This window comes from Notolabrus celidotus, chromosome 7 (assembly GCF_009762535.1).
Source record: "Notolabrus celidotus isolate fNotCel1 chromosome 7, fNotCel1.pri, whole genome shotgun sequence".
Taxonomy (NCBI): domain Eukaryota; kingdom Metazoa; phylum Chordata; class Actinopteri; order Labriformes; family Labridae; genus Notolabrus; species Notolabrus celidotus.
The window spans coordinates 36,927,876-36,987,875 of record NC_048278.1 but is presented as its reverse complement, the minus strand read 5'-3'; the positions used below and the strand labels follow the sequence as shown (position 1 = coordinate 36,987,875).

General features: G+C 42.7%; 2 protein-coding genes across 2 annotated transcripts; one reads left to right on the top strand and one right to left on the bottom strand.

The window, feature by feature from the left end:
• The first annotated feature begins 1,652 nt into the window (after positions 1–1,652).
• On the top strand, positions 1,653–11,186 carry LOC117815935 (aspartate aminotransferase, cytoplasmic-like). Its single transcript, XM_034687967.1, has 9 exons — positions 1,653–1,916; positions 4,782–4,963; positions 5,051–5,174; positions 5,264–5,376; positions 6,820–6,924; positions 7,008–7,158; positions 7,234–7,399; positions 7,481–7,623; positions 10,245–11,186. Exons 1-9 carry the CDS (start codon positions 1,808–1,810, stop codon positions 10,382–10,384), a joined length of 1,233 nt encoding a protein of 410 aa, XP_034543858.1. The 5' UTR covers positions 1,653–1,807; the 3' UTR covers positions 10,385–11,186.
• Positions 11,187–19,924: 8,738 nt separating this feature from the next.
• Positions 19,925–56,279, bottom strand: LOC117815924 (metal transporter CNNM1-like). Its single transcript, XM_034687951.1, has 10 exons — positions 54,786–56,279; positions 36,449–36,592; positions 36,227–36,367; positions 35,862–36,031; positions 35,150–35,240; positions 31,930–32,075; positions 30,144–30,417; positions 27,095–27,199; positions 25,355–25,459; positions 19,925–21,090 (listed from the first exon to the last, which is right to left on the bottom strand). The coding sequence occupies exons 1-10, from the start codon at positions 56,212–56,214 to the stop codon at positions 21,011–21,013; spliced, it is 2,685 nt and encodes an 894-aa protein (XP_034543842.1). The 5' UTR covers positions 56,215–56,279; the 3' UTR covers positions 19,925–21,010.
• Between the last annotated feature and the right edge of the window lie 3,721 nt (positions 56,280–60,000).

The window sequence follows — 60,000 nt, the reverse complement described above, 5'->3', positions numbered from 1 at the left end:
AATCCTAACCCTAACCCTAATCCTAACCCTAACCCTAACCCTAATCCTAATCCTAACCCTAATCCTAACCCTAATCCTAACCCTAACCCTAACCCTAATCCCTAACCCTAACCCTAACCCTAACCCTAATCCTAACCCTAATCCTAACCCTAATCCTAATCCTAACCCTAACCCTAATCCTAACCCTAACCCTAACCCTAACCCTAACCCTAACCCTAATCCTAATCCTAACCCTAATCCTAACCTTAACCCTCGTTAGTATTCTTTTCTGTGAAAGGTTATAAAGCATCTTTCTATGATACTCACTCTGACTCTGCACATTCATTCTGCTTGCTCACACTGCCCTCTTGTGACTGATCTCAGGCTCTCCTCTCAGACGTTGTCATAGACTCCACTCTGATGGTTATGATAACACTCTCAGCTTATCTGAACTACCCAACACTTATCAGTGAGTGTTTATTTGAAGCACAGATAACACTTAAGAGAAAAGGGAGAATTTAAATGATTATTATGATCTCATTTCTTACAGTAAAAACTTTTTAGAGAACATATTGTACTCTTGTTTGTGCACCAGACATTAAAGGGACATTTTTGAAACTACTGCATGTGCCATACTCACATTAACATCAGCATTTCTATGTAAACATGAGATTTGAACTGTAAGCGTGACTATAAACCATGTGTGAGTGCAGATAAATGCAAAAATACACGTATTGATAATTCACTAATATTTACATAACGCATTGGCTACGTCTCAGCAGTCTGCAATGCCACAATGCAGCGCATTATATTAAGTTTAGCACATGTCTGAGGGTAAATTCTACACTATTATCAATATTTTTGATGTTTATTTTTGGTCTGTCTTGATTAATACTTACTACTTGATTAATAATATCTGATGTCCTGTTTTTACCTGCTTTGTAATTTTCTGCATTTTTGCAAAGATGCAATATAAATACAGTTTATTATTATTATTATTATTGTTATTAAAATTATTAGTATTATGAGTAGTAATAATATTAGTATTATTATTGTTGTTATTATTATTTGTATTATTATTATTAGTATTAATATTATTATTGTTGTCGTCGTGGTTTTGTTGTTGTTATTATCATTATATAATTTTTCCAAAATACTTATTAAAAAAGTAAACGATATAAAAATTGTATTAAAAAAAATATTTTTTGTTTTTAATTTTTTCCTCTCTTTCCTTTTTTTTTTTTAACCTGCTTTGTAATTTTTTTGTATTTTTGCAAAAAGATGCAATATAAACACACTTTATTATTATTATTATTATTTATTATTATTATTTATTATTTATTATAATTATTATTATTATTATTATTATTATTAATATTATTATTATTATTATTATTATTATTATTATTATTATGATCTTTATTATATTAGTTTATTTTCAGTTTTAATTTGGTTTAATTGATGATTAAATTTTTTTCCAAAATATTTATGAAAAAAATTAATTATATAAAAATTGTATTAAAACACTTTGAACACAACATTTCTGAAGTTATATCAGCTAAACTCAAGAAACGATCAAATTTGTCAATAAAACCTGTGTGCCTCCCATCCCTCTGCTCTCATTGGCTATCTCCTCTCTACGTCACTTCTTCTCACCCTCTGATTGGCTGCTCCCTCGCCGCCTCTTCCTGTCCGTCCTGATCCAGCAGGGTGAAGGTGAACCCAGCCCGTCTCTTCCTCTCAGCCCGCCTCAGGAAGCTCTGTCTCCCCCTCCGTGTTTCCACCTCCACCTCCTCCTGCACCGGGATCACCTGCCTCCTCCTGAGCCATGTCCCTCTTCAGCGACGTCCCCCAGGCCCCCCCGGTGGCGGTCTTCAAGCTGTCCGCGGACTTCAGGGAGGACGGCCACGCGCAGAAGGTGAACCTGGGAGTTGGAGGTAAGTGATGCTAATGCTACATGCTAAGCTAGCTTGGTGACAGTGAGCCCAGGTTTCTGTGGTAGCTTTATTTAGCTGTGCAGCGTTCAGTGAGTCCTCTGATGTTATCATGTTATTAAACATTAGCATCCCTATCATTTGACCTTCCCTACAAGCTAGCAGTGAAGCTAGCTGACATCTGAGCCTCCATTCATAGTGACAGCTAGCTGCAGCTCCTCCTGTTCCCTCAGTATAAACACTAAACATGCTGAATCTTCCAATACTGGAAGAAACCACACTTATAAGGAAGCACAACTCAGTCTCATGACTTCTCTTTAACTGTAGCCTGCTCGTCATAATGTCAAGTGTATCACATATCCTACTTTCTCACGTGTCCTTGAACGCACCATCCTCATATCCTCAGACCGGCTGTTTAAAGGTGTTATGATGCATTAAAGGGACATTACAATTAGGACAAAGCAGCTAACTGTGCTGAAGCTGATCTTTCAGGTCCTTCTGGTTGTTGTTACGTGCATGCAGTATTAAAAACACACACTGCATAACATGAAACACATGCAAATACACACAAAAACACCAAACCAGTGATCCCAGAGCTGCTGCAGTCACGCACGCTGCCAGCTTTGTGATTCAGATCTTGCAGGATATATCAGTTGCGTAACATGTGGTGCAAATTGCAGTCATGTAGTCTCTCTATAGGGCTCTAAAATAACACCAGGGAGGTGTTTGCTGCAGTGTTGCTCACAAAGTAAAGGTGTGCTCTGCAGAAGAAATGATCTGATCACTCTGTGTCTGGTTTACTCAAAGGTCTACAGTCGGTCTGCACCTTAGTAAGATGCATAAAACGATGATATATTGTTATGGATCAGTCATCTAATGTCATCCTTGACGTATATATTTTTTAAGGTTGAAAAAGTGACCTTAAATGTACCTTAAATTATTTACTACCTTATTATTCCTATATATTATCTATGATATGCAAATAAACCTGCAGAAATGTGTGAAATATAGCATAAGTATTTGTTTCTCAAAGGTACAGTGTGTAATATTTAATATTTAAAGGTACAGTGTGTAATATTTAATATTTAAAGGTACAGTGTGTAATATTTAAAGGTACAGTGTGTAATATTTAACATTTAAAGGTACAGTGTGTAATTAAAGGTACAGTGTGTGTTATTTGAAGGTACAGTGTGTGATATTTAAAGGTACAGTTTGTGATATTTAATATTTAAATTCACAGTTTGTGATATTTGATATTTAAAGGTACAGTGTGTAATATTTTAAGGTACAGTGTGTAATTTTTAAAGGTACAGTGTGTAATATTTAAAGGTACAGTGTGTAATATTTAAAGGTACCGTGTGTAATATTTAAAGGTACAGTGTGTTTTATTTGATATTTAAAGGTACAGTGTGTAATATTTAAAGGTACAGTGTGTGATATTTAAAGGTACAGTGTGTGATATTTAAAGGTACAGTGTGTAATATTTAATATTTAAAGGTACAGTGTGAGATATTTAAAGGTACAGTGTGTGATATTTAAAGGTACAGTGTGTAATATTTAATATTTAAAGGTACAGTGTGTAATATTTAAAGGTACAGTGTGTAATATTTGATATTTAAAGGTACAGTGTGTGATATTTAAAGGTACAGTGTGTAATATTTAATATTTAAAGGTACAGTGTGAGATATTTAAAGGTACAGTGTGTAATATTTAATATTTAAAGGTACAGTGTGTAATATTTAATATTTAAAGGTACAGTGTGTAATATTTGATATTTAAAGGTACAGTGTGTAATATTTAATATTTAAAGGTACAGTGTGTAATATTTAAAGGTGCAGTGTGTAATTAAAGGTACAGTGTGTAATATTTAAAGGTGCAGTGTGTAATATTTAAAGGTACAGTTTGTGGTATTTGATATTTGAATTCACAGTTTGTGATATTTAATATTTAAAGGTACGGTGTGTAATATTTAATATTTAAAGGTACAGTGTGTAATTAAAGGTACAGTGTGTAATATTTAAAGGTACAGTTTGTGATATTTAATATTTGAATTCACAGTTTGTGATATTTGATATTTAAAGGTACAGTGTGTAATATTTTAAGGTACAGTGTGTAATATTTAATATTTAAAGGTACAGTGTGTAATATTTAATATTTAAAGGTACAGTGTGTAATATTTAATATTTAAAGGTACAGTTTGTGATATTTAGCAGCAGATACATAGCGGGTGTCTTACCGCTACGTATCTCTAAATATTCTCCTTTCTATACACTGTACCTCTAAGGGGCTAAGCTAAACTGGGATCTTCTACCTTCTTGTTGCCAAAACATTGAAGTGTGCATCAAACCAGTATGGTGGATTGAGTACAGCATAAATTCAGGGCCTGAGGGAAATGAAGCATCAATTAGTAAAGACACTCTGCAGTTCAGACCCTGACCTGCGTCTAAGGTCTGGTGTTCTCCCTTGTGTTCCTGTAATCCTCGAACATTTTAGCAGCACGTTATTTATCCTGAAGGCCAACGAAAAACCCTCCAAGGTGATCCACAGATCCAAAGGGAACAAGCTCCTCGTGTGACCTTTTAGTGTCGGCCCTCTGATCCTCAGAGAGCGTCTCCAGCTGCAGGAGAAGTCTGATATATGACACTGCAGCTCTGCAGACGCCTGCATGCAGGGAGAGGCAGCACGAGTTCTTAAGGAGTCAAATACGTGCAACACACACACACACACACACACACACACACACGCACATGCACATGCACATGCACATGCACAGGCTTAGTTCAGTGAGGCTATCGAGTGTGACCTTGGTCCACGTTGGGGTGTGCCTCTTGGATCTTGGAGTGCTTCATCCCTTTGTGTCCCCTCCAGCGTACCGTACCGATGACTGCCAGCCCTGGGTGCTGCCGGTGGTGAAGAAGGTGGAGCGCCTCATCGTGGACGACGACAGCCTGAACCACGAGTACCTGCCCATCCTCGGCCTGCCTGAGTTCCGCTCCGCCGCCTCTAAGGTTGCCCTGGGAGAGGACAGCGCCGCCATCAAGGAGAGCAGGGTGAGGAAGATGCCCACACAAGACACGTGGATCAGGACCGCCTCTTATGTGGACTCATCTTAGTAATGGCGGTTCTTTCTCTCTCAGGTGGGAGGCGTTCAGGCTCTGGGTGGCACAGGTGCGTTGAGGATCGGGGCAGAGTTCCTGCGGCGTTGGTACAACGGCGTGAACAACACAGCGACGCCCGTCTACGTCTCAGCGCCCACCTGGGGTGAGTACAACCCTGTGCATTGCAACCTTCAATCTCAGACGTTATGATCAAGGTTTTAAAATCTCCTGGATCTTCTTCTGTCCTCTCAGAGAACCACAACGCCGTGTTCGCCGACGCCGGTTTCAAAGACATCCGTCCGTACCACTACTGGGATGCTGCTAACAGAGGTCTGGACCTCGCCGGGCTCCTGGACGACCTGGAGGTGAGAGGAGTCCACTCTTTACACACAAACACACGTGTGACCTTTCACCTTTCCAGTGAGATGAAACTGCACACACCTGAGTTTCTCTTCTCTTGTTCTCTGAAGTCTATTAAAGCCTCACCTTCTTTATTTGTTGTGACATGCCCGACTTGGATTGTTGATCACATAAATACTCTCCGCCTGCCGAGCCAAACTCGGTGTGCTGAAGCTAGATCTCCCCAAAGTGATAAATATTGACATGAACTCTTTATTTGAAGAAGGATTTATCTTCAGCTACTAAAGCTTTAAGATAAGAGAACACTTTATTGATCCCAGGGGGAATGATGTTGTTGCAGAAACTCAGACATAACATCAAGAGTAGTACAAGAACAAATGTTACACATACTGTAGTATGAATAGTTGTGATCACATGCTGTATGGTTGTCATTCAGCAGTGACAGGTTGGTGTGGTTATGATGATTGTACACAATATGACAAATAAATATAAATATATATGGGTCTGTAGAAATGTCTATACAGAGTTGGACAATATTAAAAATGTACTCTATAATAAAATGATCTGTTGAAATAAATAATAATATAACATAATTGAATAATAATAACAACAGTATAATAAAATGATAAGATAATGATAATAACATTAATAAAATATAATAATAAAATACAATAAAATGTAATAGTAATATAATAATAATTCAAATATAATAATTATAGTATAAAATAATAAATAGAAATAAATCATAAATAAATAATAATATATGATAATAACATAATATTATATAATATAAAAATATTAATACAATATGAAAATAAAATACTAAAAATATGGTAAAATTTAATAATAACATAAAAATAATGAAACACACAATAACTTTCTAACTATTCTGTGCTTCTGTATATACTTTATTTTTATTTTATTTTATATTATATTTGGTCTTTTTTATTTTATTTTTTTCCTATCTTTTTTTTTATTGTATTCATATTTTTATCTTATTTTATTTTATTTTATTTGTTCTATATTTATTTTATCCTATTTATGTGATCTTTATTTTATTTCATTCTATTTTATTTTAATTTTTTTTTTTGATCCTTATGTTATTTTATTTATATTTATATCTTATTTTATTCCATCTCTTAATATTTTGACTTTCTTACATCCTGTTTATAAGAGCTCTGTAATGACTGAATTTCCCTCCCAGGGATACATAAAGTACAATATAATAATAAAAACAATATAAGATGATAAAATGATATAATATAATATTAAATAGGATGCATTTTAATATATAGTTAGACCATCAGAGAGTCAGTGCAGATAATGATTATAAAATCAAACATATGATCATGATCACTAACAGGCCACATTCACTCCTCAGAGAACACCCTGAGATGATTTTAGTGTCTTCTCCTCTGATCTGACCTCTCCCTCCTCCTCTTCTACAGAAAGCTCCAGAACACTCCATCTTCGTCCTCCACGCCTGTGCTCACAACCCCACCGGCACCGACCCGACCCAGGAGCAGTGGAAGACGATCTCAGAGATCATGAAGGTAAGGAGAGGTGTTTTACTTCTTCATGTTGATCTTACTTTGAAGCAGCGTGTTTGTTTAGGTTCTGTTATTTCTCCCTCTAGAGGAGGAATCTGTTCGTGTTCTTCGACTCGGCCTATCAGGGCTTCGCCTCCGGCAGTCTGGAGAAAGACGCCTGGGCCATCCGCTACTTCGTCTCTGAGGGCTTCGAGCTCTTCGTGGCTCAGTCCTTCTCCAAAAACTTCGGCCTCTACAGTGAGTTCACTCGATGCTCGCTCACACTCCGATGCACGCCGTGTTCGTTCTAACGCAGTGCTTCTCTGTTATCAGACGAGAGAGTCGGGAACCTCACGGTGGTCGCGAAGGACGGAGACAACCTGACCCGCATCCTGTCTCAGATGGAGAAGATCGTCAGGACGACTTGGTCCAACCCGCCGTCTCAGGGCGCTCGCATCGTCAGCAAGACGCTCAACTGCCCCGAGCTCTTCGCCGAATGGTACGCTTCCATTCCTTAGAGGCGGAGCTAAATCCAACTTCTGCTGAGTTAGCGTCTCACTCTGTTAAACGCTCTCTGCAGGCAGGGTAACGTGAAGACCATGGCAGACCGCGTCCTCTTGATGAGGGATCAGCTGAAGGCCAAGCTGCAGGCTCTGGGCACCCCCGGGACCTGGGACCACATCACCCAGCAGATCGGCATGTTCAGCTTCACCGGTCTGAACCGTAAGTTGAGAACACACACACGATGCAGCTCGAGTCAGGGACTGTGGGGTTGATTTAGGGCTCTTCAGTACTCACTCCAGGACAGTAGGGGGAGGTATGCACCTTTTAAAAGGCTCTCTGCTCAGTGTTGTGTTTATATCTGCATCACCATGTGGGCTGTCTCAATGACAGCAGCCAGAATGATGAGTTAACTCCACTGAGGTAGAGATCTGGAGGCGTTGGAAGTCTGCAAGAATCAGGATTCTCACAGAAGTCACTTCTTCCACTCTGGTCGTCTTCGTGTAGATTCTTAATATTTATTTACAGAGTGAGTCTTGTTGAGTTAGAGTCAGTTCTCCCAAACTTTCAACCCTCCCCATTCGTACACAGTGACGCATAAACACCAGACACATCTTTTACCAACACACTCCTGTATCTTTGGAGCTTATTTGCAACTTTAATGGTTTACTTTAAACTACAACAATCCCAGACGAGCCACTTTCAAATCACTGACAATTCAAACCCCCTCTTAAATATCACACAGGTGTGGGTTCGTCTTGAATTATAAATCAACAAGTTATACTTGGGGAAAAATAAATTGGGAAAAAGAAAGTAATGTACCCTTTTTTTTAAGTTGTACTTTTGGGGGCTTTTATACCTTTATTGATGGAGAGAGGACAGAGGATGGTGTAGGAAACTGGGAGAGAGTAGGGGAATGACATGCAGGAAATTTGAACCTGGCCGAGACTTCTTCAAATAAGTTTGTCTGACTGTTGTTTTTATTACATTATGATGGTCAAACAGGAAATCAAGATCTCATTATTGTATTATTATTTTTATTATACTTCTTCTTCTTCTTCTTCTTCCTCCTGTCCTTCTTCTTCTTCTTCTTCTTCTTCCTGTCCTTCTTCTTCTTCTTCTTCCTGTCCTTCTTCTTGTTCTTCTTCTTCTTCTTCTTCTTCTTCTTCCTGTCCTTGTTCTTGTTCTTGTTCTTCTTCTTCTTCTTCTTCTTCTTCTTCTTCTTCTTCTTCTTCTTCTTCTTCTTCTTCTTCTTCTTCTTCTTCTTCTTCTTCTTCTTCTTCTTCTTCTTCTTCTTCTTCTTCTTCTTCTTCTTCTTCTTCTTCTTCTTCCCGTCCTCCTTCTTCTTCTTCTTCTTCTTCTTCTTCTTCTTCTTCTTCTTCTTCTTCTTCTTCTTCTTCTTCTTCTTCTTCTTCTTCTTCTTCTTCCTGTTCCTCTTCTTCTTCTTCCTGTTCTTCTTCTTCTTCTTCTTCTTCTTCTTCTTCTTCTTCTTCTTCTTCTTCTTCTTCTTCTTCTTCTTCTTCTTCTTCTTCTTCTTCTTCTTCTTGTCCTTCTTCTTCTTCTTCTTCTTTTCTTCTTCTTCTTCTTCTTCTTCTTCTTCTTCTTCTTGCTGTTCTTCTTCTCCTTCTTCCTGTCCTCCTCCTCCTCCTTCTTCTTCTTCTTCTTCTTCTTCTTCTTCTTTTCTTCTTCTTCTTCTTCTTCTTCTTCTTCTTCTTCTTCTTCTTCTTCTTCTTCTTCTTCTTCTTCTTCTTTTTCTTCTTCTTCTTCTTCTTCTTCTTCTTCTTCTTCTTCTTCTTCTTCTTCTTCTTCTTCTTCCTCCTCCTCCTCCTTCTTCTTCTTCCTGTCCTCCTCCTCCTTCTCCTTCTTCTTCTTCTTCTTCTTCTTGTCCTCCTCCTTCTTCTTCTTCTTCTTCTTCTTCTTCTTCTTCTTCTTCTTCTTCTTCTTCTTCTACTTCTACTTCTACTTCTACTACTTCTACTACTTCTACTACTTCTTGTTCTGGTTCTTATTATTATTATTATTAAGGGAGTAAATAAAATAAAAAAAAGGTGAATATGAATAAATAATAAAACATTAAAATCAATACAAAAAATTAAAGGAATAAAATATACATAATTCAAAATAAGATAAAGCATCAAAACGGTAACAAGAAAAAAAAATATATATATATATATAAAGGTAAGGTTAAAAGTTGAATAGAAAATAAAAGCAATGAAAATGAGTTGATAAATAATAAAAAACAAATAAATCAAATAATAAAATATTAAAGTTATAAAATATGTGTCATTAAAAAGAAAAATGAAGCACCAAAATGGCAATAAGAATATAAATATTTAAAATAAAGTCATTAAAAATAGCAATAAAAGTGATTAGACAGATAAAAAAAAAAACAGTTCAAAATAAATAAAGTAATAAAACATTTAAGTTCTAAAATGATGAAACCCTTCATGTTTTACGTTCACTCTGAGAGTTAGACCTGACTTAAGTGTAAAAGTTTACTTCTGATTTTATGAATTAATTAAATAAATAGTTAAATAAGACTTTTAAAAAATGACTATATTCTAGCTGTGGGTCAAACATTTTTATCTGAGTTTGTTTAATTGAATGTAAGTTAAAATTCTATATATCCCTGATATGTAGCAAAGCATGAAGCAGGGTCTCTACTTCCTGTTTCTCTGATTATTAATGTTTATTTTAGTTTATTTTCGGGCTCTTAAGGAAGGTGGATCAAAAGGAAACTAGGAGGAGAGAGTCAGGAACAACATTCCAGGACTGAGCCTCTCTGTACATGGGGTGCACATTTTAACTGCTGGTCCTGTCTCTGTGTTTCCGTGTCTTCACAGCCAAACAGGTGGAGTTCATGATCAAAGAGCGGCACGTGTACCTGATGGCGAGCGGGCGCATCAACATGTGCGGCCTCACCTCCAAGAACATCGACTACGTCGCCCAGTCCATCCACGAGGCCGTCACCAAAGTCCAGTAACGGACTCGCTGACTCCGCCCACTTACCGTCATGTGTGTGTGTGTGTGACCTCTTGCCCCCCTGCCTCTTCTGCTTACCCCCTGCACTCTGATTGGTTTAAACTGCAGCTGTTAAACCAACTGGGAGGATTTTTCTTTTTCCTCACATGAAGGTTAAAAAAACGATTCGGGAGGTGCAATGATTTTAACCCTTTACGTGCTGCACAAGTCATTTCAGTGAGGTCAGTACAGTTCACGAGGATCTCAGGATGGTGATTCCTTTAACCTCATTATAGAGCTTCCTTCTCCTCGCACAGCTCCTTAAGTGATGTTTGAATCATTGAACAAAATGCTGGTGATGTAAATAGATGTAATCACAATATAAGGTCCTGATGTTTCCTCCACTCCACCTCACTTCACCTTACTTCCACCGTCAGGATCCTTTAAATCTAACAGACCCCGGGAGCACCACGAGAGGAGGCGTCACTGCGGTCCCTTTGAGGGTCCTTTTTAAAGAAGAGCATGTGCCTCATGTTGTCGGTCTTTGCCTTGTCAGACGGCGCAGCTAAACAAAGTAGGAAGCTGGTGTTAGATCACAAAGCGACTCGGTGCCATTCGGAACAAACTCGCCTCTCTGTGTTTATTCTCTCTGTTGTTATTGTTTTTCTCTCCGCCCTGCAGTGCCCTTATTGTGTTACAGAAAGCCTCCGTGAGCTCACACGGCCACGCTCCCATCCTGCGGTGTTGTCTGTATAGTGGAGCACAGCAGTGTGTGTGTGTGTGTGTTCATGTACTGTAATAAATTATAAACACCAGGAACCAAACTCTCCTCTCTGACTCATTTTTTTATTTCTTCAAACATCCATGATTACCCATGATGCAACGGGTTTAGTTGTAGTGATGTAGTGATGTAGCTCTATGAAGTGATGTCATGTGGGGTTCATAATTTAAATCACAACATCCCTCTGAATATGCTACAGATTCAGGTAAGAAACCAAATTTAAATCTTAGTTTGATGCAAAATTATGAAAGCATCTGTCTAGAATTCAAATCTCAATGTTCTTCAAAACAATCATACACTAATTGAAACTAAAGATACTCTGGTTCGGACTTTAAAGGTGACATATTATGTTCTTTTTCATCAACATATACTGGTCTAAGAGGTCCCCAAAACATGTCTTTAAAGGTGACATATCATGTTATTTTTCATCAATATATATTGGTCTAAGACCGGGGTGTCCAAAGTACGGCCCGGGGGCCAATTGCGGCCCGAGGTCCATTTATTTATGGCCCCAAGCTTACATCTTAAATTGTGTTGTTTATAGCACAGAAATTAATCACATTCTGAATCAACTGTACATTTGCAGTTTCCTTCAAGCGCACAAACTAAACTAAAGTCAATCCAGAAATGTCTCAAAAAGCTTCATAAGGACTTCCTGTCTAAAGCCAAAGCTCTGGGAATTCTGCAAGAAGGTAATAAAGAAGAAACACAAGAACTCTTAAAGCTATACATGGCTTGTGGAGAACTAAGGACTACCTAGTTACTGATTTATTGAGAAAAAATGTAAAATAATTGTTATTGAATAGACATCTCATATATAACTCTTAAGATTCCTAAGTCTCAGTTGGAGCCACTGGCCCCTGAGGTACTCTGACAACATCAAATGTGGCCCTCTTTGAAAAAAGTCTGGACATCCCTGGTCTAAGAGGTCCCCAAAACATGTCTTTAAAGTTTATTGCTCATAAAAACACTTTGAAATCAGATTCTGGTCTGCCTGTAAACCCCTCTTTTTCAGCCCTGTTCAGAACAGGCTGTTTTCTGTGTCTGCGCCTTTAAATGAGAATGAGCTCTCTGACCACGCCCCCTCAGGAAGTGGATGTGGCCTCAGCTGTCCAGCACGTTGATCTAATGTTTACACGTTGGCTGAATATACACGGCTGCTCCAGACCCGCGTTACTTCAACCCTCTGAATCTGATCCAGAATCTGATCCTGACGGAGAGGCGCCTGCAGCAGGACCTTTCTGAAGGATTGGTCACAGATTTAGTGTTTCTTGTTGTTTTATTTGTCAGTATGTCGACGTGTGTCTTGGTACACAGCTACAGCTACGACATGTAGCTATGTGGCTATGCTAACTAGCGCTAGCATTTATCCATGATAAATAAAAATCATCCACTAGATCTTCAAATCTGCAGACGTGGGGAGTAAAACCGACCTCTGTGTTTATTAAGACAGCCTACAACTAGCATGCCTCCCTCCTAAGCTCCTTGTTAGCACACATGTGTGCAGGGAATGAAAAACGGAGGAGGGGTTGAGTTGTATTTTATACAGTCTATGGGCTGAACAAGCTCCGAGCTCTGACTTCCTGTTACAGACCGGATGGCGTTGTGACGTGTGAAAAACACTGAAGTCTGAAACGGCTGGTTTCACACACATTTACAGAAAGGTGGAGAAATCAGAACAGGGGCAGAATGGATTCTTTTACTTTTCAGGGGTTTTGTAGACAGGGACACATATTTCAGGTAGAGAACCATTAAAAAGTCCATTTTGCATGATATGTCACCTTTAATATCTTCTGAACCGCCGTATTAGAAAGAAATTCACCCCCTGTACAGTGTGTGCCGAGTGTTTCAGGGCTTCATATTTTGAGACCGGAGGTAACATAGATGGTGTTGTCAACTTTGTGCAGCACTTGAGGACTTTGCAGTTGTTGTTGGATGTTGCAGCATTTCTCCAGGTTCAGGCGAGCAGATACGACTTCTTTGATATAAGATCAAGCATCTGAAATGCATTCAAGCTGGTGACTCGAGACAATCAGACAATTGCTGAAAACACTGGTCCTCAAGGAGTGCAGCTGAGGCGCTGGTTATCTCATATCTCCATACATCACATGTGACTAAAGATAGTTTTCCACTAAACACTAAATTTGATGTCGTTTTGATTCCTGAGAGGCGAATACGTGAGCAGCTTTAAGAAGCTTCCAGTCAAAATATATTTATTATTTCAAAGTTAGACAAAACAAGTTGGGTGGATTCTTTAAAGTGGAATAAAGAGCAGAGACTGTGTTTTCATTCCACGGTGGAGCTTTATATCTCTGTGTATTTTGATGCAAAATACCGTCACAGGCTTCCTTCCTATGTCACACATCGGATCAACATTTCTTCATCTACGAAAAAGAGCTGAAACAACAGATTCTAGTCACAGAGCATCATCAGAGAAAGAAGAAGAACATTGAACGATGCAGGAAAACATCCTGAAAGCAGCATCCTGCAGCAGGAACACGATGTCCGTCTTTGACCTTAAAGGATGATCCTGATTGGCCGTGGTCGGCGCTCCAATGCAGCAAAGTGACTCAGCAGGTTTTGAAGTGTTGCACCCAAGAGGGACGCTTCCCCCCTCTCCCTGTTTCTCCCCCCCTCTTCTGTTGTATTAGCCAATGAGCTGAGTCTGAGAGCCCCCCTCCCTCCCTCCCTCCCTCCCTCCCTCCCTCTCTCCGCCCTAGCCTGCGACGGGTCGATGTGGATGTTTAAAAGCCGACACTGCTGGGAGCGGCTGCTAATGGACGAATTTATTACCGAGATTTATCATCAGTGAGAGAGGATTGTCATTCTTCTTTAATCACATCTGTCTCTGAAGGAACTTTGTCACGTGTTGAGACCTTTAAAAACCTCCACGTAAACACACACAGCTCTTTAATAATGAATGTGACCCGCCAAAATAAAAGCCTGCAAGCGTTTTTAACGGCAGACACTTAATAAGATATCCACATCTGTCAGAGCTGACACTTAAACCTCTCTCTGCAGATCTCCTGGACCTCATCCATCTCTGCTCCCTCTCCTCCTCCTCCTCTCCCCTTCCTCCCCTCCTCCTCCTCCTCCTCCTGCTGTGTGCTGCAGAGGCACAAATCTGATCCTGCAAACGTAGCCCCACAAAGCCACGCCCGTCCATCCTGTTTCTCCACGCACCATGCAAACACAACAAAAACAAAAAGCTGCAAGTTCAGCGAGAGCAAGAAAACTATGAACACACAGAGAAAGAGGAAGAACTGCTCCTTTAATTCCCGCTGCAAGCTCAATACATTCTGCAGCACACACACACACACCCTGATGAGTGCGTCCTGTCGTTAGAAATACTCAGGAAGACATATTCTTAGACATGATGTGTTTTAATGTCACTCTGAAATGTGACGTCTCCATGCAGTGAGAGCAGGAAGAACACCCTTCAATGTGCATGCTCCAAAGTGAGCTCTTCATAGAAAGTGTGGCTTAAAAAGCAGGGATCAAAGTCGTGGTGTCGTCCTTTCACGTGTCAGATGAAGATGAGGATGTTTTCATGATCCGTCTATAAAATGTTAGGAAACAGGTAAAATTTCTTATGCTCTAAGGAGAAGCTACAAAATGCATCTTCTGCCGTTTGTCCTGAAAAATGTCTGAAACAACTCAGCCCTGATTGATCGCAGCTCAAAATATCTCACAATGATGGCTCTGTTGATGACCTATAATCAATATGTTGACTGTTGGCTGCAGCTCTGGAGGTCATAAATGCTTGTTTTTCTCACTGGAGAATGACAGACCATCACCAACATCACCACAAGATGTTCAGTTTTACATGACATGAAACAAAAAGCATGCAGGAGGTGCCAAAAAGAGCATTTCTGACATTTCTGCAGACGTATTTTTCTTTTGATCGGTCTTGAAATGACGTGAATACTCGTTTTTGTCTCATTGCATAAAGGCGTTGTTGAAGTGTCTCCTGCTTTAGGTTCCTGCAGGGGTTGGGAAGTGCAATGCAAATTAAAAAAGGATAAAAAACATTTTTACCAAGGCCAAAACAAATTAACATTTAAGAAAACAAATTTACAAAATCAGAAACACTTTTAAAGAGACAGAACATTTTTACCAGAAACGGCAGATTCTAAGGAATATACCAAATACAGGAAGTGATCGAGTGAGCGGTAACAATCTAATGTTTATTTTCAAAATAAAAGACATCTGTTATATAAAAATCTGCAAAAAAAAGGTGGCTCTCAAATTTCAAGGTGCTTTTATTTTGAAATGACATATCAGATCGAGCTGGTATTGGTGGGATTTATCCAAAATCATTGTAAAATGCTAAATTTCTAATGTTTTTTTATTTTGAAATTCCAAATCAGATATTGCTGTGATTGGCAGGAACACATTTTGAGGTGTATAACACAGATATATCTGATTTTGGATGCATTCAAAGTGAGATTATGAACAAAATCCCAGTTTTGGGATCTCTGATTGAAAATATCCAGCATGATCGCTAATTTTGAAAATTTTCAAATGGCTGATGTTTTAATATTACACATCAGATCAAGCTGGTATTGGCGGGATTACATTATGAGGCTGTCCACTATGAGTCTGAATTTAAATAAGTCAGTGGAAACTGAGATTTTGTTTGTAATCTCACTTTGAATTATCCAAAATCATTGTAATATGCTAAATTTCTAATGGCTTTTATTTTGAAATTCCAAATCAGATATATCTGTGATTGGCAGGAACACATTTTGAGGTGTTCTCTTATCTGAAACTTAATATTTCAGTAGAAACAGGGTTGTTAATGTTAAATATATGTTAATTCCCTGGCTGATGCACATTTTTATATTACAGACATCTTTTATTTTGAAAATCCTTTTACTACTTGTATTACTATTCCCATAGAATCTTCTGTAAAATGTAAAACAGCCAGGGACTCAATATATGTCATCATCAACAACCCTGTTTCTACTGAAATATTTAGATTCAGATAAGAGAACGCCTCAAAATGTGTTCCTGCCAATCACAGCTATATCTGATTTGGAATTTCAAAATAAAAGCCATTAGAAATTTAGCATATTACAATGATTTTGGATAAATTCAAAGAGAGATTCAGGGTTCATAATATCTGATTGAAAATATCCAGAATTATCACCAATTTTTAACATTTCAAATGGCTGATTCTTTAAAATTACACATGAGATCAAGCTGTGATTGGCTGAATTTTAATATAAGGTTGTCCACTATTACTCTGACTTAAAATGACTCATGGAAACTGAGATTTGTTCATCATCTCTGATTGAAAATATCCTGAATATTCAGAATTATCGCTATTTTTTCAAATTTCGTTCGGCTTTTATTTTGAAAGGACACATCAGAATGACCTGTGATTGGCAGGATGGTTCATTTCTCTCCGCCAGAACACAACGCTCACTCAATCCCTTCCGGATCACTTCCTGTATTTGGTACATTCCACTTCTGGTAGAATCTGCAGTTTGTAAATTTAGTTTCAGGACTAGTAAAAATGCTCTGTCTCTTTAAGAGTGTTTCATCCTTTCTAAATTTGCACTTCCCAGCCATCGTAGGAATGAGGTCTTTCTCTGCTGTGACTCTGAACTCAAAGCGGCCGTGCACACCTGAACTTCTACATGCCAGACTTGATTCAACAAACTCTCTCTCTCTTGGTTTCTCTTTCTTATATTTGCTGTCTCAGACTAACAAAGCTGCATTCAGTGTTTCCTGTACTGCCGTCTTTTAAAGGTGGTAGCAGTTTGGATCGCAGCAGAAGAGAAAAAGAGGAGCCAAGCTTCCTAAAGCGCTGCTGTTAGCATTAAAAATCATGCTGGAGAGAGTCAAAGCTTTATCTACTTAAAATGTAAATCCATCAGCTCCTTTGAGGAACCTGCAAATCCACATTCAGATCCATGCAGACTCAAGTGTAAGCTAGATTCAGTGACTCTGGAAACATTCAGGGAAGATTCTTCATCGTTTTGTCGCTAATGCAGAAAAAAAAACATCATGAAAATGTAATATATTCAAATCAAAGCACAAAGTCTTTGAAGAGACAACCTCACAGAGCAGCCGGTGAGCCAGATTCATTCATAATTAAAGATCCAATTAAAAAACGGCTCGGCTGAAGTGATGGTTATTTGAAGAGGTTCAGTGGTCACGACTGGAGCGATGAATAAGAGAAGTGGAATGAAAGGCTGGTCCGAGGATTGGTTTAAATCAGTATGCAGACAGGCAGCTCGGTCTGTCTTTAACGGCGGCTCATTGTTCTCTAACGGCCAATTAAGGGAGAAACAAAGGGAGAGATTTTTAGGACTTAAAAGAGAAATCAAATGAAGTTTCCTCAAAGAATGAAAAAATGAAGATTTCTGGGAAAAGACAGAAAGAGGAGTTAGAGAAGGAACAGACGTCTTTAAGCAGACAAGCATCTCTAAACTTTATTTACTCTGTTTTCAGGCCTTAAAGGGTTCCACTAGATCCGTGTCCGGTCCGTCTCTGATCCGTCTGATAGGTTTCTATTCTAGTCAATGTGTTAACTTCCACTGGATCCACTCCGTTACGTTCCATGTTATCACCAGATCATATTTCACTTAACTACAACAACACACCATCATGATGAGAGGAGCCAGGACCTGGAGTCAACAGGTCAGAGGTTTTCAGAGGACCAGAACAGAGACAAAGGAGAATCCTTGATTCAGTGATTGATTCAGTGATTCAGGGAAAACCTCGGTCACATGACTCCAGCTGTCCACTGATCCTGCTCCGGTGGATGCAACGGATCTGAGACGGATCAGACATGGATCTGGTGGAAGTCTGAAGTTACCCACAGGAGATCCCGGTCAGCTCGCCCCCTTTGACAAGGAACCATCCAGAGAACTGGAACAGAAGCTGTTGCAGACGAGGTCGACTCTTTCATGCCTTTTAGATCATTTTTAGAAACTCTAACTCAAACACTGATGCCGGTGTAAGTGTTCGCTCTGTTTTGGACATTCTTCAGCGCTTCTATTTCAACTTTCTGATCAGCTGTTCTGGTTTGCAGGAATCAAAAGAGGCAAAAATGCAACCAAACTTAAGAATGAGAGACTCTGACAGCAACCATGACATGCTGTTCACGAAGGAAGAACGAGACTCAACGATAGAAGGAAAAACTGGAGAAACTTCTGAGCTAATTGGAGAGCAGGAGAGGTCTCAAGTTACCTGGTGGAGCAGGTGTGTGAACTGTGAGTCCATGAGCCCTGAGAGCTCCTGCTGTCAGGAGTTGGACTGGAGTGGTAATTTGAGGACCTTTCTGAATCAAAGGATATCAGCGGCAGCAGTCTGCATCACTGGACGCCGCTGTTTTAACTGCTTTCTTCCATTTTTAGAAGTGTGCTGCAGGCGGAGGAACGCATACTGAGTCTGTGAAGATGCACTGGAGAAAGGAGCTTTCTGACGTGCCGAAAAATGTTCAAATAGAGCTTACTTACGCCGACATTACCATTTGTGTTGGAGTTTCTTTAAATGATCTAAATCACGTGTTCAAGGTGACCCCGTCTGCAGCTTTTGAGCAGACGCTCTCTCAACAAAGGGGCCGAGCTGACCGGGAATACACTCACGATAAGACCTCAAACAACCCCAGTTAAAGGTGACATATCACGCTTTTTTCATCAACATATATTGGTCTAAGAGGTCCCCAAAACATGTCTTTAAAGTTTATGCTCAAGAAAACACTTTGAAATCAGATTTTGGTCTGCCTGAAAAACCCTCTTCTTCAGCCCTCCTCAGAACACTCTGTTTTCTCTCTGACCACGCCCCCTCAGGAAGTGGGTGTGGCCTCGGCTGTCCAGCACGTTGATCTAATGTTTACATGTTGGCTGAATATACACGGCTGCTCACAGATCACGTTACTTCAACCCTCTGAATCTGATCCAGAATCTGATCCTGACGGAGAGGCGCCTGCAGCAGGACCTTTCTGAAGGATTGGTCACAGATTTAGTGTTTCTTGTTGTTTTATTTATCAGTATGTAGACGTGTGTCTTGGTACACAGCTACGAACATGTAGCTATGTGGCTATGCTAACTAGCGCTAGCACTTATCCATGACAAATAAAAATCCTCCACTAGATCTTCAAATCTGCAGACGTGGGGAGTAAAACCAACCTCTACAGCAGGACCTTTCTGAAGGATTGGTCACAGATTTAGTGTTTCTTGTTGTTTTATTTGTCAGTATGTCGACGTGTGTCTTGGTACACAGCTACAGCTATGAACATGTAGCTATGTGGCTATGTGGCTATGCTAACTAGCGCTAGCACTTATCCATGATAAATGAAAATCCTCCACTAGATCTTCAAATCTGCAGACGTGGGGAGTAAAACCGACCTTTGTGTTTATTAAGACAGCCTACAACTAGCATGCCTCCCTCCTAAGCTCCTTGTTAGCACACATGTGTGCAGGGAATGAAAAACGGAGGAGGGGTTGAGTTGTATTTTATACAGTCTATGGGCTGAACAAGCTCCGAGCTCTGACTTCCTGTTACAGACCGGATATTGTTGTTACGTAACAAAAACACTGAAGTCTGAAACGGCTGGTTTCAGCACACATTTACAGAAAGGTGGAGAAATCAGAACAGGGGCAGAATGGATTCTTTTCATTCTCGGGGGGGTTTGTAGACAGGGACACAGATTTCAGGTAGAGAACCATTAAAAAGTCCATTTTGCATGATATGTCACCTTTAAAAAAACCAGAACTATCCCTTTAATTCAGTTTTTCTGGATTAGCTTCAGAAAACTTGATCCAATGCAGAAACTCAAATCTTTATGGTGTCTTTGTTCTGTTTCTAGACAAAAGATGTCTCCTTAGACTCAATACAAGCCTCACTGACCTAGCTAGCCCAGATTAGCATCTTATTTTTAAGTTCTTAAAGGCACAAATGACACCTGAATTGCTTGTGAAGAGCGAAAAATCAGCCAATGGGATAAGAAAAACGTACTTGATCAGTTTCTTGTTATCAGAATGTCTTATTTCAAGAAAGTTAGCTAGCTAACTTGGCGTCTTCTTGTGTTTTTAATATCTTTAAATTAGAAGTTAATCTGGACAACCAGGGATGAGTCATTATCTCGGTTTAAAGGAGTAAATAAAGTATAAGGATGCATGTCTGCTTAGTGATTCTGTAGTCCACATACTTTTGGTCGTATCATCCTCTAAGTGAAGACAAGAGCAGACATCCAGGCACCGTCTGGACGTGAAATGCTCTCCGTAGATAAACAGGAAGTTAAAATAACTTTACAGGTTAGACTAGAAGCCGTATGAGCAAGCATTGATAAAGTGCTCCAGAACAAAAGCTTGAAACTGAAGCAGCTTTTCTCCGCTGAGACTCTCCTCCGTGCAGTTTGGAGCAGTATGTACAAAAACCAGCGTCATCTTTGGTGCCCTTCCATTCGCTCCGTGTCCCGTTCTTCCCTTTAGCTCCATTGGAGAGGTCGTCGCATGAGAGCGTATAAAAACTCTTAATCCTCTATAAATTTATTACATTCACGTTCATTCTTTAATATACAAGCATCAGCAAGAAAAACCCGTGACGATGAGAAGCTACCGTTTGATGCGTATTGCCAAAAAAGCTCCACCCCCCCCGTGTCCTTCAGTAAAGTGGTACGCTCCGTCCACGTGTCGGGTACATTCCACGGTGCTGGATCCACTTTGTGATGTCCTACAGGAGGGTGGGGGGGGGGTGGGTGTGGAGGGTGATGTTGTCAGATAAAACTCTGATAGTTCAGCTCCCACTTCTTCGTCTTTGCAAACATTTTAAAGAACCATCAGATGATGGAGAGTTCAGGTGTGTGTTTCTCTCTCACACACACACACACACACACACACACACGCGCTGCTAGGTTTTCACCAGCGGCTGCTCTGAAATGTCCTCGGGTGTTTTCTCTCCTTCACGAGATTTTTTCCTCTTCTTATGACCTGAGGGGTGAAGACAAAGTCAACAGGGACAGATCAGTGAAGGTCACCTCTATCTCTGAATTCAAATGAGTCACAAGATGCTTTTATGTTTTTTGTGACAAAGTTAAACAACAAACCAAACCATGGACTGTATAAAACATGGACAAAATCTCAATGACAACACTTGCTGGTTTAATAGTAATAATAATATGATTGGTCAGTCTCACTCAGAGAGACGGTGTGACAACTTCCGCCCCAACAAGCTGTTGCCGAGAAGGGAGACATATCAACATGGAGAAACAGGTACGTGTTGCGTAACATACTTGTCTATTTTCTGTCTTATTGGTGCTATTAAGGTTACACTTGTCGTTCGTTCTTCCAGTGTTTTTTTCCCCTAACCGTTTTAGACGGCGGTATCAGACATTAACACCTAACACGCTGTGTGCTCGTCATAAGTGACTGACTTTATTACCACCCGGCTTTAGTGACAGTTATCCTAATTTCATAGTTATCGGCCTGTTTATAAATAAATAAACGAACTTTTTCATTAGATATACTATCAGAACAAATCAGGAGGCGTGTGTGTGGATTGTTGAGGGGTCATTCCTCCTTTAAGTTAAGTAAAAAGAAACTAAAAGCATAAAAGGGGCCATATTTTCACTGATCTTCAACCCTTAGGGTTTGATCATGTTTTCATTTATCACTGTCGCTGGTACCAGAAAGCAGCATCAGGAAGCAGTTTACTGAGGTAACTGTTATTATGACTGTTTTCACTCATGGAGAATCATTTCCCTTGTCATCACAGGAGGATGGAGAACCTGCTGCTTTCTGGTACCAGCGACAGGTAGCAGAGAGAGGGGGAAGACACAAAGCAAATGGTAGAGGTTGGGAGTCAAACTTGTGACCACTGCAACAAGGACTATAGCCTCTATACAGTACATATCACCACAGCATACAGATGGAAGAAACATTCGTACCACGTGTATTTATTTTTTTAAGTTTGACTGCTCCCCCATTCAAATGAATGGGGGAGACAGATTTTTTGACCTATACTGCAGCCAGCCACCAGGGGGCAGACACACTGCTGAAAGCCTCACCACCAGCCACCGGAACCTCTCCCTTGCTCAAAACATGCTTTTTTGTTTTCAATTTTACGTCAACATCATGTGGTCTCATATTTCGTTAAACTATCAGGGAGGCGTTTGAAGGTTAAAGCCTGTTTCAGTGTGAATCAGCTGGTTAGAGGTGACGCTCAGCTGGCAGATCAATACGCAACTGCTGCCAACAACGACACGAACACGAAGGTTGACAACTTTAAATATGACATTTCCCCACCTGTGGATACAAAGCCAACAGACCTGTGGGAGTTGCTAGTACGCTATGTTTGCAGATCAGGAACATCAGAGCCGTCTGAGCTTTTCTGCAGCTGGACTGATTCTGACCCGGTTGCGCTCCCGGCTGACACCTGATCGCGTACACATGCTCATTATCCATAAGACAGAGTAGACAGAAAACTGGACTCTGTGAGTCTGAAGTACTTTTCTGTTTAGATCCCTTGTTGCAGCAAAAACACAATTAGGGAACAAGTCTTCACTTTATAAGATATGTCCACAGAGAGTATTTCTATGAGCCTGATTCCAAAGACCGATCACAGAGAATACTTACATTTTCATCCCTACATGACATACTTGTGCATTGAAGTGTCCTTCAATACTCTGCCTGACAGCGAGTTGGCAGTTTGATTTACAAGCTGCTGGCTGATAACGAATGTTCGGCTGCTGTATCAGTGTGGGCGACAATATTGGAAAGAAATGCAGGAAATACAATGCTACCCAGTGGACCAATCACAGGGCTTGGGGTTTGCCTTGTTGAGGAGGTTGTCGTCAGGCTACATGTGTAGGCTTCTGCGTAGGAACCAAGCGGCAACCTCCGGTCTAAAAATATGAGTCAATGCGGAAGTGTTAAAAGGATCCGCTTGAGGCTGGCTCCGGAAGTACCGGAAGTGACATACACATGAATGGGGAAAAGACGATCTTTGCAGCATTAATAAACATGTTTACAGCCTGGTACAAAAGATGAGTGTAGTCTGAATAGCTTATTTCTCGACGTCCTCTCACTGTGAGGGGGGTGAATTTTTTTCTAATTCGGCAATTTCGAAGATATTGAGATTACCAGTCTTCCAATGAGAGGCACAGCTGCCTGTGGGAACACTGCAGCTGTTGGCTAGGAGGCTCAAAGCCCGCCTCTTTACGTCACACTGGCTCGACAGAAGCAATATGGCTGCCGCAGCCGATTGGTCTCAAAACAGCTCTTCAGAAACAGATGGGTGACGTCACGGATCCTACGTCCATATTTTTTACAGTCTATGGTAGGAACAGAGCTATTCCAACAAACGGCACATGCTGTGGCGTAGATTCGAGGCACAGGTATAAACAAAGGACTAAAGGCTGATTTATACTTCTGCGTTGAATCGACGGCGTACCCTACGCCGGGGGTCCGCGTACCTCCCGTACCTACGCCGACGCCTACGCACGTAGCTGACGTGCACCTCCTCCAAAATGTAACTCCCCGTAGAGCCAACGCGGACCGCAAGCTCTGTGATTGGTCCGCTCGGCGGCTTTGTCTTTCCCGCATTTACAGCACTTCCGGGATCCCGGACATCGGCCGCACATCGGCCGTGTATTTCATCTCCTCCTCTCTATTCTTCATGTAATCATGTCTGTATGATAAACAGCAACATGTATCAGCTGTAGATTAACATAACACGCTCTGAATCGATGTGGAAAAGTAAACAGAGATCGTAGCAGGACCGGAAGCAGGCGGCCGGCTATCAGAGAGACCACACTGACCTCAGGCGTTTCGGCGGAGAATTGCTGCGCGACACGGACACACCGACGCACAAGTATGTGGGGCTCATGTCCGTGTCAGCCCCTGCTGCGTAGGGGAGACGCAGAAGTATAAATCAGCCTTAAGGGGATTCCTGGGCTTTTGCAGCCAGCCTCAAGTGGACACTTTAGGAACTGCAGAGTTTTATAGTCTAGCGTTGGTGTCATTATTTTAATAGTGGCAGTTTTCCCTTTGATTTGAAGTAGATAGGACTGAAGGAGATACAGTGGTTGTTTTGGATCAGGTTATTTTAGTGTATTTAAAAAGTTGGGGTTCAGAAAGTGAAGCAGATGCATTTAACCTGCATTCTTTGTGTTGGCCAGCAGGGGGCCACTGGAATAGTTGCCTAGACACTTTATGTTGTATAGAAGTCTATGAGAAAAAGAGCCAACTTCTCATTTGATTTATTTAGTGTATGGTGTCAATTCCTGGTTTTAAGTCTATTTCAAACCAGCAGGTTCATTTTTAAACTTTAATCTCATCAAGCATCAAATTTTAGGCGTGGGAAAGCTGGATCAGGTGACGTGGGACCTACAGGTTTGATTGAGTCTTGGACCAGCAGATTATAGCTAAGGAGGTCAAAACCAGAATGAAATCCTGAATGAAAGAGCTCTTGTTGGTGTTCCCAGACCCGGACAGAGAATGATCATCTTATTGGTGATGTAACTGGGTGAAGGATCCTGTTTGTGTGTCTGTATGTGTTACCTACAGACCAATGAAGACATGGTTCTGGTCTGGTGTAGTCTGGTGTAGCTGTAGCTCTCTGATTTTGTGCTGACAGACTTCATAAACACACCAGACTGAAGTAAGAGGTGATAAATCATCCTAATCACAGCTATTTGTGTCTACTTTTATATCTGTGCGAAGTTTCAAGACACATAAAAGCTTTTCAAAGCAGCCGACAATAACGTATAACTGGTGCGGTCCTTTGAGAGACGGCGTTTGAATGCTAAGTGGGTAAATAGACTGTGTTTGTGTGTGTGTGTGTGTGTGTGTCGTCAGTGTGTGGCTCATTTGTGTTTTCTATAGTTTGCATGTGAATGAAGAAGAAGAAGAAAACGGAAAAGAGACAGAGAGGCAGAGAAAGTGCTGGTGAATGAGTGGTCAGGGTGTCGTTGTGTGTGTGTGTGTGTGTGTGGGTGTTTTTCTATCTCTGTGAGGACCACATTCAGTGTTAAAGGATCGAAGTGGGGACATTTATATCGGACCCCACTTCTTTTAGGGATGCAGATTTCTTTAAGGTTGAAAGATCAAGGTTGGAGTTTAATTCAAGTATTGTGTCGTGAAATTAGAGACGGGGCTCGTGTCCAGAGAATGTTTTCTGTTAATGGTCCCCACGAGTACAGAAAGACGTGTGTGTGTGTGTGTGTAAATGTGTGTGAGTGTGTGTGAGACTGACTGAGTTTGAGGAGGAGTTTCTTGCCGAGCGTGTCCTCTGAGCCGCTCAGCGACATGCTGCTGATGAAAGGAGAAGTGTCCGTTTCTATGTGAACGGAGGCCACGTCTGAGAGAGAGGGAGAGAGAGAGAGAGAGAGAGAGAGAGAGAGAGAGAGAGAGAGAGAGAGAGAGAAAGTCATGACCCTGTAAATGATGAACGGCTTCAGTCTCTGTGGAGGACAGAGTACAGTCCTACGTGACCCTCTGCTGACTTTGTGTCCAGGTTGAAACTGAAGACGTCTCACTTACAAACCTGCTGCTTCTCTCTGCTCATGATAACTACACTCTCAGTCTGCAGTTCCTTTTCTCTTCATCCACACCATGTGACCAAACCAATATAGTATGGGATGTAGAGCCTTCAGTTATCAGGGCCCCTCTCCTTTGGAATCATGTACCAGTCAGGGTCCGGGAGGCAGACACCCTCTCTACTTTTAAGAGTAGGCTTCAAACTTTCCTTTTTGATAAAGCTTATAGTTAGAGCTGGATCAGGCTTGGACCAGGTCTTAGTTATGCTGCTATAGGCTTAGACTGATCCACTGGGATCCTGTCTTTCCCTCTCTCTCCTCTCTCTGCCTGTCTCTCACTTTAACTCTTCCTGTCCCATTAAAGTTACTAACCATAGACCTTTCTGGAGTCCCTGAGCTCCCTTGTCTCGTAGGTTCCTCTGGGTCTCTGCTGTAGACTCCTTTTTTGGGTCTGTCGTTCTTTCTTTCTTTCTTTCTTTCTTTCTTTCTTTCTTTCTTTCCTTCTTTCTTTCTTTCTTTCTTTCTTTCTTTCTTTCTTTCTTTCTTTCTTTCTTTCCTTCTTTCTTTCTTTCTTTCTTTCTTTCTTTCTTTCTTTCCTTCTTTCTTTCTTTCTTTCTTTCTTTCTTTCTTTCCTTCTTTCTTTCTTTCTTTCTTTTTTCCTTCTTTCTTCCTTTCTTTCTTTCTTTCTTTCTTTCCTTCTTTCTTTCTTCCTGACTCCTTTCTTTCTTCCTTTCTTTCTTTCTTTCTTTCTTTCCTTCTTTCTTTCTTTCTTTCTTTCTTTCTTCCTTTCTTTCTTTCTTTCTTTCTTTCCTTCTTTCTTTCTTTCTTTCTTTCTCTCTCTTTCTTTCCTTCTTCCTTTCTTTCTTTCTATCTTTCTTTCATTCTTCATTTCTTTCTTTCTTTTCTTCCTTTCTTTCCTTCTTTCTTCCTTTCTTTCTTTCTTTCTTCCTTATTCATTTCATTCCTTCTTTCCTTTGATTCCTTTCTGCTGTCTTTCTTTCCTTCTTTTCTGTTCTGTTATTTTCTTTCTTTTTTCATTCCTTTTTCCTTTCTTCCTTTCTTTCTTTCTTTCTTTCTTCACTTCTCTCTTTCTTCTTCCTTCCTTTCTTTTTCCTGTGACTTCCTTTCTTTCCATGTTTCTTCATCCTTTGTCTCCTTTTCTTATCCTGTCCTTTCCTTCTGTTATTCCTTCACCATGTATTCTCCTCTTTTTCTTTCTTCTGGTCTCCCTCTCTTCTCTCTTTTCTTAGACCTTTCTGGAGTCCCTGAGCTCCCTTGTCTCGTAGGTTCCTCTGGAACTCTGCTGCAGTTGACGTGCCAGACTCCAGCTGCTACAACTACTACTATCCGTCTCCCCACTATCATCTCTCTCTCTCTTCATCTCCCTCTATCCCTCTCTCCAACACAACACAAACTAGAACGACATTTAGCTGTTCTCGTAGAGTTAGACATCCTACCGCTGTTTGGCTCCGCCTCCACTCTGTCCTCTCTGATGTAGGGGATCTCATCCATCCTGAGGAACACTGAGTCACTGGGACTCTTCTGGCCGTCCGACTTACTTCCTGCAGAACACACAGACACAAACACAGGCATTAACAGAGTCACAGTATTAGCATATGATACATTCTTTACACAAAATGACCCAGCATAAAATTAGATACTCGTCTAATTAATTCACATGAACAAAGAAAGGTCTTTTTACTGGCCTGTGAAGTTTTACTTTCTGTTTAATATCCTTGTTTAATCAGACTATCTGAGTCCCTGCTCACTCTGTCTCATATAGTCGATGGTTTTCAAAGATTAAAGCATTTGTTGATAATCTTCCTGAGGTGTATCGGCTGCTGTATCACTTAAATTCCATTTGTAAACATAAGGTGCTTGAGCTCTAATGAAAAGAATAAATCCCTCATTGAAGAAACCCTTAGTCCAATATTTCAGCCTCCATACGGCCCCTAAGGTCCCCTACAACTCAAGCATGAAGATAGATAGGCAGCAAGAGTTAACACATAAGCAGTTTTATTAACCCTCCTGTTGTGTTTGTTTCTCAGGAACAGCAATAATGTACATGGGTCAATTTGACCCGGGGCATGTTTAGTTATCCAAAAGTGTCAAAACCCCAATAAACATTTTTTAAATCTCTTTATTAACTCCAGCTGCACGGTGGTGCAGTGGGTAGCACTGTTATATCCTCACAGCTAGGAGGTTCCTGGTTCGAATCCCCGGCCGGGGCGGGTGCCTTTCTGTGTGGAGTTTGCATGTTCTCCCCGTGCATGCGTGGGTTCTCTCCGGGTTCTCCGGCTTCCTCCCACAATCCAAAATCATGCTCAGGTTGATTGATCACTCTAAATTGCCCGTAGGTGTGAGTGTGTGCATGAATGGTTGTCTGTCTCTCTGTGTTAGCCCTGTGATTGGTTGGCGACCTGTCCAGGGTGTACCCTGCCTTCCGCCCGAAGCCAGCTGGGATAGGCTCCAGCCCCCCGTGACCCCTAACGGGATAAGCGGTCAAGATAATGGATGGATGGATGGATTATTAACTCCATTACTAACCACTTCAATCAATATTTAGAGCAATGGTGTTCTTTAATCCTCACAGATCATGCTTCAATGAAGATAACTCATGGATATTCATGTTAAAACTTTAAAAAGTATAAAGTTGTTAGGACTCCCTTGCAGAGAATCTTGATATGTTTGGCCCCTCCCCTGCTGAGTGTCAACTCCACCCACTCCAGCAGGTGGGTGGAGTTCGCTCACGGTAACAGAGAAGGTGGAGTGAAATATGTCACACAGTTGCAAAGAAACAATTAGTATTGGACACTTCTGACTCCTTTTAAACCTCCACTTTGACTGCCGGGTCAAATTGACCCATGAACAGTATCTATGTAATATAAACTTACAGGGGGGGGGTTGCAAATGTGTGAAATGAACCAATTTAATTTTACATGTTGATTAAGCTGGGCTGCACGCTGGTGCAGTGGGTAGCGCTGTTGCCTCACAGCTGGGAGGTTCCTGGTTCGAATCCCCGGTCGGGGGGGTGCCTTTCTGTGTGGAGTTTGCATGTTCTCCTCCTGCATGCGTGGGTTCTCTCCGGGTACTCCGGCTTCCTCCCACAGTCCAAAAACATCCTCACCAGGTTAATTGTTCACTCTAAAATTGCCCTTAGGTGTGAGTGTGTGCGTGAATGGTTGTCTGTCTCTCTGTGTTAGCCCTGTGATAGGTTAGCGACCTGTCCAGGGTGTACCCTGCCTTCCGCCCGAAGTCAGCTGGGATAGGCTCCAGCCCCCCGTGACCCCTAACGGGATAAGCGGTCAAGATAATGGATGGATGTTCATTAAGCTAAAAAATACATTTTTAATCTTTGAATTTTGAAATGGGTCAATCTGACCCGGAACATAACAGGAGGGTTAAGAAGGCAACTCCCTGGGGCGCTCGTGGCGTAGTGGTCTAAGCACCCCATGTATAGAGGCTATAGTCCTTGTCGCAGAAGTCGTTGGTTCGACTCCCAGCCGGCAGTGGCGGTTCTGGGGAGGGGCCAACAGGGGCCAGTGCCACTGTAAAACTGAACCTGGACTCCCCTGTGGCCCCCCCTCCACACCAAAATAATATTATACAATAAAAAAAGCTTCGGTATCGCGCCGATGTTACAGGTGGAACACATGCATGTGGCACTTGGTTCCAGTCCCTTAGAGCACTAAGGGACTCATTTTGAGTGTAAACATCCAATCAGCTGCTGTCAGTCTGCATGTTGATCTAGTACACAGTAGTATATATGTCTAGTATAAAGGGATGCACTGATGTTTTGCCAGTTTGTTCTCAGCCGGTCCTCGCCCTTCTCAGTCTCTTTTGTCAGGGTTGAATGTGTCCCTCTGACAACACCCTTGGCCCCAGCCTGGCCCCCCCCCAGTAAAATTGGTCTAGAACCGCCACTGCCAGCTGGTCGACCATTTACTGCATGTCTTCCCCCACTCTCTACTCCCCACATTTCCTGTCTTTCTTCAGCTGTCCTATCAATAAAGGTAAAAAAAAGAAGGCACCTCCCTTCACTGTGTCTCGTACAGTTAGTCCCCTGAGGTGTCCTGGGCTTAACTTGACGCAACCTTCTAAGCTAGCTTCCACCCACTGCAAAACCCACACCCTTGCATACATACATGCAACATGTTGAATATTCTAGCAGCTAAACAAACACCGAGGCAACCACTCTACATGGAGTTTGTTTTCCTCCCTCGTTCATATTCAATCTGTCGTCTGTTTTTCTTCTTTGTTGGTGTCTCTCCACGTTTTAAAAACATCTCTTTGCAGCTTTATCCGTCTGAGGTTGTTGAACTCCATTTATCCTGAATGAAACACCCTAATGGATTCTGAGACACTCATTCTCAGAGCCGCTCTGTATGTCTGCCTCCGATGCCTCCAATCATCTCGTATTGACACGAGTCTGAACCGTAAATCTGCCACAGGGTGATTTTCTCTCTCCGAGGAGTTGGAGGAGTCGGGGAGGGGGGGGGTACTTACGGACGATGCGGTTCTTCTCATTCAGCAGCGAGGTGCTGTGAGGGACGCTGGACTGCTGCCCTCTCGTCCGGGCTGAACCGGGCCGGCATGGCTCTCTGGGTGGAGGCATGAGGGTGGTGGTGGTGGTGTAGTGGTGCTGGGGGGGCATCAGGGTGTTGGCTGAGTGTGCTGTGGTTGGGGGCTCTTCAGCCAGACGGGTGTCGGCGTCGGGGGTCTGAGGAGAGCTGTCCATTCGTGTGGCTGTCACGGCGTTCTGGTAGTGACTCCGGGTGATCTGAAACCAAGAGGGATGGAAAAATGAAGATAATTCCAAAGTACAACAAACTGCAGTACCTCGGGAGGCCACTTGAGGCTGGTCCAAAAGCCAAGCTATCCCCATCAGGCCCCATTTTTAATCATATGTATTGAACATGTTTACAGCCTGGTTCAGAAATGGTTTGGGGATGAAAACAGCAATGGAGGTGATTCTTTTAGCACTCATTTTTCTATAATTTAAAGGCTAAGAGTTATGAATAATGAGCCATAATCATGGGTTAAGCTGATTTGACCGACAGGTTGGCAAATCTTCCAACAGTAACTCTTAGATTTTTGGTAAACCCTCCAATTTTCTGGTTATAGTCTTGATTTAGCGCCACTTTCAGGACACAATTTCTAATTCTTTAAATATCTTTTTAATAATTCATACAGATGTTGTCACTTCCTACATCACCAAGTGTACTAATGACGTAACAGTCCTCAAGACCATCACTGTTCGAGCCAATCAGAAGTAGTGGCTGACAGGAGAGGTCCTGAAAGCTCGGAATGCTGCCTTCACAGCAGGAGACAAGGAGGCCCTGAGGACAGCTAGAGCCAACCTGTCCCTTGGCATCAGAGTGGCCAAGAAACAGTACTCCAGGAAGATAGCCCAACATTTCTGCAATTTAGACAAATATCAAAGTTGTAATTTTGGAAAGGGAGCTCTGTTGCATAAAGTTTGGCATTTTGGATGTTGCTTTCTCCAGAAAGAGGCCAGAACGGATCACATTTGGACAAGAAGTTGGAGCTAGAGAAATGTGAGGGGTAACGGCCAAAATCCACCAGATCCATGTCCGGACCGTCTCCGATCCGTCACGGCACCAGATCTGATAGGTTTCTATTCTAGTCAATGTGTTAACTTCCACTGGATCCGCTCCGTTGTGTTCCAGGAGGTCGGAGCCCTCTGGATCAGATACACAAGACTTCTATTTGTTGCCGGATGCCGGAGCACGACGCATCAATCTCAACAGAGCAGATGGAGCGGGACAGGAAGTCAGGTTTCACCAAAACAAAATGAAAACATCCGGTTAATTTTCAGAATAAAACACTCTGTGTTATCACCAGATCGTATTTCACTTAACTACAACAACAAACCAAAGTCATGATGAGCGGAGCCAGGCCTGGAGTCAACAGGTCAGAGGTTTTCAGAGGACCAGAAGGACAACATGGATGAGGAGAGGAGGAGGAGGAGGAGAATCCTTGATTCAGGGATTACTGAGGGGGAAACCTCGGTCACATGACTCCAGCTGTCTGGCGGTCCTGCTCTGTATTGATGGACGACTGACTGGACATGGATCTGGTTGAAGTCCAATGTTATTATCTTATGTGCTATGGCTAACTCTGGCTTGGTGCATGAGGTGGGGATGCAAATCTTTGGATCTGGGATGCTTCCAAGAAGTTAACCCCCAAATGAAATCTCCAAACTAATAAAAAAAGATGAGTGTCTTTGGAGTGTTCCAAAAGTACTCCCTGTAACCTTCAGGTACTCTACCTTCATGATCTGTAGGTGTGTGAGCTGTCTGACGGAGTAGTCAGGGAGGTAGACGTTCCCTCCTCCGTTCAGCTGTCCCATGCTCCCTCCATACAGCATGGATTCAGAGCGGTCCAGACCACTGCTGCGGGACGGGGATCTGTGCACTGCAGGGAAAACACACTCTTTATTTAATGCATTCAAAAGGAACAGAAAAGAGCAGGTACTTCATTCACTCATCGTCTCCTCACGAGGGAGCTGATGAAGGATGCTACCTTATTTCACCCTGTGGAAAAAGTGAAGGGCTTGGCTTGGCTTGGCTGAAACCCTTCACTGGTCTCAGTCATTTAACTCGATGAATGCTGCATTCAGGAGTTTGGCAGCCGTGTGACTTGGAAGTGTTCACAAACTTTAGGCTTTACGGAGCGTTTTCAAAGCCAAGGGGGAAGATTTCCGGAGAGAGGCTGATTCACTCTGATCTGGCTTCGGCTCTTAAAGTGAACATCTATGAACAAACACACACACACACACACTTACTATACCTCAACTTACAGAAGACTCCTTCAGACTGCTGGTGTTTTTATCTTTTTCTTGTGACTCATATATCCTGTTTTATTTAAGTTATATTTTGGGGGCATTTTTTCCTTTATGGATAGGACAGCTGAAGAGAGACAGGAAATGTGGGGATCAGAGAGAGGGACTAAAGCCTCTGTATGTGGGGTGCTTAGACCGCTAGGCCACCAGCGCCCCTAGTTTTCAATTCTATCTTTCTTTTAATTCAAACTCTAATTACAAACGTATGGAGTGAGGATTTTTTAAGATCCCTCAGTTTTTAAAAGTAGTAAACTTTAGTGTTAAGGACAAATCTGGATTAGATTCAGGTGTTTAGCTGGAGGTAAAGACTTTGTGGTTGAGGTAATCTCTATAAACAGATATCTTAATTTGAGAGGCGAGATTCCTGGTATCTGAATTGTTCTGTTTGTAGTCCGAGCAGTATTGACCAATCACATTTGAGCAGACTTGGCTTGCTTGCAGGAATGTGTGTGGAGAGTCATCGAGGCATAAACACTGACTGAAACCCACTTTGCATTACTCCAAGAACGCTGCAGTCATAGTCTAATGATTCATCAAGCTTTGTGGGAATCTTTACAAACACACAGGCTAAACCAGAAGCCCCAAAATATTGGAAGTAGCCACCAAAGACTAAAGTATGGTCAGAGAGTATAGCCAACAGTTCAAAGATTGGGTTTGGGAGTTCAAAAGTCCTGTGTTTGAAATGTCCTCTAAGAAGTCAGGGGTTCCCAAAGTGGGGGTTGTTATCTAAAATTTTGTATATTGCCATTACTGTAAATATATATATTTTTTAAAGGTGACATATCACGCTTTTTTCATCAACATATATTGGTCTAAGAGGTCCCCAAAACATGTCTTTAAAGTTTATGCTCAAAAAAACACTTTGAAATCAGATTTTGGTCTGCCTGAAAAACCCTCTTCTTCAGTCCTCCTCAGAACACTCTGTTTTCCCTCTGACCACGCCCCCTCAGGAAGTGGATGTGGCCTCGGCTGTCCAGCACGTTGATCTAATGTTTACATGTTGGCTGAATATACACGGCTGCTCAGAGATCACGTTACTTCAACCCTCTGAATCTGATCCAGAATCTGATCCTGACGGAGAGGCGCCTGCAGCAGGACCTTTCTGAACCATTGGTCACAGATTTAGTGTTTCTTGTTGTTTTATTTATCAGTATGTCGACGTGTGTCTTGGTACACAGCTACAGCTACGACATGTAGCTATGTAGCTATGCTAACTAGCGCTAGCACTTATCCATGATAAATAAAAATCATCCACTAGATCTTCAAATCTGCAGACGTGGGGAGTAAAACCGACCTCTGCCAGAAAGGCAGCAGGACCTTTTTTGAAGGATTGGTCACAGATTCTGTGTTTCTTGTTGTTTTATTTATCAGTATGTAGACGTGTGTTTTGGTACACAGCTACAGCTACGACATGTAGCTATGTAGCTATGCTAACTAGCGCTAGCACTTATCCATGAAAAATAAAAATCATCCACTAGATCTTCAAATCTGCAGACGTGGGGAGTAAAACCGACCTTTGTGTTTATTAAGACAGCCTACAACTAGCATGCCTCCCTCCTAAGCTCCTTGTTAGCACACATGTGTGCAGGGAATGAAAAACGGAGGAGGGGTTGAGTTGTATTTTATACAGTCTATGGGCCTGAACAAGCTCCGAGCTCTGACTTCCTGTTACAGACCGGATATTGTTGTTACGTAACAAAAACACGGAAGTCTGAACGGCTGGTTTCACACACATTTACAGAAAGGTGGAGAAATCAGAACAGGGGCAGAATGGATTCTTTTCATTCTCGGGGGGTTTGTAGACAGGGACACATATTTCAGGTAGAGAACCATTAAAAAGTCCATTTTGCATGATATGTCACCTTAAAGTAATTTATTTAGAAATGAAACCTTGTATATACATTTTTTTCCATTAGTTTTCTGCCTCTCTGTACATGACTCCTAAGGTTAGGGTTGGAGTTAGGGTTAGTGAACAGTGAATCAACAAAAGCATTAGTAGTTGTGGTTAATTCAAAACAGCAAAGGAAACACAGACACATGTGCATGTAGCTAGGCTCATTTTCAGCAGACCAGCTAAATTAAGTTTGAAGCAACATTTAATCACTCCGAGGGACAGTGGGGGTCACAAGTCTTTGGCACCTATGTTTTGGGGGTCGTGGGCTGAAAAGTTTGGGAACCCCTGCACTAAGTGTTGTCCGTCTATCTGAACCAAGCCGCAACCTTCGGCTCTGAGAAATGAAGCCGATGCAGAAGAGCCAAAAACTGCAGTTCCTAGAGTGTCCACTAGAGGCTGGCTCCAGAAGCACCGGAAACCACATACACACCCATTCTAAAAAGCTGATCTTTACTGTAAAAATAAACATGTTTACAGCCTGGTACTAAGAACAGTTTTAGGTCTGATTGGCTTATTTCTCTAACTGTACACACATTTAGATTATGAGTTTTGCTTATCTAGAGGCGTGGCTGACTTGACTGACAGGCGGGCACACTGTAGCTGTTAGCGAGGAGGCTAAAGGCCAAACTCTGCCTTTTAGCCTCACACTAGATGGACCGAAGTTAGGTGAAGTCAGGCGGATGATATGCTTCAAAACTCTGCTTCAGAAACAGATGGGTGAAGTCCATGTTCCATACAGTCTGTGATCTGTACCTGCTGGCATGATGGCGGGTACTCCAAAGTACGAAAAAGCTCCATTCTCAAACTTCAGAGCCTCTTTCCCGAACTCCACCTCGACTCGACCCTGAAGAGAGACACGGCGGAGAAACACAGAGACGGCATGTGAGCACTTTGGTTTGGGACAAGAAGGTAAACGTTCAAAGTCCCTCTGTCGCAGCTTTACATGATTTACAGCTTAAAAAACTCTCTATTGTATCTCAGATTAGTGTCTTTGAAAAGGCTTTATTCCAGCTACTGTCTCTTTAAGAAACTCCGGAATGCTACAAAGTCAAGCAGTGCCTCCGGATTTAAAGTGACAGATTCTGACATACGGTCGTATTCTGGACCTCAAATCTCACCAAGAAAATCTGCAGCAACAAAGAACAGAGCAGGATGTTTCTGCTAGGCAAGCTTTACGTTTATCACTTTCTTCAGATTCACCAATCTGTGATGTCACAAATTGAGCAAATCTCGTCTCCCTCTCGTGTAAGTCTCGTGTGGCCTCCAGGGATTACTCCAACTCACGTTGACCTCACAGTATGATACTTTGCCAACGTTTAGTGTTGACAACCAACATTTCAACTTTGCATTTGTTTGTAAAATACAGCTACTGTGCGTCAAGACATCCTCTCAAAATTTCATGGAGGGGCCTCGTGGACAAGAAAGCATGGATCTGAAGTCTGAAACACAGAGACCGGTTCTGTACCTGCAGCACCAGGATGAAGTAGTCCACCGGTTTGTTGCGCTGGAATAAGAAGTGCTGCGTCGCTCGCTTGTTCTTCTCATCGAACTTGAGCTCCTGAACCACGCTGGGGTGTTTGATGAGCCTCAGCAGGATCTTCTCTGAGATGTGAGCCGGTTTGAAGGGCTCCACCTCTGATAGGAGAAGGACAACATCAGGGTGTGTGAGTACTTTCACTTCATATGGCTTCTACCTCCATCCCTACTCTTACAGTCAAGGGTTTACTGACATAACATGGGACATATGAAGTCGTCTCTCTGTCTTCCTGAGGATGTTTGAATCAGTTGAATTCAGAGACACAGTAAAGCAGCGAGCCGGTTGGTTGTTACCTGTGGAGAGGAAGCGATGCGTCGCCAGGAGAAGCTGCGGAGAGATCTGCACCTTCATCTCGTTCTCTGACAGTTTGAAGATGGAGAAGTCCTGCTGCTTCCTCTCGTGGTGAGAGACACGTCGCTTTGTTCGATTATCAGCTGCAGACAGAATAAATCCACTTTAACAACCACACTAAACATCTACTCCTCTAACGTGTCTCTGTGTGTTCGTATTCTTACTGTAGAGGTCCGTCTCATCCAGGATCTCCGACTTGATGATCTCCTCGATGACGTCCTCCAGCGTGACGATGCCCATCACCTCGTAGAAAGGGTCGCCCTCTCCTTCGTTGTTCACGCGCTGCACGATGGCGAGGTGAGACTTTCCTGCAGAGAGCAACCATCACATCAGGTTAATGTGACTTTGAACTCTTTAAACTTTGAGCAGCAGAACATTTAAGTTATCTGGAAACGAGAATATACCAGATTTAAAAACATGGAGGATCAATCAAACTGAGAATATGTAAAACATAGATTACATCCAAACAAAACATCATATCAGCTGACATAATTAACAACAGCAGTGTCAGCTTGCAGCTGGATTTTACCAAAGAAATTCTCCTCAATCAAAAAAGCATGAAACAAGGAGCGACTTCATGTCTCTGAAATTAAAGCTGGGGTTGGTAATCAGATTTAGATACACTTTTTGTCATACTGATTAAAATGATCTTTATGTCCTGATGGTAATCAATACATGATGTGTTCCTAAAAAAGAGTGAAAAAAAGCTGCTATCTACAGCTGGAGTAAACCTGGGAAAACACCAACCAATCACCTTTTTTGGCTCCCCAAATTTTAAACCAATCAAATCCCGTCCTGCAGTTCTGCCCTCCTCCTTCAGAGCGTACATTTCCCCAGCGTTCACTCTGAGTCCCCGTCTCCTGCCTCTACTTCCCCTGACTCTATTTACTGCCCCTCTCGCTCGTCCTCGGGCCTGTCCCCTCTGACCTGATGAGGTGCTTTGCTCAGGACTGTAGTCCGGATCAGAGTCTAAAAAGCTCTCACCAACAAGCAGAAGAATTAATGACGTTCAGTAAGTCCTACAGAAAATATATCTGTACTGTAGCGTCCGTCAGCTGTCAGCCGTGATCACGCCAACCAACAAAACACCAATCAATGTTTGAATGAATGAAGAACTTCTCCTCTTGTCTCTCCTCTCTCCCGCTCACACACTCTACACCTCTCCTGATGCCTTCACTGACCGTCAACACTGTAGGAATTAAGAACATCTACACTGAACACGTGTAACAAACAGTAGAGCTGTTACAGTGTTATATATGTGTTATAACTTTTCTCCTGATATCGTGTCACCGGTACAACTGGATAATGCTAGCATGCTAGTTGTGAGTGCTAACAGCAGCCATGTTTGTTTGTGTTTTTAACTTTCACTATGAGAATGTTTTGGTGAGGACCGGTTTTGAATCAGTCACCATCATATGGTCGAGAATCAGCGGCGCTCGTGCATGTGAGCGGGGGGGGCGTCGTTTTGGAGGAGCTCCGAGGGAGGAGGGGAGGGGTTAGACGGAGTCATGAGGAAAAGCTACATTCAAATTCATGCTAGTTTTCCGAGACTACCAACCCTAGCTTTAAATTCAGGTTTCAAAACGGGAGTCCTAGCAATATGCAACGTGTCGTTTTCAGATCAGCATTTGCAATCTTCTACAAAATGAAGAAACTTTAGCTTTCTTATTGACTTATTTCCTCTTATGTTTTAACTTATTTATTATTAAATTTTCATTATCATGATTTCTCTTTTCTTTTCTTAATCTATTAATTTATTGTGTAATTTAAATGATTATTGTAATTATTATTTTTAATCAGTTAAACTATCCACTTATCCACATATTTTCTTTATTTAATTTTCAATACTATTATTTCTTTTATTTCTCAATCTTTTTATTTTTTGTCTATTTTGAATTATTTTTGAATTCATCAAATTATCTCCAGATTTATTGTCTACTTTAAATTATTATTATTATTATTATTATTATTAATAATTAATTAATTTAGCCACTTCTTTACATATTTACTTGATTTAATTTTCATTATTATAATTTCTCTATTTTCTTTATGTTCATTCATTTCTATTTTAAATTATTATTATTATTATTATTAGACTTTTATTGTTATTATTATTTTAATTAATAAATCCATCCACTTATCTACTTATTTATTTTTGTTTTTAAATCATTTGACATATATGTCTGGGTATTTTATGCCTTGTTTAATATACAGAAATGTAATTTTGTAATATGTGTAAGTGTATAATCTGTGTACACAAAAATGTCAAGTGCCTTAGTGTACATTTTCTCTTCTATCATTATTAATATTATTATTTTAATTTCCTGATATGTTGATTTTATTTATTTTTCATGTTTTATTTAAAAGAAAAACATCACTTACATTAAGACTAAGCTAACCTTAAAGGTGACATATCACGCTTTTTCCATCAATATATATATTGGTCTAAGAGGTCCCCAAAACATGTCTTTAAAGTTTATGCTCAAAAAAAAAAACCTTTGAAATCAGATTTTGGTCTGCCTGAAAAACCCTCTTCTTCAGTCCTCATCAGAACACTCTGTTTTCCCTCTGACCACGCCCCCTCAGGAAGTGGATGTGCCTCGGCTCTCCAGCACGTTGATCTAATGTTTACATGTTGGCTGAATATACACGGCTGCTCAGAGATCACGTTACTTCAACCCTCTGAATCTGATCCTGACGGAGAGGCACCTGCAGCAGGACCTTTCTGAAGGATTGGTCACAGATTTATTGTTTCTTGTTGTTTTATTTATCAGTATGTAGACGTGTGTCTTGGTACACAGCTACGAACATGTAGCTATGTGGCTATGCTAACTAGCGCTAGCACTTATCCATGATAAATAAAAATCATCCACTAGATCTTCAAATCTGCAGACGTGGGGAGTCAAACCGACCTTTGTGTTTATTAAGACAGCCTACAACTAGCATGCCTCCCTCCTAAGCTCCTTGTTAGCACACATTTTTGCAGGGAATGAAAAACGGAGGAGGGGTTGAGTTGTATTTTATACAGTCTATGGGCTGAACACGCTCTGAGCTCTGACTCCGTGACAGACCGGATATTGTTGTTACGTAACAAAAACACTGAAGTCTGAAACGGCTGGTTTCAGCACACATTTACAGAAAGGTGGAGAAATCAGAACAGGGGCAGAATGGATTTTTTTCATTCTCGGGGGGTTTGTAGACAGGGACACATATTTCAGGTAGAGAACCATTAAAAACTCAATTTTGCATGATATGTCACCTTTAAGTTTCTCTCACCTGCTCCGCTCATTGCTTATATCGATGCTAACCGAAGCTACCGCCAGCTTACGCCACATTGTTTTGATGCTAACGGAAGCTAACGGTTTTACCTCACCTTACGGTCTATGGTGTCAACAAGCAGAAGCAAAATGTGCCTGAACTCTTTTCTGTGGATTGATTTGACATGACGTGTGATCAGTTTGTCTCTGGTGTTGCTCCTGTTAGTGAAAGTTAATAACCGCTGTCAAGGGGTTTTGACCAATCAGAATCGAGCATCTTACACAACCGAAAAGATCAGGAAGTAACGATTTGTTAAAAAGAAATTGAACAGCCTGATAAACTGTGACTTCAGGGAACCTTGTCACGGTGTAAGGAAGTAAAGAAGAGGGTATGGGGTACCTTGAGACAGACCTGATCGTGTGTCAGAAAGCAGTAAAACAGATCAAATCAGCAGATTTGAGCTCGACCTGGTTGCTTTGTTTCTCTTTCTGTTTGGTTGTCTGTTTCCTGAACGAGTGTTCCGTCCAGCGGCGCATGGATTATTAATTATTCCATTATCTTTGGAATCGCCCCAAGATTCATCCCCGCACAAACACACACTCATCATCATCACACAGCCAAACACAGCAGGAGCTCTGCAGACTCTGGCTGTGTCACCTGAGTGTTTTTAAGTGATGGATTGTGTTGCTGCATCCAGTGTGCACTCTCTCTGTGTGTGTGTGTGTGTGTGTGTGTGATTTGAGTTAAATCCTCCCTGTCGGTACACCCACTCTGTTTCAGCTCCTGCCACTGCTCCACTTACTGAACATCAGACTGCAGAGCTGCTCTCCCACTCTGCGTGAGTCATCCACCACATGAAACAGGAACAGCTTTACTTCGCTCTAATCCTCCTCTTCATGTCTGATTCCACGGTTTTTATTGGACCTGATGCTGCCGCTGTGTGCTGCAGAGAGCAGCTGCACGCCGGCTTTAGATCTCGGGAATCAGAGGGGATGTGTAAACAAAAACAAGAAGGTGCAAAGACACCTGCACCTTTAATACGATGATGTTTGTGTGCGTGTGGCTTTTATTTGATAGAACAGCTCAAGAGAGAGACAGGAGATGTGTGGAGAGAGAGGGGGTGATACACAGGACTGTAGCCTTTGTGCATGGGGCGCCTACTCTCCAAACTTTAACTGCAGCTAGATGCTGCAGTTTTTATCCACTGATGTCGTCACCTCTCTGTGCATGCAAGGAAATCTCCACACTTAAAGGTGACATATCATGCAAAATTGACTTTTTAATGGTTCTCTACCTGAAATATGTGTCCCTGTCTACAAACCCCCTGAGAATGAAAAGAATCCATTCTGCCCCTGTTCTGATTTCTCCACCTTTCTGTAAATGTGTGTGAAACGAGCCGTTTCAGACTTCCGTGTTTTTGTTACGTAACAACAATATCTGGTCTATCACGGAGTCAGAGCTCGGAGCTTGTTCAGCCCATAGACTGTATAAAATAATACTGAATCACCCCTCCTCCGTTTTTCATTACCTGCACACATGTGTGCTAACAAGGAGCTTAGGAGGGAGGCATGCTAGTTGTAGGCTGTCTTAATAAACACAAAGGTCGGTTTTACTCCCCACGTCTGCAGATTTGAAGATCTAGTGGATGATTTTTATTTATCATGGATAAGTGCTAGCGCTAGTTAGCATAGCCACATAGCTACATGTTCGTAGCTGTAGCTGTGTACAAAGACACACGTCTACATACTGACAAATAAAACAACAAGAAACACTAAATCTGTGACCAATCCTTCATAAAAGGTCCTGCTGCCTTTCTGGCAGAGGTCGGTTTTACTCCACACATCTGCAGATTTGAAGATCTAGTGGATGATTTTTATTTGTCATAGATAAGTGCTAGCGCTAGTTAGCATAGCCACATAGCTACATGTTCGTAGCCGTGTACCAAGACACACGTCTACATACTGACAATTAAAACAACAAGAAACTGTGAAATCTATGACCAATCCTTCAGAAAGGTCCTGCTACAGGCGCCTCTCCGTCAGGATCAGATTCTGGATCAGATTCAGAGGGTTGAAGTAACGTGATCTCTGAGCAGCCGTGTATATTCAGCCAACATGTAAACATTAGATCAACGTGCTGGAGAGCCGAGGCACATCCACTTCCTGAGGGGGCGTGGTCAGAGGGAAAACAGAGTGTTCTGAAGAGGACTGAAGAAGAGGGTTTTTCAGGCAGACCAAAATCTGATTTCAAAGTGTTTTTTTGAGCATAAACTTTGAAGACATGTTTTGGGGACCTCTTAGACCAGTATGTATTGATGAAAAAAACGTGATATGTCCCCTTTAAATGTTTGTTTCTACAGTAAAGTGGGAGCTGCTTCGTTGTCGTATTAAACCGTAGATCGTAGCTCTACAGGTTTATCTTTGTTCCCTTGCTCTGAGCTCGACTCTGACGGAGCTCTTCATCACAGAGAGTCTGCAGTCAGTCTACTTCCTGTTTGGTGCCCGCCGTGTGACGCTGACCTTTGACCCCTCCTCCCTCCTCAGGTGTGGTTTAAGAACAGGCGAGCGAAGTGTCTGCAGCAGCAGCAGCAGCAGCAGAGCAGCAACAGCGCCAAGGCGAAACCCATGAAGAAGAAGTCGTCTCCGACCAGAGAGAGCACGGGTTCGGAGAGCAGCACCGCATCCTCCACCTCCTCTTCCTCCATCGCCTCCACCTGCTCGCTTGACCACCATGGGGTCGAGAGCCTTCAGCCGCCTCTGGAACTCTCTCCCCCAGGACGTACAAAATTCCACCTGGAAGGACTTTCCCTCCCCCCTTTCATTTTTCTAGTATTGTATTCTTTATTCTAATGTATGTATTTATTTACTGTTGAGTGTTGCTTTTATTATTGCTTTGTTGTAAGGTGACCTTGAGTGTCCAGAAAGGCGCCTATAAATAAAATGAATTCCTATAATTATTATTATTAACTCCTTTCTAAAACAAGATATGACCTGGTTGAGGTGGGGAGTAGTCTGTTTTTAGTTACCCTCTGTAGCTTCTATCACCCTTAAAGGTGACATCATGCTTTTTTCATCAATATATATTGGTCTAAGAGGTCCCCAAAACATGTCTTTAAAGTTTATGCTCAAAAAAACACTTTGAAATCAGATTTTGGTCTGCCTGACAAACCCTCTTCTTCAGTCCTCCTCAGAACACTCTGTTTTCTCTCTGACCACGCCCCCTCAGGAAGTGGATGTGCCTCGGCTCTCCAGCACGTTGATCTAATGTTTACATGTTGGCTGAATATACACGGCTGCTCAGAGATCACGTTACTTCAACCCTCTGAGTCTGATCCAGAATCTGATCCTGACGGAGAGGCGCCTGTAGCAGGACCTTTCTGAACGATTGGTCACAGATTTAGTGTTTCTTGTTGTTTTATTTATCAGTATGTAGACGTGTGTCTTGGTACACAGCTACGAACATGTAGCTATGTGGCTATGCTAACTAGCGCTAGCACTTATCCATGATAAATAAAAATCATCCACTAGATCTTCAAATCTGCAGACGTGGGGAGTAAAACCGACCTCTGCCAGAAAGGCAGCAGGACCTTTTCTGAAGGATTGGTCACAGATTTAGTGTTTCTTGTTGTTTTATTTGTCAGTATGTCGGCGTGTGTCTTGGTACACAGCTACAGCTACAGCTACAGCTACATCTACAGCTACAGCTACAGCTATGAACATATAGCTATGTGGCTATGCTAATTAGCGCTAGCACTTATCCATGACAAATAAAAATCATCCACTAGATCTTCAAATCTGCAGACTTGGGGAGTAAAACCGACCTTTGTGTTTATTAAGACAGCCTACAACTAGCATGCCTCCCTCCTAAGCTCCTTGTTAGCACACATGTGTGCAGGGAATGAAAAACGGAGGAGGGGTTGAGTTGTATTTTATACAGTCTATGGGCTGAACAAGCTCCGAGCTCTGACTCCGTGACAGACCGGATATTGTTGTTACGTAACAAAAACACGGAAGTCTGAAACGGCTGGTTTCACACACATTTACAGAAAGGTGGAGAAATCAGAACAGGGGCAGAATGGATTCTTTTCATTCTCGGGGGGTTTGTAGACAGGGACACATATTTCAGGTAGAGAACCATTAAAAAGTCAATTTTGCATGATATGTCACCTTTAAAGACCTAGACCATTTTGGGGGGCGTTAGACTCTCCTGTATTTATCTTGTTTTTCTAACCTATTGAAGCACTCAGCATCAAGTGCCATACATCATTCTATTCAGGAGAACCTTATCTTTCATTGTGCTGCATTTAAAGTACCAGGTTTACTTTAGTTTTCTCTGATAATGGATGAAAATACTGAAGTTTTTTAAGAAATCGTCTGGAAATTTAGGTCATTTTTTACTGTAAACTCAGACAAAACATCAGGAAGTTTTGTTTTGTTTTGTTAGAAAGTTGTACTTAGGTGTTTTAGACTTCCAAATGAATTTTTGTCACTATCAAACCTTTACTGAGCAAGTTACAGCCATTTATTATAGTGTTTTCTAAGGCGTTTTTTAGAGGATAAAGCAGGTGTTCTTATGTTTGATTTACTGACCCTGTGGATGTGTGTATAAAAAGTCTGAGAGTAAGTAGAGATGTTATTATATCATACATTAGGACACAGAGGTAAAAGTGACTTTTCAGATTTACATTTTGATCGTGAACACATGCAAACATGGTCGAAAAATACAGGAAACTGTGTTCATAAATGCACAAAAGAAGAAATGGTCTGCTTGTTTTTAAAGTTAGCTTCCTGTAGCTGCTGTCTGAAGGTATATTCTGTCCCCTTTAAACATAACAGCACGGTCTTCAGCTGGTCTTAAATGCTGCTTAGGACCAGTCCCATTCAGACGAGTGTATCTGTCAGTGAAGCAGAAAAACAAGAGGAGACTTTTGTGTGTTTGTCCCTTTGCCAAAATCCGTCTCTCTAACACGGACGCCGCACTGCAGACAGCAGCAGTTGTGTGTTGCGTCACTTGCATCACTGTTGCATAATTTCCCTGTGAGATCTGCACAAAGTAGCCCTTGCACAAATATACTGTATACGCCGAGAGGACACACAGAGTGAGTCCTTGTTTGTAGCTCGTCCTGGCTCCGATTCAACTTCGACCTCGGTGAGATCCCCCTCTGCTTCTACACCTTCTGCCTGCCAATTACTACACAACACACACACGCTAATGCACGCACAGTCTCGCACAAATGCACACAACTCTGGCAGAGCTGCATTGGGCTAAATAGGTCAGCCTTACATACAGGAGAGACTGAGAGACGGAGGGAGAGCGTGGTGAGCTGAAGGTGCTACCGACTCTCTGTGCTCTGCAGCTTTGAGAACTCCTCTGTGTTTGATTTCATCAGTGTTATACAACGTTTTCTTTCACCTCAGGCTCAAGCAGACTTGTGTATATTTTGTAGTTTAGGATCATATTGGAAACACATCCCAACAAACGTTATCCTCAGACTCTTTCCAAACAGAGCAGGTCTAGACCGTACTCTATGTTCTATTATTAACGAAGACCCAACATCAAGACCAGGATCAGATCCAGTCCCATCTTACAGACAGGACTCAGTCTGACCTCATCTTAATCCACCATGAGCAGAGCACTTTGCAGCATTTAGCAAGTTACAGTGGCAAGGACAAACTTCCTTTAACAGGCAGAAACCTCCAGCAGGACCAGACTCATGTTAGACACACATCTGCTGAGACCGTGTTGGAGAGAGGGATAGAGGGAGATGAAGAGAGAGAGAGATGATAGTGGGGAGACAGATAGTAGTAGTTGTAGCAGCTGGAGTCTGGACCACGTCCACAGCAGCAGAGATCCAGAGGAACCTACGAGACAAGGGAGCTCAGGGACTCCAGAAAGGTCTAAGAAAAGAGAGAAGAGAGGAAGACCAGAAGAAAGAAAAAGAGGAGAATAAATAAATGGTGAAGGAATGGCACATGGAAAGGACAGGATAAGAAAAGGAGAAAAGGCATGAAGAAACATGGAAAGAAAAGAGAGAAAGAAAGGAAGGAAGAAGAAAAGAGAGACATGAAGAAAGAAAGAAAGAAAGAAAGAAAGGAATGAAGAAAGAAAAGAACAGAACAGAAGGAAAGAAAGACAGCAGAAAGGAAGAAAAGGAATAAGAAAGAAAGAAAGAAAGAAAGAAAGAAAGAAAGAAAGAAAGAAAGAAAGGATGAATAAAAGACCCCAAAAATTAATCTACAGCAGAGATCCAGAGGAACCTACGAGACAAGGGAGCTCAGGGACTCCAGAAAGGTCTATGGTTAGTAACTTTAATGGGACAGGAAGAGTTAAAGTGAGAGACAGGCAGAGAGAGGAGAGAGAGGGAAAGACAGGATCCCAGTGTGTCAGTCTAAGCCTATAGCAGCATAACTAAGACCTGGTCCAAGCCTGATCCAGCTCTAACTATAAGCTTTATCAAAAAGGAAAGTCTGAAGCCTACTCTTAAAAGTAGAGAGGGTGTCTGCCTCCCGGACCTTTACTGGCATCTTTGGTTTTTGGAGCCAGCCCCAAGTGGACACTTGAGGAACTGCAGTTTTTTGCACTACTGAATTGGTTTAATTTTTACACCAGAGTTAGATGCTTTCTTTTCCCCCTTCCATCTTTTGTGTGATTTAATATTCCCTCTACTTGCTGGAAAACAAAGTCCCTCCTCAACATTACATTTTGACTTCTTCCCTGATTTTCTAGCTTTTCTTGCATCCTGGTCTTTTTATGCTGTAGCTTTTTAAATCCACTCTTTTATGTATTATTTATTCAATTGTATCCTCTAAGAGCTGGCTTATGTTGCAGTAAGGTACCTCAGGCTCTCATGCCGTGTCAGGAAGCATCCGACCTGCTGTAAATCCTCTTGAGCAACTACCAGCAATGCTTCTCTGTTGCTTTGCTATTGATACCATTGTATTTTAAAAGTCTATAAACTGAACTTTGCAAAAGCTAACGTTTCTTGCTTAATCCGTCCTTTGTTTGAGCCCACTTACACGGCATGCCCTACCTTTTTAACACCAAAACCTGCACTGCAAGGACCTGTTAACTAAAACAACTATCATCAGCTTTCTTTAAGATCAAACTTATCTCTCTGCTCGTTCAAAATGACATCTGACAGCTCCGTATGCATTACGTTACAACTCATTCCCCCGACATGCACTTCTGTTTCTGTTTGCAGCGTTACAAGTGATCAGCCTAAAAGTGAACACAGAGAGCAGATGGCTGGGAGACAAACTGGAGATATAGCACACTGAATATTTTATAATGTGCCTCCTGGGACGCCGTACAGCGACAAAGACATGAGAGAGAAGAGCAGATTCAGAGGAAGAGATGGAGGGCTGAAGGGTGTGAACGTGTGATGAAGAGGGCTGGGTCTTAATTAAAAACAGCTCTTTAATTACAGTGAAGAATAAAGCAGTATTTAGTCAGTGATCGTTCCATGGTGATGGATTCTTCTCTGCCTGTTGTGGTGGATTGAACCATGAACCTCATCCAGCTCTCCTTCTTCTCTGAGCTCTGAGCTTAACACACCTTTAAAAATAAACTAATGTCACATCTTTGAACCCTGCTGCTATCATCACCACCGCTCATGGTTTAACTTTCCTTGTAGAGATCGCTAATCTAAAGTTTCTCTCACCTGCTTCACTCCTTCATCATATTGATGGACAGGATCCAATATGAAAATGTTGGTTTTACCTTATGGTCTAGATCAGAGGTTCCAAAACTTTTCAGCCTGTGACCCCCAAAATATAGGTACCAAAGACTCACAATCCCTACTGTCCCTTGGAGTGATTTAATGTGGCTTCATTTAGCTGGTCTGCAGAAAATTAGCCTACCTATATGAGCATGTGGCTGTGTTTTAACTCATTACATTTTCTATTTTCAAGGTTTTATTTTAAATTTAGCTACTGTTTTTGCCCATATTTTTTACTATAATGGATAAAATGTACTTTTTTTTGTTTTTAAAGTTATGTTTTTGGGCATTTATGCCTTTAATGATAGGACAGCTGAACAGAGACAGGAAATGTGGGGAGCAGAGAGTGGGGGTAGACACGCAGCAAGTGGTCGACAGGCTGGAAGTCGAACCAGCAACCTCTGTGACGAGGACTGTAGCCTCTATACTGTACGCATCCATTTCAAGATCCTGCTCACCACGTACAAATCCCTCAATAACCTGGCCCCCCCATTCCTCACTGACCTTCTCCAGTACTACCACCCCTCCCGCCGCCTCCGATCCTCTGACTCCAACCTCCTCACTCCCATTACTAAATCCAAGCACCGTACCTTGGGGGACCGGGCCTTTGCCATAGCCGCCCCCACCCTCTGGAACTCTCTCCCCCCACACATCCGTGCTTCTGACTCACTCCTTTCATTTAAGAAACAGTTAAAAACTTACCTTTTCAAACAGGCATTCCCCACACATTCATTATTCCACCTCTTCCCTTCTCGTCTGCTTGTCTTATATGTCTTTATTGTATTTATTTATTGTCTCTCTTGTAAAGCGTCTTTGAGTTCTTGAAAAGCGCTATATAAAACTTAGGTATTATTACGTGGGGCGCTTAGACCGCTAGGCCACCAGCGTCCTAAAATGTACTATTATTTTGATAACTTTAAAAAAAAAATCTCACGGCCCCCCATTTGTGTCTCACAGCCCCCCAGGGGGTCCCGACCCACACATTGGGAACCCCTGGTCTATGGTGTCAACAAGCAGAAGCAAAAATGTGCTGGAAGTTTATTTTGCGTATTGATTTGACATGACGTGTGATCAGTTTGCCTTTAGTGTTGCTCATGTTAGTAAAAGTTAATAACCGTTGTCAAGTGGTTTTGACCAATCAGAATCAAGTATCTTAAACAACCTGTACTACCTGGATGTAAACAGTCACAGGTGACAGATGTCCTCTCGTAGCACAGCGTGGTTTGTCAGTATGTTGATCTAGTAAATGGAGATAAAGTTGTATGTAAGCAACTGTAAGCAGTCAAAACGCACCTTATCCTCAAGGCCTTTCCCCATTAGCTAGTGTTGTCCCCACCTATACCCCCCAGACCCCCCAGACCCCCTACCTGACCCTGTGAAGCGACCTTGGGTTTCTTGAAAGGTGGTTAAACTGACACATAACTACAGCAACTACAGCCCCTCGGTCCAACCACCAGCCACTCGGTCCAACCACCAGCCCCTCGGTCCAACCACCAGCCCCTCGGTCCAACCACCAGCCCCTCGGTCCAACCACCAGCCCCTCGGTCCAACCACCAGCCACTCGGTCCAACCACCAGCCCCTCGGTCCAACCACCAGCCACTCGGTCCAACCACCAGCCACTCGGTCCAACCACCAGCCACTCGGTCCACTCCCAGCCCCTCGGTCCACTCCCCACACTTCCTGTCTGTCTTTCGCTCTTGGGCAAGAAAGCCAAATTTGTTTTTTGTCATTGCATCATTTTGTCTTTGCTCTTGTTACTTAAGACTAATTCAGCAAATTACCACATCTTGCCTGCGCCCAAATTCCCCCCCACCTGTTACCTGTTAAAGCTGAGGAAAGCTTAGACTGAGATGTAATCATGCTTCTTCTTCCTCTTTGTAAATATATATATTTATTCTTGTTTGGTGAGTGACAGAGAGTTTAAAGTCTCAGCACAGATCTTGGATGTGATTAAAGTCCGCTCTCCTACTTGGCCGCTCTGAGACGTCTATCATCTGACTTTTCGAAGCTAATGATGTTCCTCCAGTGTGTTTTGGCTCTGGCAGCCTCCTGGCAGAGGGAGGCGGACTCCCCTCCAGGTTTTCAGAGTAATACCCATGGCACCGCTCAGCATCCCATTAGGCTGAACAAGTTTTCCCCCTGGCTCTGTAAAGGTTTCCCGTACCGGCTCGGTCCTGGTGCAGCTGTTTCGCAGCGGGGGAAAGGTGTAACTTGGACGGCTTTATTCGTGCCGGGCTTCCTGCTTAGCATTCAGGCCAAAGGATTCCTCTGTGGTCTCAGGAGAGCGGTGGACTCTCTGCTGCACCTCTGCAGTGTGTTAGCATTGGAGAGCAAACACAGCTTTATTTCTCTGATGCTGTGTCTTCAGTCTTTCTTGTATCCTCTGCTGCAGATAATGAGCTCTGCTGCAAACACTGCTTTCCTTTCTCTTTAACTAGGAATGGGCATTTCAAGCCAAAATACTATTCCATAATCATTGGCATCTATTCAACGATTATTCACCCCCCCCCCCCAAACACACACGCACACACACTCACACACACACCTGTCCCATTAACAGCCCGTTTCTGTGGCAGTCGCGTTAACCAGCAGCAGGATGAGGTGACAAAATAAAAGACTTCTGTTTATTTTATTTAAGTTTGCTTCAAATACAATTCACTGCATTGGTTTTGTCTTTGTTGCCTTTTTTTTGACGTGCTGTGAGCGCCTTTTGACTCCTTAAGTTTCATCAGTGGGGGTCTCAGCCGGTCTTGATTTAAAAATACGGAGTTCAGCCAGTCCCAGACCGAGACAAGACCGAGTAAAAATGCTTTCGATTCCCAGACGAGACCGAGACCTTAAATATGTGGTCTCGGGACCAGTCTTGAGTACTACAACACTACACAGAAGTATAAACCAGGATCAGGCTTGGACCAGCTTTTGTCATGCTGCTATAGGCCTAGACTGCCGGGGGAACTGGCACACTGACACACTGGGATCCTAGCTCACCCCCTTCCCCCCAACCCCCTCATCACTTACTTTAACTCTTCCTGTCCCATTAAAGTTACTAACCATAGACCTTTCTGGAGTCCCTGAGCTCCCTTGTCTCGTAGATTCCTCTGAGCTGCCGTAGACGTCCTCCTGCTGCGGACGATCTGGACTCCAGCTGATACGGACATGCTGGACTCCAGCGGCAACAGCTTCTACGACTCGTCTCATCACTATCACTTCTCTCTCTTACTCCCCTCTATCTGTCTTTCCAGACCCAACTCGGTCTCAGCAGATGGCTGTCTAACATGAGTCTGGTCCTGCTGGAGGTTTCCGCCTGTTAAAAGGAAGTTTTTCCTCACCACTGTAACTAGCTAAATACTGCGATGTGCAATGCTCATGGTGGATTAAGGTGGGGTCAGACTGAGTCTTACCCTGTCTTGAAGTTGGGTCTCTGTTCATAATTTGACATAGAGTGGTCTAGACCTCCTATGTTTGTAAAAGCGTCTTGAGATAACGTTTGTTGGGATTTGGCGCGATACAAATAAAGATTGATTAATTGATTGATAAAAAAAAAAAAAAAAAAAAAAGAAGTATAAACCAGGCCTTAGAGTCACCATTTTCAAAACAAAGACCACCATCTTTGGGCTTCATGACGCCACTTCAAGAACCATATATACCCCTTTTCAACCGAGACAGTTTCAGGGCAGCTTTGGAGCCGGCACTCAATTGGGAACAGTTTTTTTCGTGTTCCGACTGCGAGTGAAGCAGTCCAGAGCGGCTTCAACTCTTTGCTGGTCTAGAACCACGAAGTGCTAACGTCAGGAGCGAGGGGGCGGGGTTTCCGTGATGAAAAACACAAACCAAATGTGTTTCTGTCATCGTCCTGCAGCAAAAAAAATAAAAGAGACTAATGGATTCCAAGGCAAAGCTAAGCAAGCTAAGAAAAGACGACATTGACCTGTCCTTCCACCCACCGTTATGGGGGAATGTAAGATCTATCTACGATAAGGTGGACGAGCTAACCCAGCACCAGAGTAGCATCATGCTAACAGAGCTAACACCGGACACGAACGCCACATTGGAAGGATTTCACCTGCTGTGGGCGGACAGGATGTTGTCTTGTTCTGTACACCTTCTTGTTTGCTGCTGTAACTCCATGAATTTCCCCGTTGTGGGAAGAATAAAGGAGTATCTTATCTTATCTTATCTTAAAGCAGCGGTCGGCCGAGGACACAAGCTGCCGTTGTCCGCCATCGATGTTGTTGTGAGGGAAAGTTCGTGCTAGCTCTGCTAGGAAAAACGGTCACGTAAATCTGACGTCAAACAAACGGGTGCCGTGTTGGTTCACGAGTTCAACCAGCTCCAAACCAGAGCCAGCCCCAGCCTGGAAATACAACCCGGTTAGTGTTGGTAGAAAAGAGGTATAAGTGACGTTAGAGACTACCTTCATGTGTTTTACCGTCTTTGGCTCTAACTTGACTTGTCAGAACTCCTTGCACCTCAAACTGAAACCAGAAAACTCCAGAAACTGAATCTCTTGTCCAGGATTTGATCACAGAGAGAGAGTTAGTTGTGACTTTCAAACTGCTTAGACATCGTTGAAACATGGAACCCTATTTCACATGGTCTAAATGTGCACCAGTTCAAGAGGACTGACTTGTATCAGATGCATTTGTCTGGAGGGTTACATCACAGTGATGACAGATGATGTCTCACAGCTGCAGCCTGATGCAAATTGCAGGAGCTACAGAGCAGCAGAACCGTCTGTGAGATCGTGTCTGGAGGTCACACAAACCAGGAAGTCAAGTTTGATTCACTAAATATTTAAACACACTACACAGCTTCACTCCTGCTCTGTCTGTCTCCCCTCAGGCCTCTCTGACTGAGGCGGCATCCAACCACTGCAGGGGTCTCATTGAAATGAACGAGGGGACCTGTGTGTTTCTGCCGCAGTGCCTGAAACTGCTGTTATAGAGAGAGAGGTGGAGAGAGAGAGGGAGAGGTGCAGGAGGAGAAAGAGGGAAATAATCCTCTTGTCTGTGTAGATTATCAGCTGCAGATCCCTCTGTGACACGGCGGCACAGGATTCATCCAAATTCTGATGGCATCTGCCTTCAAACGAACCCACTCCACACACACACATGCACACACACACGCTCACGAACATATGAGGTTAGAGGCAGAGCGGCGGCTGGATAAACAAGATTACTGCAGCTCAGGTTGAGGGATTGCTGATCCCTGTGTTCCTTTTTCACAGACATTTAATGCCTTTTTTTTAAAAATGTGCAAAGCTTAAAAACAACACGTCTCTCAGGAGGAACATGACATTCAGCCGCCAGCAGATGGTCGTAAACACGAGCCTGCGCTTGTTTCCTGTAAACAGACCCTGGTTTGTTCAAGGTGTCCTTCTCTGTTTACCTCGGTCTCTACCTGTCCTCATCACAAACCCTGCAGAGAGAAAAAAAAATAAAAAGAAGCTGACTGTGCAGAGTCCCCGAGCATGCAGCAAGGCAGCGAAAGCACCGGGGACTGTGATTGGCTGCTGAGCACCCCACCCATTTTTACTCTGGGAAATAAAGCAGGGACGTCAGCTGACCGGAGGAGAGAGGAGAGAGGAGAGAGTTCTGCTGCAGCGGCTCTGCACACAGAGTTTATCTCTGTTTGAATGCAGGGAGGGCCGTGCAGACTCAGAGCTCTTTAGAGGTGTTATGAGAACAGACGCACTCTCACGATGCTGAAACACTGAGCAGCCTCAGAGGAGCAGAGAGAGGGGGAACAGTCTTAGAGCTCAGCTGGTTAACATACTCGACTCTTGAACTGTAGACTCCTGACACCGCTCTACCTTTGCCTCATGAGCCGTCCCAGACTACAGCTCGTCCCCTTTTGATCCAAACAGAGGCACAACTTCTCTGACTGATGGCAGAGGTTTGCATTTTGACATGCAGGGTGCAGAAACCAGGAATCACAGAACACCAGAACTGTACCTGTCCCGTCTTTAGCATTGTCACCTCTACATGGTGTCATGTCAGCCACTTCAAGGAAGCCTCTGTCGACTGAATGTTGTGTTTCTGTCCCTCATCCATCACTTCCAATACTTCATCACAGAACATCAGAACCTCAGTCTCAATCTGCCACAGCTCAACACCTGACTAAAACTTAAACATGGGTTGAAGCATGTTGTTGCACAAGCCACTGAAATGATTCAAGAAACATTGTAAAGCCTAAATACATAGCAGCAGTCATGAATCAGGGATCCTAACCCAAGTTTGAGACACATTTAGCAGAGAAGCATTATTTAACTTGGGCTCTGTGGAGCCTGTGAAGACAATAGTGGTTGTTTTTTTTTTAAAGTAAACTAAAGGCTCACCTTTTTAATCTGGCTTTTCATTTGGATTATTTTCTTTTTAGCCCTTGCATTATTTGCATTATTTTTATTTTCAATGTATTTGTTTCTATCTTAATTTATTAAATTGTAATGGTATTTATCTGATTTTATTTTATTGATTTTATTGTAATGATTTGATTTGATTTTTATTAAAAATGCTCTGACATTTATTTCATTTTATTTATCTCATTTATTGTAATATATATATATATATATTTTTTTTACTTTGTTTCTTGCATTTATCTGACTTTATTTTAAGGATTTTATTGTATTTGTATTGTATTTTATTTTTACTTCATTTTAATTTTCTTTATCTGATTTTATTTTAATGATTTTATTATAATAATTTTCATTTAATTTAATTTTGATTTTTAATGTATTTATTTTATTTCATTTTTATGGTATTTATCTGATTTGTTGTAATATTCTATTTTATTTGTATTTCTAAGTATTTATTTATTTAAAGAGACAGTGCATATTAATTAACATTTCAGTGTAGCGTCCATCCGTTAGCGTCCATATCACTTTCCTCTATCTTGTTTTAGCCATGTATCATTTTACCTCTTGCTGTTATTCTGTCTCTCTTTTCTTTTTGAAGCTCTTTGGGCTGCATGCTTGAATGTATGAAAGATGCTGTACACAAAGTTGACTTGAGTTAAGAGCAGCTGTGGTCCAATCAGAGAGCTGTAATTATCATTTTGCATGATCTGTGTTTAAAATGCATCCAGAGGAGACTCATCAGAGGTCACATCTGCAGATATAAACACATTTCAACTCCACACTCAGTCCCCTCTAAGGTTTCCTCTTGTTGATAACATTTGTTTTCGTGGTCACACTTTTTAAGAATGAGAATCTAAAATGTGTTGAAAGCCTCAGTTTGATGAAACGTGGATTGCTGTCTGCTTAGCAACAGATAAAAATGGACTCACAGGATCAGGATGAGCACACCAGTCAGCATCTTCACAGCCCACGAGCAGACACAGATTGCCATGGAAACTAAACATTTACCAGCCTCCATCCAGAATGAATTATTTCAACTTTTGCGCTCAAACACAAACTCTGATGAAGAGTGAAAACATCAACAGAGACTCAAGTTCACACACACACGCACACACACACACACACACACACACACACACACACACACACACACACACACACGCTCCTCACCTTTCTTGAACTCCTCCAGCATGGCGTCCAGCTTGGTGTCGTTGAAGACGCAGTGCAGCGGGTGTTTGTAGAACTGGGTGATGGTCTTCAAGGGGGTGCAGTCATCCGGGTCCACGAAGGCCAGGTCCTTCACGAACAGGATGTCCACGATGTTGGACCTCTCGTTCTCAAACACCGGGATCCTGGTGTACCCGCTCTGCATGATGTCGGACATGGTGTTGAAGTCCAGCACCACGTCCGAGGCCAGCATGAAGCAGTCCGTGAGGGGGGTCAGGACGTCCTCCACAGTCTTGGTGCGCAGCTCCAGCGCGCCCTGGATGATGTTGAGCTCCTCTTTGACCAGGTCGTGGTACGGGTCTGTGACGCGCAGCATCTCCAGGAGCTTCTCCCGGGTGTAGAAGCTGGAGATCTCCTGGTTCAGGATCAGGTCCAGGAGTTTGCTGATGGGGTATGAGATGGGGAAGGAGAGCACCATGAGGAGCCGAGTCACCCAGATGGTTTTGGAGGCGATGGCAAGACCGTGACGCGAGGCCACAGAGTGAGGAAGGATCTCCCCGATGAAGAAGATCCCGAAGGCGCAGATGACCGTGGAGACCCAGGTCATGCCCAGGATCTGGCACATCCACACGGCCAGGGAGGCGTTGATGATGGCGGTCCCGAGCAGCAGAGTGCACAGGACGTAGTTCCCATGCCGACGCACAGACTCGATCTTCCTCGCGTAGTTCTGCTCCTTGTCTGTGCCACTGTTCTGCAGGACCTGCAGCTCCACCGGGTCCAGGGCCAGCAGACTCAGATTCAACCCACTGAACAGAGCAGACAGCCCCAGGAGGAGCACGGACACCAGGACCTGCAGCCACAGGTCCGGGGCTGCAGAGCGCTCCGTGACAGCCACCCAGAAGTCCCTTGTCCTGTAGTGCTCCCATTTGGATCCATCAAAGGCGCACATGGAGTAGTACTTGATCTTCTCCCCCCTGCGCAGGTCTTTGGCCAGGAGCTCCACTAACACAGAGTTCTGACTGGAAGCAGACTTAAAAGACCCCAAGACCTCTATGTCGGACGTCCTGGCGTTCTTGTCCATGCACATGTTCCTCTTGGGGTGGACTTGCCCCTCTCTGCCTGGAGTCGGCTCCTCGATGAAGGCGATCCAGGGCGCGGCGTTGTTGGCTCGGGTCCCCGCGGTGCGGTTCAGCCTCTGCGGGGAGGTGGAGTAGTAGACCCGCAGCATGAAGCGGGTCCCCTCGGTGGTTTTCAGCACCCCGTCCTGCACGGACAGCTCCACCCCGGTCTCCTCAGGACGGAAGCCCAGCAGCCCCAGAGCCGGGGAGGGGAGGAGAGAGAGGGCGGCCAGGGAGAGCAGCAGGACCCGGGGAGGGGAGACAGGAGCCCCGCGGGGGAGCAGGGACCGCGCGGCCGCATCCTCCGCAGCCATGATGCGGTGTGAGTGAGGGGCTCGTTCAGTCCAGGGCTCCCGGGTCACGTGGTGCTGCGTGGATCCGGTCCATGTGGGGAGGAGGAGGAGAGGAGGGACCTGCAGATCCCCGTTAAACGGTGATTAGGATGTTCTGCTGCTGAGAGGGGCGCGCGCTGCACCGAGCCGTGACGTAACTCTCTATAAATAGATACGAGCTCACCATTAAAAGACAAAAAGCTGGAGGTGTGGAGATGCAGGAGTTACAGATTGATGATGGACTGACTCAAGATGATCTCTTTATTTCATATTTACCTTTAAAAGCGTCTTTTTTAGTGTTTGTATTCTAAAAAATGAGCTTTCACTGACTCAATTCTGCAAAACTGTCAGCTTTAACTTCAAATCTATGAAATGACTTTAAATGCTGATAGACTTGTTCAATGCAAAGTGCTTCATAAAGCTGTTTTTATAATCTACAGTGGTCCTCAAATACAGATGGTGATGATTTAATCACATGGATGCAGCCTTTGGTATCATTGTTGTCATTTAGCAACAAGTGTGTAAAGATGATTCAGTGATGCTCAGCAAGTGGATCAATGATGAGGACTGTATGCATACATTAATGATAATTATGGTGACACAGTTGATGTGAGCACAGGCAGAAGCTGTGGATGAGTCGTTTCATTTCTTCTACTGAAAGGGTGTAAACTTTTGATTTCATCACACTGAAGGAAATAACTGAGATTAAAAGATTAAATCAGATAATACAGATAAGATCATCTTTTATGACCCCTGGAGGAGAAATTCAGTGTTGCAGCAACACAAAGACAAACATTAAACTGTAAGTGACATTATGAGATTAAGTGTCACGGGTGGATTAGAAACATTCTTAGAAACATACGTTATTAATCCCCAGGGGGGAAATTCAATTTTTTTCACTTGTGTTATTTTTGGTCATGCTGGTATATACATACAATCATGCACACACACATGCAGTGGACATGCACTTAGGGATAGAGATGTCAGAGTGAGGATGCTGCCGTCAACCAGCACACCCCAAGCAGTTGGGGGTTCGGTGCCTTGCTCAAGGGGACCTCAGCAGTGCCCAGGCAAGTGAACCAGCAACCTCTCCAGCCACAAGTCCACTTGCCAAACTTCGTCCATACTGGGACTCGAACCGGTGAGTCCCTATGGTGTTGATTGCCACCCCTGGCGCCCAATGTGGGGCTTGTGGGGATTAAAGCAGTGTTCACCTGGATGATGAATGAATTATGACTGTAGCTGTCATGATTTGGATTTGTAGTTCATTTTCGAAGTCTGTTTCCCTGCTGCGTGTTGTGTTTTTGCAATAACCATAAAATAACGGTGCAATACTCTCTGCAATATCCCTGTCACTTTAACATCCTTGTATATATCTCCTTCATTCCCAGCACTATTCTGCACTTCTATATACTTTATTATCATTTTATTTTATTCTGTTTCATTTGATATTTATTTATTTTATTGTATGTATTTATTTATTTTATTTTATTTTTTTATTTTTTTATTTTATTTTATTTTATTTTATTTTATTTATTTTATTTTATCTTATTTCATTTTTATTTTATTGTTTTTTTATTTTATTGTTTTTATTCTATTTTATTCTTATTTATAACTTGTTTTATTCCTTCTTCTATTCATATTTTGACTTTCTTACATACTGTTTATAAGAGCTCTGTCATGCCTGAATTTCCCTCCCCGGCATAAATAAAGTATTTCTGATTCTGATTCTAATTCTCAATGTGTATTTTGTTTCCTGTGCTTCTTTTCAGAGGCTGGGCTTGGTCACCAGGCGCTGGGCTCTCCACTCACCTGTGATCCATCTACTCCTGATTAACTGCCTCATATGAGCTCTGGTCTTCTCCCCACATGCTGCAAAGATTGTGTCACCTGTAGCTTTGTCCTGTGAAGAACATTTTGTTCTTTTGTCTCCAGTGCCTCCCTCCACTGAGCCTCAGCGCCTCACCACTTGCTGCCCAGCCTCAGCCACATCCAATGCCTCTCAGCCAGTTTTGCCACCTTCATCCAACACCTCCATTATTCAGCCTTAGTTCTACTCCATTCATCAGCCTGTTCATAATAACTCCGCCTGTCGACCCCCGTCTGTGGTTTGCATTTTGGGTCCGGTAGAATCACTAAATGTGGCTTATGGATGTCAGAATCAATATTTCAGAGTTAAAAGTGGATGAGTTTAAGTTTCTCAGGTTCTTGTTCACAAGTCAGGGGCAAGCGTCTGCAGTGATGTGGACGCTGTACCGGTCTGTTGTGGTGAAGAGAGAGCTGAGCCAGAAGACAAAGCTCTCAATTTACCGGTCAATCTACGTTCCAATCCTCACCTGTGGGCACGAGCTGTGGGTAGTGACCGAAAGAACAAGATCGCGAATACAAGCGGCTGAAATGAGCTTTCTCTGCAGGGTGTCTGGGCTCAGCCTTAGAGAGAGGGTCAGGAGCTCAGACTCAAAGTCCTCCGGATCGAGAGGAGCCAGATGAGGTGGTTCGGTCAACTGGTCAGGATGCCTCCCGAACGTCTACCTGGGGAGGTGTTTCAGGCATGTCCATCTGGGAGGAGGCCACAGGGAAGACCCAGGACACGCTGAAGAGATTGTATCTCTCAGCTGGCCTGGCAACGCCTCAGTATCCTCCAGGAAGAGCTGGTGGAAGTGGCCGGGGAGAGGGGTTTCTGGGCCAGCTTACTTGGGACATCTTATGACTTAGTTTTGTGAAATAAAGACTCCCATACTGGGTTTATAACATTTCACCTGATGTACTTAGATTCCTGTGGAGTTAAAAGAGATTAATATGAGATAATGAAGTCATTCTGAGAGCTTGGTGCAGAGCAGAGGGGCGGGGATCCTAATTCCTAAGGAGAAAGAGTCCCCAGATCAGCCAGTCTAGGACTCCTGAATACAGAAGGTAGGATTTCCAAACCTCTTAGAAAACAGGAAGTACGACAGCAGAACACAATGTAGAGATTTAGAGGTTATTGGGAGTAAATCCTGCGGTCTGATGAGAGCGGCTGATCCTTATGATTGTGTCTAAACAACACAAAGTCTGACCTGGAACACCAGATTGAAAATAAAGTGATTTGACAAATGTTCTTTTTTTGCATGTTAACATCTGTTTTCTTCTGTGAAACTGAAGAGAATGATGTTTCTAAAGCTTGTAATCACTGGATACGAGGATGTTTACATGAATCTGCTGCTCTAACATGCTCTGGTTTCAGGTTTTTCAGCAGGCCGTCTGCAGGGATCTGATTTTTGGAGAGTATATGTTGGTCAGCGTCACATCTGCAAATCTGTAGTTTGTATATTTATGCAGGAAAAGCTATTTATTGTAATTAGAATTTGGTGAGTGTTGATTTCCAGACCTGCAGTTCTACATCTGTCCACCAGAGGGCCTCAAGCTTTCACATCAATCCGGCTCACCTGACTCCAGTTCCTCCTGCAGACCTTGGATGTGTCCTAACGCTGCTCTGATGGAAGTGGCAGGAGAAGGGGGCAAGCAGGCTGAGATTTTAAACCCATCTTCATCCAATCAGGAAGCAGCAACTCGGTTCGAACCAGCCAATCAGAGGCCACACCTGCATCAGCAACCTCACTCTGCAGGGGAGGAGACAGAGTGGATAAAGTCTGCTCTGTGCAGTGAAACCTGGAAATGGTGACAGCATCTTCCAGTTAAGCGTGCCTCTGCTCGCTCTCCTGAATCATCCCCAGCTGCTGACACATCCGTCTCTCATTCCCTCATCCGTCCTCCCTCCTTTCTCGCCTG

Excerpts from the sequence above, each read along its gene's own strand:
- LOC117815935 (XM_034687967.1), top strand. The coding sequence starts at position 1,808 with ATGTCCCTCTTCAGCGACGTCCCCCAGGCCCCCCCGGTGGCGGTCTTC. Across the intron at positions 6,925-7,007 it reads CGATCTCAGAGATCATGAAG|AGGAGGAATCTGTTCGTGTT; the intron begins GTAAGGAGAGGT and ends TTCTCCCTCTAG. Across the intron at positions 7,624-10,244 it reads CAGCTTCACCGGTCTGAACC|CCAAACAGGTGGAGTTCATG; the intron begins GTAAGTTGAGAA and ends GTGTCTTCACAG.
- LOC117815924 (XM_034687951.1), bottom strand. The coding sequence starts at position 56,214 with ATGGCTGCGGAGGATGCGGCCGCGCGGTCCCTGCTCCCCCGCGGGGCT. Across the intron at positions 32,076-35,149 it reads ACCCGCCATCATGCCAGCAG|TGCACAGATCCCCGTCCCGC; the intron begins GTACAGATCACA and ends TTTTCCCTGCAG. Across the intron at positions 27,200-30,143 it reads TGAGAAGAACCGCATCGTCC|GAAGTAAGTCGGACGGCCAG; the intron begins GTAAGTACCCCC and ends TGTGTTCTGCAG.